Genomic DNA, 53,433 nt, shown 5'->3' with positions numbered 1-53,433 from the left:
GTAAACCACTTTGCAAGATCATCCCAGGAAAGGAACTAAAGGAGCCAGAACTTAGGTACAATTCTTCCTTTATTACTTTTTGGTAATAATTATTTGTGGAAAATCAAGCCTCTAGATAAAATACTCTCACTTTTGAGAAGATACAATAATTTAAAATTAAGGAAAAAAAGGAAAATTTCTTTCCTTGGAAAGATCTAAGAATCAGAATCAGGGAATGAAAAGAAGTTCCTGATCAATTTCTTATGGAAGTTTTTCCCCTATTCCATATCTGAAGGGATGTTTTAAATGACATGATGGCTTTGGAAGTGCAATAATTTCTTCTGGGTTTGCTGTCAAGAAGAGCTGTCTACTCTCCCTGTAGCTTCCCTAATTAGGCTGTAAGTTTGCAAGAAAGGACATCAGTCTCAGATTTTCCTGCTCCATTGGATGATTTCCCATTTTATCAGGGCACTGGTGAGCCCTTGGGAGGGTTTTTCCTATTTTTGCTGTCCCCACTGCAAGCTTGGCATCTTAATGAAATCATGCTGCCAGATTCATCATTTTTTCATTTGATCTTTTCTTACTCAGTGGCCTCAGTGAGTTATTTCAGCTTTAGGATATCTGAAATCTTTATGGCAATTGTTTTGTTAAACACAGCCTGAGTTTAAAAGAGTGACAAGATTTGGGACAATTCTTTGTTTCCATAGCACCAAATTGGGTTTGTAGGGGATTCATCAAGAGGAATTGTGTGCTGGTCAGAGGTGAGGTGATATTTGGTTGGACAGATATTCTTTAATTGCTTTTTTGAAGGTACAAATGTGGATCATTCCCTAGGGAAATTATCTGTAAATAGGATATCTATTGTGCCTTGAAGGTTTTGTCATTTTAGAGATGTTTGTAATTGAAAGCAGATAAACTGAAATCTACCTTTTGTATCTAACACAAAAGAAGTAGAAATCATCTCCCTGAGTACAATTACTGATGTGATTATAATAAATATTAATGCCATTATAATGCCCCTTGCTCAAGCCCTTACACTGGCTCAAAGCCTTTGCCCTCCAGCTCTCCCTTCAAGAGAATTTCCCAGATTTATTAAACTATTCCCATGTGTTCCAGGGCAATAACTGAGGCTTTGGAACTTATTTTGGGCAGCTGCTTTCTGCATGGATCTTCCTTGGTGACTGTGGCTGCTGGATGTCACTGCTGCCCTTGTGAGGAGCAGAGGGCCAGGGAAATCAGCCCCAACTCTAATGGAAACTAAAACCACTTTGTTCCTGTAAAAAATGGGGTTAAATTGCTGGTCTGGTCAGGGAGGAACTGGCAGAGAGTTGTTTGTGCCAATGTTGGCTCCTGGAAGATGCAGCAGAAAGAAGGAGATTCATGTTTTAAACCCAAGAAACCCAAGGCTTGTGTGCTGTGATAAAATCCCAAGCAGGTCATAAACGTGCACCAATCCATTTTAACAGAGCTCTGAGGGTTTTTTCCTGCTGCTCTGAGCAGTGTTAACAATCTGCCGTGGTGCCTCAGCCCCAGAGACAGACAGAAGAAATCCTGGCAATAAAGACTCCTCCAGTAACACCTTCACTGCTGGCACTGCTCATGGGGCTGCATGAAAGCAGCTGCCTCTCACATTGCAGAGCACACATCTCCCAGGCACTTCTAGCACATGGAAACCACAAAATAAGAAAAGAAATTTAAAGAAAAAAAAAGCACAAACCAGGGCTGAAGCATGACATTTCCACCTCCACATACAGGAAACAAGAATGGTTCAGTAGTGCTGGCACGAAAGGGACTGAGCTCAGCTTTATCTGCTTGGGAAAGCAATAAACACCCATCTTTGAGCAGAGCTGGAGGTCACCCCCTCCTTCCTGCACACCCACTGGGCTTCTCTTGATCCTCCATCCCACGGAGGAGCTGGAATAACAAGGATGTCCTGCAGAGGATGGGGATTGCTGAGGCACAGGACTGGTTTCATCCACAGCCCAACAAAAAGAGCCACTCTGTGCTCCAGAAAGCTCCTTAAACTTCCAAAAATTCCAGAATAAAGGAATAGAGGTGTTCTGCTAGATGGGCAGACCTTCCTGCACACCATTTGTGGTTCTCTTGATCCTGCCATCCCACAGAGGAGCTGGAATAACAAGGATGTCCTGCAGGAGATTGCTGAGGCACGGGACTGGTTTTGTCCTCAGCACAGCAAAAAGAGCCACTCTGTGCTCCAAAAAGCTCCTTAAACTTCCAAAAATTCCAGAATAAAGGAATAGAGGTGTTCTGCTAGATGGGCAGACCTTCCTGCACACCATTTGTGCTTCTCTTGATCCTCCATCCCACAGAGGAGCTGGAATAACAAGGATGTCCTGCAGGAGATTGCTGAGCCATGGGACTGGTTTTGTCCACAGCACAGCAAAAAGAGCCACTCTGTGCTCCAAAAAGCTCCTTGAACTTCCAAAGAAAATTCTAGAATAAAGGAATAGAGGTGGTCTGCTAGGTGGGCTCCAAGCACAGTTAGGGCAATGGAAGGGGAAGGTTTTCATGGAGAATTTTGTTTTTCTACAGCTAAAAGAGGGAAGGCTGCCTGCAGGGCATGGGCAGAATTTTGCTTGCAACTTCAAATTTTCATAATTCATAGAGTCATAGAATGATTTGGGTTTTAAGGAACCTTCAAGGTCATCTAGCTTCGACCTTCATATTGCCCAGATATCTCATGTTTCATATTTCATATATGAATAAATAAAGAGCAGGTCTAGAGCTGAGTTTTTGCTGTGGCATTCAAGTTACCAGGGTCCTAAGAGCTCAGATTTCAGCCTTAAATGTCATCACTAAAAGGAAATATTCAGTGCAAGCTGTGGTAATACTGGCATGGGTTATGTGGATCTTTCAGAAGGGACCTCACCTCCTAGAAATGTTCCTGCTTTTCCAATTCTCCTTTCTTTACCACCCCTGGAAGAAACTTGTGAGTAAATCTGGTCTTATGTTTTCATTCCTGGAGGACAGAAATCTTGGAAAATTACTTCCTTTGCTCCTCAAAGGGCTGTGATAGAGAGCAGGAATTGTGGTGTGTCCTGTGGCTGGGAATGGCAGAAGGGGGCACCTCTCTGGAGACAGAAATCCCACAATCCCAGGTTTCCTTCTGCTGAATCCAGAGATGCTGTGTGGGATTGGATCGTGGGTTTGCTGTTCAACAGGGCTGGTTAACAGCAGTTCAGATTTCAGGAAAGGCAAGGCAAGAAATTCCTTCTCCTCATTGTTTGTTCTCCAGGATGGAATCCAGTGGCTGAGTGTCCTGCCCAACTCCATGGGCAGCTTGCTTCCTGGATGTCTTGAAACAGATGACCTGGAACAGACAGAACTTGGCTTTTTCCTCCTGCAGCTGTGAGGGACAGGAACACTGATATCCATTGTTACTGACTGGAATTCGCACCCTTTCTGAATTAGCTCCTCCAGGTCGATTCCTGATTTTGAGCAGGCTTAGCTTGATGCTGCCATTCCCAAGTGCTGCTCAAAGGTGGAATAACTCCCTTCCAGAGGTGGAATAACTTCAGGGGTGCCATTCCATGAGCTATCCAAACCTCTCCATACACCAGAGACCTGATGGGATCTGTGGGAATATCTTGCCTGATTCTCCTTCAAGAAGAAGAGCCATGGCAGTGTCACTCTCTGGTGGTGTCATCCGAGTGAAGTTTAACTCCCTGAGCTTCTGAGCAACACAAATTCCTCATTCAGGTCTCACCCTCAGCATCTTCCTGCCCAGTCCTGTGATGGTGTTCACAGGGATCTCTCAGTTGTGGGAAGAGACGAGGATCTGACTCCATGTTTCAGAAGGCTTGATTTGTTATTTTATGATATATATTATATTAAAACTACTAAAAGAATAGAAGAAAGGATTTCATCAGAAGGCTGGCTAAGAATAGAATCAGAAAGAATGATAACAAAGGCTCTGTCTTGGACTCTCTGTCTGAGCCAGCTGGCTGTGATTGGCCATTAATTAGAAACAACCACATGAGGCCAATCCCAGATGCACCTGTTGCATTCCACAGCAGCAGATAATCAATGCTTACATTTTGTTCCTGAGGCCTCCCAGCTTCTCAGGAGGAAAAATCCAAAGGGAAGGATTTTCCATAAAAGATGTCTGTGACACAGTGCAGCTCCTGATCTTGCTGTAAAACCAGTTTGTCCTGCAGGTGTGTGAGGACAGGTTTTCCAGCAGGATGCTCCTGTCAGGAGTGACCTTTCAGGAATGCTGCTGGAAGAAAATCCTGACAAACACCACTGAGTGGAGAGGTGTGGGTGTTAACAACCCTCAGCAGTCACTGGAATGGGCTGGAGGAGCTGGGAGTGGGTTTTGGCTGAATGATTTATCCTCCCTTTCACCACTTCCTCCCTATCTGCCTCTCTTGGACCATACCTGGTGGCAGGCATGTCAGACAGAGTCAGTTTGATGTGGGATTATTTCATGTCTGTCCATCTGAAAACAATTGTCATGAAACATCAAAACCTTAGTATTTCTGGTGCTTATTTAATATTTTCCTCTTGGCTTCTTGTCCTTAATGCAGCAACTGAAAGCAAAAGAAATATCTTGCACTTAGCTTGCATTTTCTCCTGCTGCTGACTCCTCTGTTTTAATTCAAATTTGGAGGCTTTCTGTAGAAAACAAGTATGAATAAAATACTTAATGAAAGCTCACATGGTAATTTAACTTTTCAGGGTCCAGCACTGCTGTAGTTTATTTACTTGCCAAGTAATTACCAGTTTGAAATTGCAGTTCTGCTCCCAAGTTTTAGGGCAGTCAAATTAAACAGGAAAGATCATCCTCAAGGTCAGACAGGTCTGGGAGACTTTAATGTCCTTGTTCCTGATGTGGAGAGGGCACAGATTTACCCAGGGCAGTGGGGAGTTTGTCTTTCCCTGCACCAAAGTCTCCAGCCAAGTGTGGGAGATGTGAGGAGCTCCCTGGTTTTCTGTTTGCTGCCCGGCTGATGTCAGCCAAGCTACTTTTAGCTGGGGCACAACAATCCGTCCTATTTTATCCCTCCTTTAGTGGTTTAATTGAATTTTACAGCTTCAAACCCCGCACTCAGCTGCCAGGGAGTAATCTAAATTTCCATCAGTAAATGTTCTTAAACAGCAAAAAAAATACCTGTGCCCTTAAATTTACTAAAATGTGGCAGTGATGAGGAGATGGAAGTTTTAAAGACAGTAATAGGATAATAAGAGAAGGCTGTATCACCTATTGACCATCAGGGGCAGGACTATTTTTTCCCCACATGGTCCTACTACTCTGAATCTTTCACACTTCCAATTCTTTAAAATATCTAATATTTTTGTAAGAGCATATTTTGAAACTTATTAAAACTAGTTTCTAGTTCAGTCTCTCAATCTTACTAAAACTTCTTTCTAGCTCAATCTCTCTCTCAACAATAACATCTCTATTCCGTGGCCTTCCTAAATCAGCACACCTTATCTCAGCGTTTGCACACAGATGTACAAAACTGTGTGAGCTTTCCTGTCAGGATTCTGGATTTTTCTGGATTTTTCAGAATTCTGGATTTTTCAAATCCATTTTTCTCTCTTCCTCTATCCCAGGTTGCTCCAACCCCCATCCAACCTGGCCTTGGACAATTCCAGGTTTGAGGAAATCTGCAGATAAAGTCATAAAAGGTGTCACGGATCAGGCACGTGAGAGTATCACACATTGTTTATGGCTACTGGTGTGACCAGATATGAAATATTGGTTTACAGCTCTTTTATGGCTGCCTGATATCTCTTAGTGGTGCAAATGCACACTCCTCAATCAGTGGATTTCCATTCACCTTTTCTGTGGTGATCTGCCCCAAAAGGGCCCAGACTAAGAGGTACTTTTTGAACAAAAATGTTAAGGAGGTACCAAACCATCACAATAATCTGGATGTGCTCCCTGTTTCAACCAATCCAGCCAAATCATAACCTGTTACCTGGTAGATGTGCTGTTTTATTTCCTCTGTTTTCTCCTCCCATTTAGGGGCTTCATGCTGTGTTTCCACAGTCTTGGAAGCAGGGAATTTTTATGGGGAGAGAATCCTATTTTCCAGGATAAATCCTTGATACAAATCTGTTCTATTGGCACTGCATTTTGTCAGATCACTGAGGCAGGCAAAGCACAAAAAGTGACAACAAAGCAGGTGAGAGATCCCCACTGGTTGTGTGCCCAAATATTAAAATCAAAACGTTTACGTCAGCCGTGTGTTCTTTTTCAGGGAGGAGGAGGACATCAGGAAGCCTCCTAATCCTTGCTGTGTTGCCAAATGATGGAAATGTGAAAGCTGCCAGAAAGAACAGGGATCAGAAGTGTAAGTAGTCAATTTTTGGTGGGGAGTAAAACATAACTATCCCATGGGGGAAAAAAGAAAAAAGCCCTGCAGTTCAGTGTTGTACTGTCTCTGAAAGGTATTTGAGTTGACTTGTAAAATACTTCTTAAAATACTCTCTCAGTCAGTTTATGGTTGTGGTTTTTGAGTTCTTTCAAGTGTCTCCTTTGAAGTTGTATTAGGATGTGTGACACAATTCACACCACAGGAGCCCAGGCTGAGAATCCAGAGAAAATGACTCAGGTGGGGCTTTCCTGAGCACTCTGAAGATCTTATTTTTTATTTTATAGGTCCATTTCTAATCAACCTAGGAAATGATACTCAAAGTTCACAACAACACATGCTTACAGGTATGTATTTTAAAGAACACCTTGTGCTGTAGTGTTTTATTTTCACTGCAAGCTGCTTTGAAATGAAGCTTTCCTGCAGGGTTATTTGTGCCTGCTGTGTGCTTCAGGAGCTCTGGAGAGGATCTCAGGTGTCCCTCCTGCCTCACAGGGGCTTGGGCTGGGTGTCTCAAGCACAGCTGGATGTGCTGGATCTCCCAAGCAGTTTAAGCACTTAGGGCTGAAGTCACCCATGGAAAATGTGTGATGGTGGTTTAGCTCAGAGTGTCTCAATCCAAAGTATGGACCCTTAATCTTCCCCTCTTTGGCTTGCTGCCCAGCTAGAAAGCCCCTGAAAATCCACCTCCATTTCCACCAGGAGATTCCTGGGGCAGCAGAATGTCCCTTCTGCTGATGGTTCTGGGCAAGCTGACCATCACTGCCCTCAGGAAGGTGGGGCAGGGACACAGGTGTCCATCTCTTCATTCCCATCCTGGGACCATGAGCATTCCTCCATTTGTCTTCTCCAGAGGCCTCTGGCTACAAGGAGAGGCTGTTCCCAAAGCATTTTTAGTCACAGAGCTCACTCTGGAGAGTTGGTTGAGAGCTGAGCCAGAGCGTGGCCATCCACAGAGACAAGGCTGGCACCAGGGCATGGGATACAGGAGGAATTCCAGGCCCTGGGGTAAGGGAGATGTCCCTCACCTCAAAGGTGACTCCTCCAGCACTGAATGAGCAGGTGAGGGCTGTGATTCTCCTCAGGACTCTGCCTCAGGGCGTTTATCCAGCCGTGGATGGATAGCACAGACTGGGAGCCAGCACCCAATTCCTGCAGGGCTGTGGCTGCAGGCATGCCTCTTCCCTTGGCGCTTTCTCTTGGCCAGCAGCTCCCTGATTCCCATGCCAGCTATTCTGGAGCCTGGGCCAAGGTATTCTGCTGTCTCCATGGGCTGGAGCCTTGGCAGCACTGCCTGCTCTGCATTTAGGATGTCCCAGCTGCCTGGGCTCCTCAGGGATTTAACCCTGCCTGCTTTGCCTGAAGCTACGGGCAAGCTCTTGTTCTCAGCTGACCACAGCACTCAGATCACTATTGATTCATAAATTATCCTTGCCAGCCTTTTCATCATCACAGAAATCCATAAAGACAAGTCTTGCTGTTTTTCTCCCCTCTCCTTTACCCTACTAGTTTAAGTGTAGTAGAAAAGGCTGGTTAATTACCTTTCTCTTGCTGATGAGCTTCATACAGCACAATAAGAAAAACTCCACCCTGATTCTGATGTGTTCACAGCATGTAAGAGATCCACAGACCCAAGCAGCTGTATGATTAATTTGCCTGGTGTCATTAATCATCTCTTATCTCAGTGGGCTGACATTCCTGCAGTGAGTTCTCCTAATTGCTCGTGTTAATTAGGGAGCGATTCTGGCATAAGGAAGTCAAGCAAAGAGCAAGGCCAGCAGCAGAGGAGGCAGAGGGTGTGCCTGGGATCACTCTGAGCGAGTGGGGCAGTAAATCCCTGGGTTGTGCAAGGCTCTGGAGCACAGCAATGTTCACACATCACGCCATCGGAGCCTGGGGAGCTGCGTGTGTGATAAGGAGGGAAAGCAGGACTTCAGCCACTGGGCAGGTGGATGCATCTCTCCAGAAGCTTTGCCAGGCTGGATGCCCCTGAAGCCCCCTCTGGCTTCTCTTGAAGGTCTGCATTTGTTCCCAAACTCTTTATTAACCCACTTCTATTGGTTGTGTTGAGCAATGTGCCATCCTGGTGCTAAAGCAGGAGAGGAGGAAACAAGGAGGGACTTAACCTTCCCACTGGGGAGAGAAAGAGCTCTGGAGAGGGTCAGTGCAGAGGGGCTGGATGCTGTCCTCTGAGCCATGGGAAGGTGTGGGATCTCAGCATCTGAGTCCTGAGGTGCCGAGCCACCGAGACCACCCGTGGGGGGCTTGGGAGTCCTGGAATGTTGCCAGAAGTGTCTGGTGGCTGGACTTTGATCCTACACGGGAGACGACACCTGTATGAGGATAGGAGGGTTTCACCGGGGTGAATGGTGAAGGGATTGGTTAATTAGAGGGTGAGACACAGGGTTCAGGATTTCTGTACAGGGGGGTTTAGAGAAGTAAGATGGAGGAATTGGGGCGTGTCCTGTCCTTCTTCTTCTTCTTCTTCTCCTCCATCTTCTTTGGTGATGGTGGCACTTTTGGATTGGCCATTACTAAAAGTGCACCCGGCAATAAGAATAAATGGTATTGGGGAAAAATGATAAATATTGTACACGTAACCATGGGTATAAAGATAGGTGGCTGTCCGGAGGACAGCTCAGTGTGCTCATGGCTGGCTGCTGAGCAGACCTCTGTCGGGCTGAAAGAAAATCTTTTAGATAAACAATTAATAAACATAAAGACCGAAAGAAGAACTGAAGCCTCTTCTCGTCCTTTGAAACGCGGGCTGCCCCAAGGCCACTCCGGGCCTTTCCAGGCCCTTCAAACAGCCGAAAACCGACAGGAAGGCTGCTCTTGGGTTGGTTGGTGCTTCTGCAAGCTCTAAAGCCTGTGAGGACCCTTGCAGAGTACGTGACCTGAGTGTTGCTGTGATTTATTGCATTCCCTGTTCATGGGAGAGCTGGGGGAAGCCCCTAAACCACTGAGCAGTGCCTCTGGGGTGGTGTGCTGGGGTGTACACACCTTGCCCGTCCCACCCTTCCCAGCAGGAGCCTGGGCAGTGACAGGGTGAGCCCTCTGCTCTGGAGATGGAAGGCAGTTCCCACAAACCACCCAACATCTGTCAGGCACTTCAGCTGCAGCTCATAATACTTTTATTTCCCCCTTTGTTCTCTGCCTTTTATCCTTTGATGACTTACCAGGCCACCCAAACCAGACGAGATCCCTGGGTCAGCGTCTCACACAGCACAACAATGTCAGGGCACAGAAATGCTCCCCCAATTTCCAGAGAAAAGGGCAGTAGCACTTCTCAGAAGGTTTATTTAAACATGGCTGTTTATTTTTGCTGGAGATTGGGTTACCTTTCTTTATAGCAGTAATGTTTTTGGAATCCTCCCTGTTTCGCCTGTAATAAATCACAGTTGTCTGGAGGAAACGAGAGGGGCTCTTTGTCATTTTTCTTTGCTTTTCCTCCATTGGCAAGTGAAGGAAGTGCCCCAAAAAAGAGTAATTTATTATGAACTTGCTTTTGACATTGCTGGCGAGCCCTTGGCATGCTGGCTTCATGAATTACTGCCCTATCTCTGGGCAGGCAGAGCACAAAGGCACAGCTCTTGTCCCTAATTGTAGGTTGGCAGGACCTCTGCTATCGGGCAGCACAGACAACAAAGAGGACGAGAAGAAAAGCTCCCAGCTGGCTCCCAGCGAGGGTGGCAGGGCTGGAGGGAGGGAGCCCAGGTCCTGTTGTGACTCCAAGCCACGTTTGGTCCCAGCAGCTGCCAGGAGAGGCAAGGCTGGCTGGGTTTGTGGCTGCTCCGCTCCCCAGCCATGCAGAGCTGCACCCAGGGCTCCTCATGCTCTGCCAGGGGTGGCACTTGGGCTCAGTGACCTCAGGGAACAGCAGACTAACACTTCAAAGAAGTTCTGAAGTGGCTCTGACTTTTCTCATCCCCTCTTTCTCTTTTTTTTTTAATTTTTTTTTTGATCAGTTTTTCATTGAGATTCGCTGCTCTGGGCGAAATGGTTTGTAAGTGTTTGGCTGATAGAACAGATGGAACTGGTAATGTCCAGCATCTAACAGGCTCTGTGGTGATGTTGTTTACTTGTTTTTCCCCCCATGAGGTTCTGAGGAGCTTTTAGTTTGAAGAATAACTGGTTTTTGGTGTAACCATGAACGTGTGCATCTAGAGAAAAGGAGGTTGTGTAAGTAGGACAGGAGCAGTTCATACATCAGCAAGTGAGCACTGGGAAAAGGAAAATAAAGGGTGAAAATCACAGAATTCTATAATTTTAAATGCCATTTTCCTAGGGAATTGCAGTCCTCATCTTTCTCTCCCTGATTACTTCTTAATGGCTTGGGACAGAAATGTGCTGGGCAATGAGACACAAATATCTGTGAGGTGGCAGAAATCAGAAATGGATTTTTTTTTTTTGGAAAAGAAGGCATCTTCCCAGCACTGACCACCATTCATGTGGTAGAAATGCCTTTATTTGGGATCCTGGTAGACCACTCTTTTATCCATTTGAGCTAAAAAATGGTGAATGTTCAGCTCTTTCTGCTGGGTAGTTTTGTTTAAGTTGTCTCCTTTTGAGCCCTCAATATTATTGGATTTTTCTGAGTATCGTGGTGTAAAGGTGGTGTTCTTTGATTGATATTTATCCATCATTTATGAGATTAATATAAATTCTGCTTTATCTGTTGTAACCTTTGAATGCAGCCATACTGCTCAGCTGACAATATATACTCAAGAAAATAAAAAAGGTGCAGTTATTTTAGGTTTTACAAGGCTGGAAACGGAGAAAATAGTTTTAATTTTCAGCCTCCATCTCTCTTTAGTGGCATTTGGGATTTACAAGCACTTGGAGGGTTCAACAAAAGACATTTCCCCAGAGTAGGTGATGCTCATTGGTCTCCTTTAAAAATATTAAAAGAAGTTTCATCAGATCATGGAGCTTGAAAAATCAAATCAGAGTCTTACACAAATAATCCAGGTTTTGGGGAGCTTGTCATGCTAAGTGGGTTTTCTGGCACGGACTGGTTTTATTATGGATGGAGCCACAGCAGAACCACATTAGAAAAGGATATTGTTACAACACTTTCAGTATCAACAATGCTACTTGGAGAGGAATAATCTGTTCCAGATGACTGTTAAGAACGTCTGTCCTTTTTAGAGGGGATTTTTTTTTTCTTTAGTTGATTTATTCTGATAAAATTTGGGATCATTTAGTCTCCTGTCAAAGAGTCAGTAAACACGAAGATAATGTGATTCACAGAAAGGGCAGTCTGAGAGGCTACTTTCATTTAATTCAATTAGATGGGCTTTTGTATTGGATTTATTTGTTTTATCTTGAGTCTTGTAGCAAATTTTTCTCTTCATGAAAGAGGAGGCAGGGTACAATTACTGCAGACATCAAAACTGCTGGGTTAATTCCATGGTTTTTCCATGCCACTGGCAAGTAATGGGACTGCAGTTACCTGCATAAATAGCTGGATGTAACACTGATAAAACAGATGGGGTTTTGAGAGGCTTGAAGGAAAACCTCTGTTTGTGATATAGATCACACCAACATTTCCCACCACACCCATGTGCAAGGCAGGCATCCAACTGAACAGTTGGAAATGAAAGCAAAAAGGTGTTTTAAATTTGGCTTTGCAGGACGTGACTGAGGGGAGCCTGGTAAACTAAAGTTACTGCAAACCTACAAATTTCTTCAGTCTCTTTGTGCCCTTCCTTTGTCCAGCTCCTGGGATAACACCCGTGGTGTTTATAGCTCTGATGGGGCACATTTGGGATCTCCTTTCCATCACTGACGTCCCTCTGTCCCAAATCATCGTGCCCAGAGGAACACCAGGCTGGGAACACCCCTGGACAGAGCTCAGGAGCAACAGGGCAGGACAATATTTCATGGCCAGTCTGGCAAGGGGCAATGCTTGAATCTCCCTCTGGATTTCTGGTTTGCCAGGGATGCCAGCTCATGGGTTTGTGCCTGTCCCGAGGCACAAGGGTGTGAGCAAATCTGTTGTGGTGTGCCTCAGCTTTTTATTGTCTGCTCTTTTCAAAACTTGCTCTATCTGGGCTCCCTCCCAGCTCCTCCCTAGGCCATTGCTCAGGTCCCCTTGATGCTTCAGGTTTTGGCTTTTCTGTTTTTCACGTTCTGTGCTGCTTTAGTGTGTGGGTCTGGGTTCACATCAGGGATGCTGAGCTCTGTGCACAGAGCAGGGAGACAAAACAATTCCTGCTCCAGCTGGGCACCAAGGACAAATGATCCCAATCTCAGCCCAAGAGCACAAACCCCGTGGGCTGGAGAGAGAAAAACAAGCAGGGTGGGACTGCCTGGGCTAAAGCTGGAATGGGACAATGAACTGCAAGGTGCAAATGGAGCAGAACTGATCCAAGGGAGAGACCCTGGGAGCGCTCGTGCATTTTGGGGCCATTTTGGGTTCATTTTGGGACCATTTTGGGACCATTTTGGTTCACTTTGGGTGCAGCCCTGGCTGGGCTCTTGTGCAGCCCAAGGTGGATCCATTGAGGAGATCCTTTTAATAAATCCCTGCTTTATTCTGTAGCTCTGTGCAGCCTCTGTTTTAGCTCAGCCTTCCCAAGGCATCACCCTGGCTCAGATATTTCCAGGGGAGACTCTGGGGGCTCTCTGGCTGCACCTGGATGCCCCTTCCACTGAGCAAAGCCCTTGGTGACCCCCCTGACAAAGCTCAGTGCTCCCCCCTGCTCTCTGCATTCCCAGCACATCCACATCCATCTCTCCAGCCACTGGATTTTCCCTCTGAGGACTTCACTTTGCTTTGGAGTGTCCCTCCAGCAGGCATTAATTAAGCCTGAAAGGCTTTTGAAGATGTTCCCCAGGGCTGAGGGCTGCTGAGCATTCAGCAGGGGAAGATTTGGGGAGCTCTGTTAGTCCTGGATGAGCAGATTCCTGTTTTGTATTTGAAATAGATCTGCACCCTCTTGGTTAACAAAATATTATGCTCAGGGTAACTACCTGAGCCGCCTCACCAAGCCAAAGAGCCCTAGGAGGCTTCCAGAAAAGCCAATATTAAATCCAGAGACATCAACATTAGTGAAGTAGGACTAAATTATCTCCAGCTGGTGCTGGCTCTTGCCTGAGGCTCTGAAAGAAGTAGCTCCCTGGAAAAGAAGGAGAGATGAAGGCTGTGCTAACGAGGAGCAGAACCAGGCTTGGAGCTTGGGTCACGTTCTGTTTCCAGCCCTATCAAGTCCAGTCAGTGGCAATTTTTCCCCTCCCATCACTTGTGCACCATCCACTCCATCAAAGTCAAATTCCTCTGGCAGTGAGAAGGATCCAGCTCCACTCTTGGAGCACTGGAGATTGGGCTGCCCCTGCTTCCAAGGTGAGAAGCAGAGATCCCTTGAAACTTCTATTTTTCTTTATTCAATTAACCTTTTGTAACTGTTAATTGCATTTTAACCATGATCAGACCTCATAACCAGCGGCTTCTCTCCATACTGAACACCACCTTTGAGTGCAAGCCTTGAAATAATTGGGGAAAATTATGGGTGAACATCAATCATTGCTCTGTGCTGAACATGACTCAGAATAACAATGTGAGCAACTTAAAAATCAGCACAAACATCACCTGGATATTCAGGAGCCTTCACTCTGTGTTCCTGATCACTTCCTATGACAAAAGGGGTCTTAGAAGAAACAGGGATTTCAGACATGAATTATTTACTGCTGTGATTGGTTGGGAAGCTCTCCTCTCACATCTACCATGCTGTTATTTTTAATTAACATCTCCTGATTCTCTGGAAAATCCTGCTTGCCATGTGATTCTCTATATCTAAGCAATACTGAAAATACTGATTTAAAGTACTCTAGCTCTGTACCTAGAGCTGCAGAATCATGGAATGGTTTGGGTTGGAAAGGACCTTAAAAATCCTCTTGTTCCAATCCACCTTCCACTATCCCAGCTTGCTTCAAGCCCCAATGTCCAGCCTGGCCTTGGACACTTCCAGGGATCCAGGGGCAGCCCCAGCTGCTCTGGGCAAGAAGGAGATGGGTATTTGTGTGAGTGTGGCACTTGTGCAGCACTTTGGGCCATGTTGTTGGGCAGAATGGATATAATGAGGCATGGAAAACATAAATTCAGCCGGCTGGGAGCACGGGGGTGGGTAATTATCCCTGTGGGAGCACAGCAGGTGGATTAGTTACTGGGCTGCCTCTGCAATAAGCAATTAAGGGAAAACATCTGTTTCACATCTCCCATTCCTCCTTTTCCAGGATACTCCCCCAGTTTGTCTCTCCCTGATGCCGCAGCCTGGAGACAAGTGATTTCTGCAAGGAGGCTGTGCAAACAGCGCGTGTGGAAAGCAGGGCAGGAGGTGGCCAGGAGCAACAGGAACATCCAGAACCCGCTCCTGACTCCCTCGTTGGGCTTTCCGTTGGGTTCTGCCCTGTTCCATTCCAGGGGGAAGCTGTTCCCAGGCTCTGGAGGTGCAGAAAATAAACGCAGGAGCAGCTCTGCTGGGTGAGTCAGCATCTCTGCTGCCATCTGCAGTAAGAGGAAAGCCTGAGCATCTGCTCTATTGCTTGACCAAGGTGTTTTTAAAGTGGGTTTTGTTCAATTAACCAAGCCAAGCTGATATCTGGTGCTCAAAATTTTGGGAAAGCTCTGTTTGCACCAGGAAAGGTTTCCATGCTCACCAGGGTTTCCGTGGCTGATGCTTATAGCTTATTGTGCTGCTGAAAATTGGGAATAAATGAAGCAAAAAGGTTTTTGTGTTGCCAGAAGGATTTCTTGATGCTCTGGGTGGGTTTAATTGGGAGAGATTCTGTTCAGACTGATGGTAAATCCAGAATAACCCTGTTTGAGGTGAGCTGGTTTCAGTGCTGCTGCTGTATCATAGAAGAAAGAGAAGGGATTTCCCCCCTAAATTGTGGGTATTTCTTAGTGGGATAAATTGTCCAGTAGCTAAATCTGGTTGTCTACAGATTATCTCAATGTCTATGGATCTGCCCATTAAGATAACAATGAAAAATAATTTTTGAAGCATTTTTGTGGATTTCATTATTTATCCATAATAATTTCTCCATTTATTAATAATAAATTATCCATAATAATTTATCCATTTATTAATAATAATTATCCATAATTTATCCATCTCGCCTAAGCAAGCACTGCTTTCTCTGAAAGCCCTTTATCCTTATTGCTCTTGTCTGGGATTTATTTTTCAGGCAAGGATTAGATTAAATTTCTACAAAAATATTTAATACACTTGATCAGCAGTGTGGGGTTTAGCAGTGCATGGGTGTGTCACCTGCTGTGCACATGGCAAATGTTGGTTCTTTTCTTAATACGTGGATCTAAACTCATGAATATGCAACTGGAACATACATTTGGGGAAGAAATGTATGAATTTAGAATGACGTGAAAACACATGTTTAATTTAAAGTACAATAGAATTGTTTCTTGGCTTGAAGTGCTTAGAGCAATATTAGGAACTTTTGCCTAATCTCTGTTTTACAGATTAGAGTACAAATATTTCCAGTGCAACCAGAATTTATTAAAGCAGGCTATTGCCTAGGGAAATGTGCCTTTGGATGTGTTTCTATCAACTCTCCTGGAAAAAAAAAATAAAAGAATGTAATTAGCATTGCATAATCTTTTAGAGAGAAAAATGGGCCAAAACCGAAGTGCATAAAGAGAATATTGCAACTGTGGAGTGTAAATTGCTTGTGGCTGCCAGGCTGGTTGTGATTCCTGGGGGCCAATGCCAGTTAGAAAGTCCTGACTGGAAGAAAGGAGCAAAGCTGGAGATGGCCAGGAGAAAGATGAGATGAGCTGTTGTATAAAATTGGGAAAACAGAGTTCCAGGGTGACAGGCAATTTGTTTTATATATGCCTTGTATACCCATCAATGAAATTCAGACCAAAAAAGAAATTGTTCCAGTCCTTGATGTTTCTGAGTTCATGGAGGCTCCATTGGCTCATGAGATTTACTGAAAATTATTCACCAACTTGTTCCATTCTTTCTCATTTTCATGGTGGAATCAGTTATGTGAATCAGCTAATTTTTAATTAAAGCTGATTAAACTCCATGCAGTGAGGTCAGATCTGGGTGATTCTCATGATGCAGTGACTTTATTTGGTGGGGAAGGTGAGATGTGCACATGGGACTGAGCTGGTCTGGTTTCCCTTTTCCTTCTCCTCCTCACCTCTTTGCTGCAGTTGTTATCAGCAGGGATGTTTCTTTGTTCTGAGCAGCACCTGGACTGGGAGTTCCCATCCCCTAAGTGCTGCTGATGTATAAATAAGCTCAATGAAAAAAAATTCCATGGTGAAATTGTTCCAGTCCTTGGTGAGTTCATGGAGGCTCCATTGGCTCATGAGATTTACTGAAAATTATTCACCAACTTGTTCCATTCTTTCTCATTTTCATGGTGAAATCAGTTATGTGAATCAGCTAATTTTTAATTAAAGCTGGTTAAACTCCATGCAGTACCTGGGCTGGGAGCTCCCATCCTCTAAGCGTTGCTGAAGTAGAAATAAGAGGAATAAAGAGCCTTTTCTCTCTGCTAGTAATTCATTGCTGTTTTTATGCAGAATTCTGGCCTGGAGCAAAAATGTAATTGGCAGGCAGGGGAGGCCACAGTGACCTGTTCCAGCAAGGGACCATGGAATAACAACCCCATGTAATGCTCTAAACATCACTGAAATCAGAAATGAAGCTTGGCTTGGAGAGCTCCTCCACAATTTAAGACTCTTTTTCCTGAAATATCTGGGGGAGAAAACCCCAATCCAGACAGAGATTATGTTATTCCATGTGGAATAATAGCTGTTGTAAATAGGTTTATAGTGTAAAAATGCAGGTCTGATCTGTCCCCTCCTTGATCCTGTGACATTTACCATACACTTGGGCTCACCAGATTTGCTAAAAATTCTGCCCTGAGAGAATCTTGACACTGGCAATTCATGAATGAAAAAAAAAAAAAAAAAAAAAAAAAAGAGTGTATAATTTGCTGGTTAACTCCAATTTCTAAATTATTCATTTGATGGCACATATTCCTGAAGATATGAAATGGTCTTAATTAAAGGCAGATGTGCAAAATATAGCCTATAGGATGGATATAGGGAAGGCATACTTTTCCATGTGAGTGGCAAAGCCCACAAAGCCACAAATACCTCTCCACTATGGCAGCCTCAAAAATGCATCCACAAATATTATTCATCTCAGTGGTCTGCAAAGATTTATCGGGGGTTACAGCTTCCTGAAAATATCTGTGAGGCTCAGGGGTTTGGAGATGTGTGTTTGGCACTTGGCAAGCAGTCCCTTGCTTTTGCTACACCCACTAAAGAGGGCAGCAATTATGAGTAAGACAGTCTGGGAGAGACTGAAGTGTTCCAAAATGGATATTATGGGGAAAATATAGCTGGATGTTTACAGTAATTTCTTCAATTTAAAGTCATGAAAAGCATCTTTCCACACATCAGTATGTCTGTGCACTGGGGGGGAGAATCTTTTAGAAAGGAAAATCTGTCTGAATTTGCCCCAAATACTTTAAAAATAACTTGTCATTTTGGATTATGAAGGATGGTTTGGGTTGGAAGGGATTTTAAGGATGATCCCATTCTCTCCCCAGCCATGGCAGGGACATTTTCCATTGTCCCAGGCTGCTCCAAGCCCTGTCCAACCTGGCCTTGGGCACTGCCAGGGATCCAGGGGCAGCCTCAGCTGCTCTGGGCACCCATTCTGGGCTTCTCCACCTTCATAAGGAAGATTTTTTTCCTAAGATCCCATCTAAACCTAAATTTTTGCAGTTTAAAGCCATCACTCCCTTGTTCTATCACCAAATTCCCTCTCCAACAGATGAACACATAATCCTGAAACTCCAGATATAAAATGAGGATTGCTCCTGTGCCTCAGTTCTTTAGAACAAGCTATTGGACTTGATGGAGTTGAATTCAATGATCCTTGTCCCTTCCAACTCAGGATATTCTATAATTCCATGATCTTTTCTGGCAGATTTTCTCATTTTTCTTCTTGACTTTTCCCCCTTTGATGCTATTATAACTCAGAGATGTTTACTCCAAAGCCCCCTCAATTTCAACAAAATAAACATTTCAGATAATCCATCATTTAAAAAATAAAATCAATATTTATTTAGGTTTGTGCCTGGTTCAGCTTTCCAGTTCCCTGCAGAAATGGAAAGTTTTTCTCCAGAACACTTAAAATGTTGGTTGAGGACTTCTGCTTTTACCCTGGTGCTGAGCTCCAACAAAATGTCTGTGTGTGTGAATGAGCTGCAAGGTCAGATGTGCAAATATAAAATGGATTGTTGCAGATAAAATGGATTTAACCTTTGGGTTTTTCTTGGCTTTTTTAGAGTGGTCTATCCTCTCTCTGAAATTTTTATATTTGCACTTAGTTTACCTAGCAGGCAACACTGAAAGGAGTATTTTGGAGGAATTCCATCTTTGTCCTGAATTATTAACTTGTCTGAACAATGGCAAAAATAGGAAATCTGGGGGACAGAAACAGAAATCAAAACTACACCCAGAAATCAAAACTGCCCAAGAAATGCTGCCTCATTTCCCTGGAAGGAGCATTGTTCAGTTTACTGTAAATCTGCTGATGGTTCTGTGATCACAGGCAAAGGTCAACCCACTCTTGGTGATTCTCTGAAATACAATCTCTTGGTTCATCTCATAAAACAAAAACACAGTGTGAAGACACTGAGGGAATGGTTTACAAAAAAAAACAACCTTACAACCGGAAAAGGTGAATTTTAGTGACATCTGAATCTTCACTGTGACCAAACTGGATCCAGATTCCAGCACAGAAATCTTAAAGCGCAAAAGAAAAACAAGGGACAAGGTAAATGCTTTTAAACCCAAAACTAGGAATTTGTAATATACAAGTCAAACACCAAGTCCTGGGTTAATTTTTGGGGATATGGGGAGATTACAGATCAGAATAAATGAATATAGCTATGGTAGAAGAACCCCTTTAAAAAGGGTGCTTTATGTGCTAGGAAAGGCCTTGTAACCTAACAAAGCATTCCCTAAAATAGAAAGCACAGCACCAACATAAAACACTCATCATGTTTTCAGTGCAAGGCAAGGATTTGCCTCCTAACATCCCACGTTGGGGCTTGAATGGCATTTCTGTTCTCTCCTCAGCTGAGCTAATGACAGAGCTGAGGAAGTGTCAACACCGAAATCGCTCAGGGTGGCAGCAATGATGTTCACAGGGACATGGGAGCCACAGAAAATACTCTCCTCAAGGCTGCTTGCCCCTGACTAAACTGTGTTTGCAGCAGGAAAAGCCAAAACCTTGCCCAGAGGCAGCGCAGTGCTCCAGGTGAGCCCCATGCCTACTCCAGCTACAGTGGGTGAGGTAATGCTCTGCTCTCCCTGGCTCCTCTGTCCTCCCCTGCTGCCAGCCCAGTCTCAGGCTGGCATATTTGCTATTTATTTGTTATTTTTTATTTATTTTATTTATTAGCTGTTTGCTATTTCCTCCTTATTTATTTATTTGCATTTTGCTATTTTTTTTAATCAGGGGCCGACATCACCAATGGTGGAGTCCAACCCAATTCTTGATGGCTCCGTGTGTCATTTTCATTCTTGGCAGGGAGAGTTCATCTTCTGTGACTTCACCTTCCATAAAGTTTGAGTGGAATTCACCTAAAACGCCCGTGAACTCCGTGGAGGGAGGTTGGCAGTGATGAGCAGTTCCTCTGAGGTCCCTTGGACACCTGAGTTTGGGATGAATCACCCTCTGGAGAGGAAACGGCCTCGAGCTGAGCCAGGGCAGGCTGAGATTGGATAGTAGGAAAAATTTTCTTCATGGAAAGGGTTATCAAGTGTTGGGACTGGCTGCCCAGGGAATGGTGAAGTCACCATCCCTGCAGAGATTTAAAAACGTGTGGATGTGGCACGTTGGGTAGTGGTGGGCTTGGCAGTGCTGGGGAATGGGTGGTCTTGGAGGTCCTTTCCAATCTTAATAATTCTATGGCATGCCAATTTTTCTTCAGGGCTTGCAGAGATACTGATTCTTTTCCAATCCATGTGTGAAATGTTAGTTTAGGATGGTGAAAATCAGGGACACTGAGTGATGGGCTCTTGATGCAACCTCGTGGTTCTCTGACAAAATCTGGATGAACGTGTGGAAACCACTCATCCCAAGGGCAGTGAGGGGGAAAAACTGGAAGTTTGATTATTTTATGATTTTTTCCCCATGTTTTGGTTCTCTGGACAGCATATTCCAAAGCTGTGTTTTCCAGTTTTTATTCAGTGTTGGATAGATCAACAGTTTGGAGGAATTTGGGATGGATTGTTCCAAAATGGAGCAGAGCTCAGCCCAGACTCTCGCAGTTATTTGAGTTTGGATTTTCCTGTGTAAGCCCAGCCTTGGAAAAGCTTGCTATCTTTGTAGGAAATAATTGCAAAAAGAACATTTCTTTGCCTTAGAGTGAAACACTGCTAAAATCTCACCTGTGGAACACAATATAAATTCATTAAAGTCCTGTCTTAATTTTGGTGAGTGAGGTGGAGTTTCACAAACAAGTTGATGTTTTCATGAGTTGATTGTGCCAGACATGATCTCTATTGAAACTCTTAAATTTTCAGAGAGAGGGTGATGTTCCCACAAATTTGTCAGTTTTGTTACCTGGGACATAACTTTAATTTTAGTTTTAAAATGTTGCCAAGGGTCCCAAACTTGTGTCAGAAACTGGTACCATGTTCATGATTTGCAAACAAACATAAGAACCAAAATGTTTTGTTTCTGCCCTTTTAGTACTTTTAATTATGTTCATTATTAAATATTTTAATTGTCTTCCCTTCAGTGAACTTCAAAGTTCAATTACAAAGGAAACCAACCATTTTTTTCCACAAAAAAAGCATTAAATGAAACTTGTTCCTATTTTTCCATAATTTCAAGTGTTGATCAGCTGATCTCTTTACAGAAAGGAAAAGAGACAAGAAGTCCTCTAAAATATCCACAAGGAATACCCACTGATAGAAGTATTTGTTAATGTGAGGAAAAATATTATTATTATTTTTTTCAAAAATATTGCAGGCATTTCTTATTTCTGAGAATTTACCTCTGCTTATGGAAAACAAAGAAGAGAAATTCCAACTGGTGCATGGAGGCACCAGGTGTTGGCTATGAAGCTTTTGCCAGGCAGGGACAGATTTTTAAAAGGTCTTGGATCCCACGTAAGGGAAACGAGATTTTAATCAGATTTCACTCAGGTGTCCAAAAAAGGGGATTTATTTCTAAATCACCAGTGACCTGTGGCTACTTCTTTGTGAATCCAGTTGTTATTCCCAGTGGGAGCTCCTGTTTCTCAACACAGCTGAAATTCAGGCTCTTCCCATTTGGAAATCAAAGGGAGCCCTTTGTGCTTCTGAAATTCCGGCCCTGGCCAAGTGCTCTGCAGCCAAGAACAAAAGTTAAGTGAACTCAGAAAGAACAAGTCATCAGCCTGACCTTTGGTCATCAGAAAAATGTAAAACATCTTGGAGTTATTCCCCAAATCCAAGTCAGGTTTCATCTGTGCTGAACATTCGGTGCAATAAGTGGGAATTTCACAAATTTCACCAATCAGCCAGCCTGAAGTCACTGCTGGCAAGGGGGTCTCTGGGTGATTTGTACTTGACAGTGTGTAAAGACCAGAATCCATCATTCCAACCTGGTGGGAAGAGATTTTAAGGGATTTTTAGCTTGGTTTGAGTTTGGTCTTTTGTTGTTGTGGGGTTTTTTGGGGGGGTGTCGTGGTTTGCAGTTTTTATTTTTTCTTGGTTTGATTTGTTCTTTTTCTTGTTTGTTTAAATTGTTGTAAAGGATTTTTTCCAGCATAGTGACCGGAGCTTGCAAAAGTTTCTATTTACTCCAAAGGGTTGTTATGTAAGAGCTAACCTCATTGTTCTAAAGCAAAATGAGTAAATGATAAATGAACGTGTTTGGCAGCAGTAAAGCCAAATAAGTTTGTCTGGAGAGAAGGGAGGTGAAGGTCCTGATATTTTTTTGGTTTTTTTCCCTCTCCATCCTTCTGCATGATGGGTGATGCTCTCCAATGTCCATCAGGTCATTGTCCATCACTGGACTTCAGAAATTTCTTAAATTATTTTTATTTATGAATAATCACTACACAGACAGAATCTTTTTGGCAGGTAACAGCTGGAAGAACAAGGAGACCCTCACAGTGGAGGTCACAACTTGTAGAAATGCAATGTTCATTGTAATTAAAAATACCTGAAAATGGAAAGAAACATTTTGCTGTTTAGTGCATCACAAATATCAAACTGCACCCAGGAAAGGAGGGAGCTGATTTAATAACATCTGCTCTAGATAACTTTGAAATGTAATTACATGTTAAGGACATGATTTCACACTGCTTATAATGTTAGAAGCACACTGTTTCTAATTATACATTATCCAGAAAAGGGCCTTGCTGCCTTCTGTCTTTAAATTATTGTTTTTGTCCCGACACCACCTGTCCAGGTAGGTAGTATTGTGTCTAGTGTTGCTTCTGAGAACCACCTATCAGTGATGGATTTATGCTCACTGCATAAAACCCCTTTTCCTTAACCCTGCATGTTCACAGAAATATAATTATTGCTGCATTTCAGACAGAGGGAATTTCACAACAGTGGTAGGAGATTCTCAGTGGCTTTCTATGAATAAAAGAAGAAAACTTCTGTTCCAAAAATCCATTTAGTGACTTCTGCCTCACCATTTTACATACCTACAAGTCTTTCATTAAGTTTCAGTCTCTCAGACACCTCTCCCCATATGCAGCACCGAGTTCCTTTCCATTAAAATCAGCCTCCAGAGATGGATGTGCAGCTTCCATGGCCTGCAAATATCTTCCCCCATCACTTACCTCGCCAAAGAAATGTTATTTCTGACGCCCTGCCCACAGTACTTTGTGTTCTCTCTTAATCAATCAAAGTGTCCTTATCTTTGCTGCACTTCATCTTGTCTAACAAGCGTTCCCAAGAGCACCTGAGTTTTATTTCTAGGAATAAATGTGTTGTCTTATTGGTTCCATGTGTTCTTCAGAGCCTGCCCTGTGCCCTCGCACAGGAGGATCCACATTGATTCATTCCCAGAGCTCGAACTTTGAACGTTCATATTATTTTTATTAAACTTAACTCTGGTTCTTTCTCCCTTCTCCCCTTTCCCCTGCACCCTCCAGCTATATCCAGCCTCAAAGCAAGAATCAATGGAAAACACATTGAAAAGAGGGTTATGTCCATGTGGAGGAGGATTGGCATCCAATTCCAAACTTGGAAGATTGACTTTACCAGTTTTGCCTTTGGTTATGCACCCAAGATGCCTGTGCAGGTGAGTGAGTGCCTGAGCACCCAAGGAGGTGTCTCAGCACAAAGTGCTGACCAACCTCACAAATCCCTACTCAAATCCTTCTTTCTGGGAAAGATCTGAGTTCTCTTCCCATCTCCCTGGCTGCTCTCTCAGCTTGGATCATGGTAAGGTAATAAGGAACCAAATGGAGATTCCTGGCTCTTGGCTGGGCCGCTGTCACTTCATTGTCACTTCACAATGAACTCAGGAGATGTGAGGCCACCTCTGGGAGAGTTTGGTTTCTCCTGATTTTGATAAAACTCAGCCCCAGCAGGTCCCAGCTGAATTGCAGCCGTGGCTCAGAAAGTGATGTAAGAAAGCAGGGGGAGGGAAAATAAGAAACTGCCCAAACCTCAGCAGGGTTTTGTCCATCTTCAGGGCTGCTTTTGTGCTGGAGTGGTTTGGAGCAGGGTGCTGACATCTGTTTGGAACAAATGCCATGTTCTGTGCCTCCAGCTCCACCCTGCACAAGTCAGTCCTGATTATCTGTGTGGATGTGCTGCTGAAATTTGGTCCTGAACTACGAAATTTGCTCTGTAACCTTTTGTCATTCCCAAAACGAAAATTGTCCAAGCACATCCTCATCCCACAACTTTCCTTGGAAATTATCCTTGACCCTCACATCATTCTGAGGGATGGAAAACATTGAGAGATCTCTAAAGCCAACAAGATCAGGGCAGGAGCCCAGATTTCTCCTCTCTGAGCCACAGCTGCCCAAAATCTTGATAAATACCAAAATGGTTATTTTAATGGTGAGAAATACATTTAAAAAAATCCAAAAACACCCCCCAAAAAACAAAACCAAAAACCTAGAATTGTAGAAATGTGAAAAATCTTGCTGTAATAGTAGCAGAGGGCTGAGAATCAGGCAAGATGGTGCCCACAGCTCAGTTTAAAAAAATAACCAACCAGATTAATGAGCATAATCAAGCCTGACATTGAGTAAGAGGCAAGAACAAGTAATCAGATCCCAACTTAGCTGATGCTGGCATTACTGGGAGCCTGGGGCACAGTCCAAGGATAAAAACATAATGTCTTATCTAAGCAAGGAGTCATTTGTGCACCACTGGTTACAACACGTCCTTAAAAAGGGAAAGAAGGAAAAGGAAAATATGGCACATGAAATTATTTTATTTCCCAGAAACGATAAGAAAGTAAAGCTGAAAGTTTCTACACCCAATCTTTATAGAGGAAAAGCCTATCTGGAGTTAACCCCTTGCAATGTCCACTGTAAAGCCCCAGGATAAGGAAAAATATATTAAAACAAAAATGAAATGGGGGCTAAATCAAATTAGTATAATGAAAACAGTTAAAAGCTCAGATTTTTTGAGTGTTTCTTGCTGTTTGGAGATTGCTGGGATCCTTGGGGCCAGCCTGCTCCTCGGTTCAGTGAGAGTTCAGGCAGTCTGGCAATCCCATCCTTTTGGCCAAGACTCCTTTTCTGGCAACACGTCTCCCTGTTTCTCAAGAACTCTTCTTTTCCTCCAGATCCAACAGGATGTTGACCTGGATCTCTCAGAACAGCTCATGGAGAGGAAAGACCCTCTGACACAAAAACCACGTCACTGGAGAGGGAGCTGTAGTGTCAGGGAGGGCATCTGGAAGATCAAAGTGGGAATAAACCAATCACTCCAAGCTGTATGGCTTTGCATGGCTGAGTTTTGTTTCCAGCCTTTTGAAGCACAGCTCATGTTCTTTCCTTAACAAGGAAAGAACTTTTGTGTAAAATTCAGGAAATCAAAAAAGCTGGTTCGCGTAAAATTCAGTAAATTACAAAAAAAATCCAGACCAAACACCATGGGCCTGTGGGGGAAAAACTGGAATTTAATTTCTGTACTACAGACCTTTCCCAGAATAGCCAGGCATGGGCCAGCGTGAAATGCAACACCACACATCTGTGGGGGATTCTGCCCAGTCCTCCCAGCCTTTTCCATTTCCATCATTTGCCATGTTTGGAACCTTCCATGATGACAACTCACCAGCAGAGCCCAGAGGGAGCTCTGGGACACTGGGGCTGCCTGGAGTTGGGAGGAAGACACAGGTGAGAGGGATGGAGGGTGGTGGGTGGAAGTCGCCTCCTCCACCTCGCCTCTGCCTATGGAGCAGGGTGAGACCGTGTGTAGGGCATGACTGAAGCATCATTTCCCCCTTCCAGCAGCAACTCACGGTGTGAGCACTGTGTGTCTCATGGAAATAACTCAGGTTCTCCATGCTGACCTGCCTTAATGGTCCTCATTCGGTGGGACATTGATTTATTGTCCTCACCAGCCTCAAGTGACACCGTTTGCTCTTCCCCCAAGGGCTGGTAGGGCCAGCAAGGTGACAATTGGTGATTGGATGTGACCACTGTGCCCTGGGAGAGTGACACATGTGTGTGACGGCCTCTCCCCAGCCCTTCTCAAAATGTTTGTGCAGGAGCAGCCATAAATGCTGCTGTATTGACCCGAAGATGCAATCCAAGGCGTTTGAGCCTGGGCCTTATCTGCATCACCTTATCAGGAGCCAGAGAGCGAGATGCACCCCGGGAAGGGAGGGGACTGTGCCAGAGGGTTTGGCCTCGTCCCTTCTCTTCTGGCACGGGGAGGGACTGCGGGCAGAGCTGGGTAATGATTTGTCACCGCCAGGAGCGGGGTGTCTCTCTCTGCAGAGGAAACCTTGGCCGTGATTGACAGCGGGGCTGTTTCTGCCACTTCCCTCGCTGTTGTCAAGTAATAATGAAGCTTTGTCAGTCCATCATGGACATGGATATGCCAGATTATGTCGACTCCTTGGACTCCTCTTATACCATGCTGGAATTCGACAACCTCCGCGTGCTCCCCAACAACACCGGTGAGATTTTTATTCGTTTTCTCTTGAATAAGCTCCGCCACTTTTGCTGTAAAGCTGGACACAGAGGAAAGGCTGGTGGGAGGTATGGGGCAAAGGGTGGAAGGGGTAATATTTAAGCAGCTGACCTGTCAAAATCTGTTGCATCCATGGTGATGTTTGGGCTGAAACGTCACCCCTTCGCTTGCCGGTCCCGTTTTGGGTTATTCTTTTGGGTTATTCATTTCGTTGGCGGGCTGATTGTCATGCCCTGAAGAGCCCACCAGGTTTTGCAGGTCTTGGTAGATGTCTTCGTGGCATTCCCTGGGTTTACCTGCTGTATTGCTTAGGAGGGGAGTTATTACCAATATTTCTTGTTCAAATGTGTGGTTCATTCCCGTATACGACCTCCATTGATGTTTAATCCTCGGGAAAACATGTCGTCCCAAACAGCATTTGTCCATGAGCGTGTGCCTTGTTTAAGTTGGTCCTGGGAACTTGAATTGAGAAACAATATCCAAACCATTGCTAGCTTTGCATTCCTTTTCTGGCTACCAAGATGGTCCAAGAGTTTTTAGGGCACAAAGGACTTGGCTGGGAGGCGGGAGTGTTTATACGCCGACACTTCCGCTCGGTTCGCAGGAATAAAGCACTTTGTGTGGGATTTAATTTTTCTGCAGTCAAAATTACTCTGGCATAAAGTGAACTCCATCCTCTGAAATCAACTGCTCGCTGTGTAAAAATAAAGGGCATTTTGGTCATCTTTCAAGAAACCAATCGTGCAGCTGAATGAGATTCTGGCGTTAGTGATCCCTTCGGAGAGTTTTGGCAGGCTTTTAATTTGCTAAGAAGCTTAGTGAAATTAAGATGGGATTTTCACATTTGCTCATTAACTGGCTCATCAAAAGAAATCAGAGTTTCAGTAGGGATATCACCTACAATATAAAATGATTAGACTTATTATTGTAGGGCCTGGAGGGAGGTCAGGAGACAAGTAAAGTTAAAAGGCCCAAAGGAACCTGAATTTTAAATTGCCTGCTGTAAAGCTCTGGCTGTCTCCAAATCAAGTTTTTTCAATATATGTAATTTTTGTAAGCTCCAGCTAAACTGGATCTTATTTTTGCAGAAAGTTTTCCACCCCCTATCCTACTCCAGAAATGTCATTTAACACAGATGTTTTGCTTTGTCACTTCCCGTTGAACAAGAAGATATTTTCCACTTTTTGAAGCAGCACAAATTTCCCCGAAATTCAATATAATTTTGTAAACGAACCACCAGTGTCTGTTTGGGCTCTCTGTTGATTCATGCAGTAGAACTGACAGGTTGAGTTTTTTTCTGAACTTTATCGAACTCGGTATTGTGTTATTTGTTTAGCTGTTAATGACTAACCAGCTCTCTCGGGAAGTAGCTGCTTTGAAATTAGCTTGTTTGTCTTGGGTAAGTGTCCTTCCCTACCATTTGTAAAAATAACTTCAAAAAATACATGAAATGGCCATGCATGGAAATCTATTGCTGCCCAGCTGAGTTCAGTCCCCTAAGGTAATTCAAAATTACAGTTTCCTTGTGGCTTCAGAAACATTTAAAAATTTCTTAGAATCAAAAAACAACCTCATTTTAGGTACTTTTTATAACTATATTGGATTTTTTAAAGATTGCTTATATCTCTCCTAAGGTTCATCTGTATTTTCCTTACTGGATGATGACAGCTTTGCCCTCTATAAACATGAACAGGAAAGGATGAAATATTTATTTTGGTGAACTCAGTGCAGTTCCTTATTGTCTGGACAATTCCAAAAGTGAAAATTGGAATATTTTCAAATAAGGTCATGCTTTCTTGAAACCAACTCTTTCCTTCTTCAGAACATTATTTCATCAAAATTTTGGATGGAATAATTTTGTGGAGCACTTCCTGTGCTTAGATGTTCCTTCTTCATGAAGCTGCTATCATTCTGAGATTTGCCCAGATATGTAGTTTGGATTTTCCACCTTCAAATAGCTCATAATTTGGCAAATGTTTTAGGATTAATTCAAAATAAAGAAAAGAACACTTTATGGGGATGATATAAGAAATATGTAAGGTTTAAATAGAATGACAAAAGGAAAGGAGCAAAAATCACTACTAATTCTGTCTTTCCTATGTGACATATGTGTTGTAGCAGGATAAATTTTCCCATTTTGTACAAATTTGTTTCCTTCACCTTGGCTGGCACTACAACCCATATTCTCAGTTTTTATGTGTGGTTAATGGCCATTCCCTCACACTCCTGTCAGAGCTGTCTCATATTGGTGAAGATGTGAAACATTGCTGCAATGCAGCCCCAATTCTTCACTGGAGAGTTGAGGAGCACTCTCTGCCAGGGTGGTGCTCATTGTCCTCAGCCCCACACCCCACACTGATCCTCGGGGCCCTGGCACGAGGTTGGTGACATCTTTCCCAGTCTGACCCAGTTCAGAGCATGCAAAAGCCACCAGAGATGTTTTGGCAGTGATTTCCCATCCCTTGAGCCTGGAACAGCACCTTCATCATCGCTCCTCTAGGATGTGGGGTCACTAAATCACAGCTAGGTTTGATATCTCAAAAACTCCTCTGTTTGCTAAAAGCTGATGTGGAAAGAGGCTGCCCTGCACGTGGCCAGGGTTTAAACCCCCTCCTGCCCTACATTTGTGTGTACAGGTTTCACAATGCTGGCTTTGGCACCGAGTTTCCTTGTGTGTGTTCAAGCCCTAAACCCACATTTGCGATCTCTTCACATTCTAGCCCAGCACATGTAATCAGGGGATTTGTTAACTGCAAATTATGTGCACCAAAACTTGGATTTCCTGGTAGATAAAGGCCACCCTGGAAAGTATGGCATGACAATTCTCTTTTACAATGTGCATCTAAAAGAGCTGTAGCCAGTAAAGGAACTGAAAGGAAAAGCAGTGCAGGAGTCAGGTATGATGAGAACATCCTCAGTGTCATTTCTTATCACTGTAAAACTGGCATTATCATAGACAATGATTAACGTACAGAGGCAGTAGGTACCAAAAAATTTGTGTGCACTTCAGTTGTGAACTTGGCTGATCTCAAATCTGGGGAAGACACTGGGTGCTCTTCTCAGCCTTAGGGAGCTCCCAGTCTGCACACTGATTATATATAACTAAAAAATAATATAATATAATATAATATATATTATATTATAATATATATAAATATATATAATATATATTATAAATATATATAATATATATTCCATAATATAATATATATATAATATAATATAATATAATAATTATATGATATAATATAATAAAATATAATTTTATTTCTATATATTATATCTATAAACATATTTTTTATATTATATAAATATATAAATATATATATTTATATATTATATCTATTTATATATAATGCATATCATTATATATTTATTATTATATTATATTATATTATTATTTATTTATTTATTATTTATTTTTAATTACATATAACTCCAAAAATTTTAACACTATTTATTTTTATATATTGTATTACATATTAGATTTTAGTATATTTTAAATTATATATAACTAAAAAAAATTATATATAACTCAAAAACCAGCTTCAGATATTTCTGCCGGTGAAGTCGAGGGCAGCCCCAGTGAGGGGTCTGGCCACAAGCAGAGCCTCAGCTCAGCCTGGGAGCCACACAAAGTCAGGATGAGTTGTGGTCTCTTCCTGGAGAACAGAATTGAGTGCATTTCTGCAGTGGAGATTTCAAAGGCACCGTGGCACAGCACAGGAGCTGTTCAGGTTATCTCCCTGTGGCAGGCAGGGATGGAGCACAAAAAGCAGATTTCACAGGCAAGCAGGGGACTCTGCTGCCAGGGATCCTGGTCTTTCCCCACAGAAAAACCCAAATATTGGGGAGGTTTGGAAGCTGTGTTAAAATCACCTGGTGCCTGTGATATCAGCTGTGCTTTGCTCTTCTCTGAGCTAATTCTCATTTGGAGCCCATCATTAGCTGGTGGCAGGATTTTGTAATTAAAAATTGTGATCATAATTAACGTGCGTTCTGGTTTAGGGCTTTCCTTTTATTTGTTAAAATTTGTGTCCACATTCAGCCAATTCAGCTGGAAAGGACACGTGGCTCCCTCCCAGGGCTTGAACTTTTAGCTGTGGAGCTGCCCTAACCCAGAGCCACCCAGCTCACTGGTGATTTGTTTGGGCTTCCATGGATACACGTGAGGGCAAAATTTGGTTTGCTAATTTCCAAGGGCCCTCACACACAGTGCTGATGGTTCCCCTCCAGTAACACCTGGTTTAAGGCCAGATTATTAATTTATTCCTTATAACAGCAAGCAGATTCTCCCATCCTATATAAAAGGAAATCAAGTCTTTTCTGGTAAGTGAATACTTTCCAGCATCAGGAATATTTTGCAGTCTGGACCTGGATGAAGAGTCTGTTGGAGATCCAAACTATTTGACCTTGGCTTGATTCCTCTGAAGTCTAGAGAAAGCATGAGGGGAGTGAAGAGGAAATTGGCTGCCTTATCTTTATTTCGGTTGTGCAAATTTTTAAAATGGAATCCAACACAGTGCCTTTGTTTATGGTCATGTGCTCCTCCAAAAAATTGATGGAACAACAGATGCCCAAATATTCTGCAGTTATTGTCCAAGGAATATTCTGTATTGTTCATTTAATACTAAGTTATTAAGTAATATAAAATCAAAAATAATTGAAAAAAAAACCACCTAAAAAAATCAACCTAAATTGCCATTAAACACCTCTGACATAGGCAATGTTCCCAAAGGACCCAAGTGTCACTTCCTGACAAATGTCAGGGCTGGGAGAATCTCACACAGAGTTTGGGAAGAGGCAAACCTCAATCCCTGTCACTGTGACCCAGGAATGATTTTGGTGCTGTCGTTCTTTCTTGTCATGTTGTTCCCATCTTGGTGTAACCCACTTATTTATTCATCCACGCACCAGAAGGTGAATATGGACCAAAAGGGTTATTTTAGGAGGTGACAGGAAGTCTGAACTTTGCATTTGTGAAATCTTGGCTAAAAATGACTTAGTCTCAGCCTTAGCTAAGAAACTATCCAGTTTGTGAAAAACTAAAGCTTTGTTGGCTTTGCTATTTATTTTTTAGGGGGGAGGGGGGTTGATTACAATTTTTATTGCACAGCAAATACTTTCACTATGAATTTTTTTACATGTATTTACACACAAAAATAACCTTCTCTCACTCTCTCTCTGTATATATCCTGTGTGTGGATTACCCAGAGCTGTTTTTATGCATTATGGATTAGAAAACTCTCTCTAGGCAGATCAGGTGGCAATTCCTCCCCTTAGAGCAGTTTTCTCTAAGAAATTGCTAAGCTGAGCTTTCCCCACCTCTGTTGGGAGGATGTCCCATCCCAGAGACACATCAGGGTGTGCCTTGTCCCAGGGACTTCTCTGAGGTCACTGAGATGAGATGGGCTCCTCTGGAGCACAGAACATCCCAGAGATGTGATAAATTCATAAAATCACCCTGCAGCCAGTGCCAGGCTCTGCAAACAGATGGGGAGATACAAGCACTGCCAGCTGCCCTCCCTGCAAGGGTTTCCTGCCCTTTCCTTCCCCAAATAGGAGGATTGAGAGGGCAGCAGGTCTGATGGTTAGGGCAGAGGGAGAGGTTCCAGGGGGAGTTTTCAGCAGAGCTATTCCTGCCCCAAATGAGTGGGTGCAAACAGAGGACGTGACAGAGGGCGTTCATATCACCTAATTTTAGGTCCCTAATTTGGAAATCTGATCTTCCTGCACACCTCTGTTGCTTTCTAGTGGAAAGCAGTGAGCCTCTTCAGAGAGAATTTCAGAGCAGGGACCAGACTTAGAGCTGAAGTGATCCCTGTGGGAGCTGCTGTCTCTGCCTTCCAGCTGCAGAGGAGCTCTCAAGAGCAATCTTTGATCTTCAGCACCTCTGTCATGGACATGAAGCAGTTCATCCTTTCTGCCTCTGCTGTTTCTTCTCTGCATTCTATTTATTCAAGTTAATGAGCTTTTTATCCATTTTCTTCTGTGGAGACCAGCTTTGAACCATGTTCTCCAGGCATCTCATTGAGGAGGTGGCTCCCCATCCCTCAAAACCAAAAAAAATCACATGCAAGTGATGTTTCTTTATATCTCTCCAGGAAAGCAGTGATTAATGATATATTCTAAAGAGCAGTTTGGGCTATGCAGCTTGAAATCTCTCTGATCATTTAAGTGAAGAAAAACACCAATACCAGAAAGGAGCTGATCTTGGGAAGAGCATGACCATAAATTCGGAGGTTTCTGTGGTGGTGTTTGAGGGTCCCCAGGACGAGGGAAGAGATGAGAATCTTGACTTTATGTTTCAGAAGGCTGATATTATATTATATTATATTATTATATTATATTAATTTTATATTATATATATTATTATATTATATTATATTATATTTTATATTAATTATATTATATATTTATATTATATATATTATATTATATTACATTACATTACATTACTTATTATACATACTATACTTAAACCATACTAAAAGAATAGAAGAAGGAGACATTAGAAAGTTAGAAAGGAATGAATATTAAAATCTCATGACAGACTCAGTGAGTCTGGCACAGCTGGCTGTGATTGGCTATTAATTAAAAATAATTCACATGCTGAGTAAACAATTCTTTAAATCACATTTCAAAGCAGTAAAACATGGAGAAAAGATTTTGGCAAAGGGATTTTTCATGAAATATCACAGTGCCAGGTTTCCATGGCAGGGAGCTCTGACTGTCCCCATTCTGTGCCCACAGAGGCCATCGCGGCCGAGTCAGCAAACCCCAACCTGCTCCCCAACGGGGTCAGCTCCCTGTGCTCCATCTGTGGGGACAGAGCCACTGGCAAGCACTACGGGGCCTCCAGCTGTGATGGCTGCAAAGGCTTCTTCAGGAGGAGCGTCCGCAAGAACCACGTCTACTCCTGCAGGTACCGAATCTCAGCAATTAACAAAAAATCGATTTATGTGGGAAATGATTTGGGGTGGGGATCAGGGGTTTGTATCTCAAATGTCAAGTTGCTATGCTGTGAAGGCCACCAGTAGCACTGCAGTTTGATTTATAAGGAGAAAACTCAGTCCTATCTCTAAATTCAGTCCTATCTCTAAACTCAGCCCTATCTCATTTGGACCTTGGGACCATCTGTGGTGCATTGAGCAAATGTGCCATCACTGCTTTCCCTACGGGGTAAAATGAGGGAAAATCATAGACCTGAGAATGGAGGGAAACTCATAGTCCACAGAAAGGATAAGGTTGGAAAAGATCTTTGAGACCCTCCAGTCCAACCTAAAACCTGAGGTTTGACTGATGTGTAAAATACATAAATGCAGACACTGGGTGTGGAGTGACACCATGACCCCGTCACAGCACAGCAAGGGGAGGCCAAGGTGGCAAAGGACCAAAGCTCCAGAGATTTCATATTTCTTGTTTTTCCTGGTGAAGAACAGGCATCCAGGAATCTGTCACCTCCAAAGCCCTCTCACAGCTTCTTCATTCTTGTTTTGAAATACAATAAATTATGTACACTCACTTATCAGTGATGATTTTATGAATATTCTGAGAAATATGTGTGGACCAGAGATGATTCACATCCACTTTGGCACACAGGTATACATTTGAAAGGGTTTTTTTGCCAGGAGGAGGCTATAAATTATAAAGCTGCTATCTTGATTTGACCTTAGGAAAAATGATATTTATTTTAGCACAGGAGAAAGTGGAAAGAAATCCCAAACCTCAATACACTTAAGCCCTTCATCTCTAGTTAAAACCTGGAAGTTTTCTTTCTGTTCCAAAACTTTTCCTCCTCTAAGGGCATTCCAAATTTTTCCAATGCGAGCCACCCTACTTGTTTAAAATGTTCCTGGTGCCCTTATCACTCCAGGACATGGAAGACACCTGAGGTGACAGCAGTGTCCATCTGCACAATGCCCATCCCATGAGCTGTGGGAATTCTGCAGGAGGAGATGAACTCTGTAATGGTTTATTTGAAATTTCAGCTGTCGGTCTCCTGGGAGCAGAGTAGTTGCCTCTCCCCAGGAATCCATGAATCTCTGTGATATTTGGCAGCTCAGGGAAGATCCACAGCATTGAAGCCAAGCTTGTGTGCAAGCCCTTATTTGGTGAGCTCAGCCCAGCTCAGAGCTCTGCTTATGGCAGACGTGAATTCCTCTGAAAGTCTTTGGGCTTTTGTACCTTTGGCTTTTTCCCAGTCTGGGAAAGCGCCTCAGCTTTTACAGCCTGATGGTCCCACATCATCTCCTCTCTGCATGGAAGATTCCCCTTCCATTGTTTCACCCTCCATGGGGAGAGCTGCCAAGGCTGTGTGGGCCACCCCTGGAACAGCACAAGGGTTCCTAAATCCCCATGGAAAGGAGGAGGAATTGGGAGGCCATGGCCCTCAGAACAAGGCCGCAGGCCCAAAGGCCTTGTGGCCCTTAGCGCGTTTTGTTCTACGCAAATCGTAGAATAGTTAACAAGTGAAACCAGACAAACCCCAATGCCAAACACCAAAAAACTGTCTGGATGTGGGAGATGGAGCTCCTACAAAAGCACAACTGGAGTCATAGTTGTGTTTTTATGGCCAAACCCATCCCAATCCCTGCAGGGTGGGTGGTCTGAAGCTCCCAGCTGGAGGGAGCTGCGGTGGGGAAAAGGAGGAGCTGGGCCAAGCCAACACTGATTCAATCCATCTCTGGCAAACCTTTGACTCTTCTCTAGGATCATGCAGTGTGGAGCTCTGGGCCTGTATTTGGGGCTGCTCAGGGTGAGGACGTTGCTCCAAGTTGTATTTCCCATCTCCTCCCAGGTTCAACCGACAGTGTGTGATAGACAAAGACAAGAGGAACCAGTGCAGGTACTGCAGGCTGAAGAAATGCTTCAGAGCTGGCATGAAGAAAGAAGGTGGGTGCAAAGAGACATTTCCAGCCTTCCTGTTCCATTGCAGAGCATGGTGGGGAGCAGCAGCAGCACTGGCTGAGAGATGATCATTGTGGGTCACAGAGAGATATTTTTTGTTGCAGCTGTTTGCCATTTTATCTCCATTTCAGTGAGAGCCCAGTGACATTATTCACCTGTCCTGTGAGGCTGGTCTTTTAGTCCTGGGAAAGGGATGGGCCTTATTAGGTCTCTAAGTGCTTTACAACAGCAATTTCCTCTCTCCATACCCACTGGTGTGACCCCTAATCCCCCCTGTGCCAATCTCAGCGAGGATCTGCCACCTCCAATCTCATAAATGCCATCAGTTTGCTGCTTCAGATGGTGTGGTTGGCTCAGCTGATGCTCACGTAGCTGCATGCAAGGGCAAGGTACAGCCTGAAGGAGGGGGAGCCTCTCCTGCATGGCACAGGGCATGGGCAGAGCTCCAGCAGCAGGGTGACTCATGTGTACCCCACAGCTGACTCATGTACCCCAGCAGGGGACATGACTCAGAGCAAAACCCTTTGGTTGTTCTGCTGGAGACAAGGTGACTGTGGAGCCACCACCAGCACCAGCACTGAAGGACCAATCCCATACTGGCCAAGACTTTTTGTTGTACTTCCCATCATCTGTACTGAGGAGGAGTAGAGTTGTAGGTTTGGGTGCCAGTGACCAGCAGAATGTGCCTTTTCTATTGGAAATATTGTCATAGTGCCTAATGCTCTGCAAGAAAAAAAACCATTTCCATCAACCTGGGCCTACATGCAGCTTCCCTGGGGAAGTCTGGGATCTACCACAGCTCTTGTCCAGTTCTGCTCGCTGGGAGAGGGTGGATGATCCTGTTTTATTGTGATTGTCCTTGTCTACTGAGTGCCTGACAAACTGGGGGGCCCAACCCACCCAAGGTGCAGGTTCTTGGGTGATGGTATCACACTATTCACACTCTTTACCCTTTGTGCTGTTTCATACTCTTCAGTCTTCATTTGTGCTGTTTCCCAACCCGTTGGCAGCTAAAAGATGAGAGAGGTAGAAAGGAGCTTGAAAGTTTCTTTCCATGTCACCAATTTCACCCAAGGGGTGGAATTGTGGCCCCACTGAACCCAAGGGGAAATGTACTGTCGATTTCTGGTAATTCATAAGATTTTACTGGTGATTAAATGATCTTTCCCATGTTCTGACCATATGTTTTCCTGGAGAAAAAGGGTGTTTTGAAACCTGGCATAAATCATGGATGAAGCAAAAATGCCGACTGGTTTAATTTAGGAGAAATGGAGTAAATACAGCAGATGGAAAAACAAATAGTGCTCAAATTAATAAAGACAAAATTGAAGCTGATTTGGTCAGTTCTAGATGGGATCAAGCCAACTGCCAATGCAGCAAACTGCACTGCATGGAAAGGCTGAAATCTCGTTATCAGATCTATTCTTTGAGCTGAAGCATGATTTTTATTGGTTTTTATGGTAAAAGTTATAAAACCTTGGCTCATGCCTCCATCACTGAGTGCAGCTTGATGAGAGATGACTCATTTCAAGTTCCACATCGTCACATTCCTTGAAACTTTTTTATGAGTGCAGTCAGGTTGTGCGCTCGGAAAACGCGCCTGTGTTTGGCAAGGAAGATTTTTAAAGCACCTTGAGCAACTGCTGTGCAGAAATTCGCTTAGCTGACCAGAGCTCTGTCCCGAGCACATGTGCAGGACTGGGAAAGAAAAGTTCTTGCACAATTGTGTGCACAAAAAGAACACAGCTATTTGCTTTTGGGTGGTTCTAGATTAATATTAAACAGCATTGCGAAGCCTTAGGGAGAAGGAGAAGCCGTGTCTTGGATGGGGCACTATTGGAGTGGCCAAATATTTGTACAAAATCTTTTGGAGCGTGCAGGGGTTGGTCTGGGGAGATGGCAGTGATGATATCAATGCTGTGTGTCCCAGCACTGGCACAACCCTCTTTCCCTGGCACATTCCTTTGGGGCCAGCCCCAATAACGGCAGTCAGAGTTTCCAGGGTGTGGCAGTGGCATTGTTTATCCAGGCAGAGGGGAAGGAACTGGAAAGGATCCTTTTCCCAGGCTGGCTGTGACAATACACCCAGGGTGGGGTCACCCTCGCCGTGCCCCACTGACCCACTGCTCTGTGTCTGTGTGCTCAGCCTGGAGAACTTGCTGTTCCCTGGCAGAGCTAACTGATAAATGGGAATTTTGGATCCAGAGGGATTGTTTTTATTTTTTTTCTCCCCAGTCTTCATGTGTTGTAAGATGTGATGTGACACGTTTGGATATTTCTTTTTTTTTTTTCCCCTTTTGGAAACTTTTCTAGCGCATAAGGAATTGCAAGGAACTGTGCAGCCTGGTAGAAGGCAAATTTCTCTCCTAATATATAATACAAACACCTGAGCTACATGGTGACCAGATCTGCCTGGGGCTGCAGGATTTAAACTGTACTGGGGAAGTTTAGGTTAAATATTAGGAAAAGGTTCCTCCCCTAGAGGGTGATAGGGCACTGAACAGGCTCCCCAGGGAATGGTTGAGAAAATCACCTGTAGGATCTTTATATTGTCTTGTCTGTACAGCCTGAATTTGATCCTATTTTCAGGAAGGACCAAGATGCCCTCCACAAGAGGCTTTTGAACTGAGATGGGATCCAGGTTCCATCAGCACTAATGAGAGCAGGGAAGGGACAAAACTTGAGTCTTGTGGAAAGCCCAGTTCCCAGATTTCCTAGAAAACAGCTCACTCAGAATCACTCCTATACTAATTGCATTCTTGGTATCAATAATTCACTTTAATAACAACCATTTAATTTAGGATGAGGAGGGAGGGATAGCCTTGCCTGAACAAAAACCCCTCTATGTCCTAAACAGCTCTGTGATCAGGATCTAAGATTTCCACAGGAGATTCACTCCTTTATTCTTGTGTTGGGGCTGTGCCAGGGGGTGGTCTGGATGTTTTGGGCATTTTTGGCTGTTCCCCCGAGTTCCTCTGTTGGCTCAGAAGCTTTGATCTCTATTTTCTTGCACAATGCCACCAGACAGGGTTTTGGGTCACTGCAGCATCAGTGGCTGAGTAGAACACCAGGTACTCAAACACCCAAAGAAAACAGCAGGATTCTATTTTTAGCAGCTCCCTGAGATCATGTTTAACCTGGACTAAATCAGCAGGGTGTGATTCCTCAAGTGAGCTAGGTCATCTCCTCACATGGAGCTGAGTGCCTGAAAACCTGGAAGCCTTTTGAAAGGCCAGCACTGCACTGTCAGGATTCAGCTTGCTTTTGGTGGGAGAAAACAAAATGAGGGGTTAATATTTAACCTCTCATCCCCTTCAAAGTAATTTATGAATGTGAATGAACTTCTTTAGTTTTATACAGAAGTAAAAAAAAAAAATGTTATATCACTTATTGCTGCAACAGTAAGAAGGAGAGAGTGTTTGAGGGAGGGTTTGAGGCTGTTCTTTATTATTGTGAAATTGGACAGGTTTATAGGACAGTTTTATTAGTGCTTCACAGGGCCTCTATCTTGTTTCATACCTTTTGTTTGCACATTTCTTTTGCCAGCTTTCAGAATGCTGGGACTGCAGTTTATTGCAAAGAAGGATGGAAAAGATAAAGGATCTTCTTTACCTTCAGTAGTCATAAATCAGTCCACAAGCCCCTGAAAGGATTAAATGTACATGTACCATTGGGATTTATTTGCAAATAAAACACACCACACCTACAAAATCCGAGGTAGCTCAGGAAAAAAACAGATTATTTGTGGATATAAATTAATCAGGCAGCAGGAGGAGTAAATCTGTCGGTGAAGACAGGAACACTGGTGAGTGCAGCACGCAGGCACGGCCCTCCTCCTGCTCCCTCTGTGCCATTTATCACTGCATTTCCAACCCCACCAGCATTAACCGAGGCTGGTTTTAGTGGAATAATGATGGAAAGAGTAATTCCTGTGTAGACAAAGCTGGAATCTCCTCGTTTGCTGTGGAAAGTTACTGGTTTGCTGCTCTCCCAGCCAGTGCCTGTGACAGTGTCCACAGGGGTTTTCGGTTGAGGGAAGAGACAGAGATCTGAGTCCATATTTCAGAAGGCTAGATTTATTATTTTATGATATATATTACATTAAAACTATACTAAAAGAATAGAAAGAAAGGTTTCATCAGAAGGCTAGCTCAGCTAAGAATAGAAAGGAATGATAACAAAGGCAGCTATCTTGGACTCTCTGTCTGAGCCAGCTGACTGTGATTGGCCATTAATTAGAAACAACCACATGAGACCAACCACAGATGCACCTGTTGCATCCCATAGCAGCAGATAATCATTGTTTGCATTTTGTTCCTGAGGCCTCTCAGCTTCACAGGAGGAAAAATCCTAAGGAAAGGATTTTTCATAAAAAGATGTCTGCGACAAGTGCCTGTGCCCCATTTACTGCACTCCCTGGAGGTTCCTCATCCCAGGCAAGGCAGTGAGCACAAACAGTTTGGGAAGCAGGGGCTTGCTGCAATCCCACAGCCCCTGTGTGCTTGCCCAGAGCTGCAGGCAGAGTGTCCAGCCTTGCTCAGAGTGACAGAAAACCCTTCCGAGGGCTGCCCTGCGTCACAGGGAGCGTTTGTTTGTGTTCCCATCCCCTTCCCACTGCCAGGACATGCTGCAGCCAGGGACAAGTCCCTGGAGGGGGACACCAGCATCATTCTCCCCTCTCCCTGTGGGAAAGGCCAGCTTGGGGACACGCTGTCCCTGCCCAGCACCATCCTGGGGACTCTCTGTAGGGCTGGGTGGATCTTTGTGGTGTTTTCTGCCTTTGGGAATGTGCAGAGAAGGAAAAAAACAAAAAACAGGGAGCGAAGATTTTGCCAGGCACTTCTGGAAATAGCAGCCCCTGGGAGACAGAGGGATCCAGCACTGGGTTTTTAGTAATTCCTGCAGGTTTGTTGGATTTTATTGACAGCAAAGGCAAGATCCCAGCTGAGCCTGCACCCCCAGGGCTCTCCCCTCTCCCTGTGGGAAAGCCCAGCTTGGGGACACGCTGTCCCTGCCCAGCACCATCCTGGGGACTCTTGTCCCTTCTTGCAGGGCTGGGTGGCTCTTCATGGTGCTTTCTGCCTTTGGGAATGTGCAGAGAAGGGGAAAAAAAACCCAGGGAGCAAAGATTTTGCCAGGCACTTCTGGAAATAGCAGCCCCTGGGAGACAGAGGGATCCAGCACTGGGTTTTTAGTAATTCCTGCAGGTTTGTTGAGTTTTATTGACAGCAAAGGCAAGATCACAGCTGAGCCCAGCACCCCCAGGTCCCTGGAGCACTCCCACTGCCTCACCAGGAGTGACCTGTCCCTTCCCTTTCACAAACACAATAAATACAGCAATATAATCACTGCGCAGTAATAGATTAATTTTTGTGGCAGGTGAAACATTAACTCCCCTTTGTATCTAATTCCATCACATCTTGGGTGCTTTCAGAGATAACACCCCAATCACCTTGAGAAAGTCACTCTGTACCATCCACTTGCACTGGAAGATTGAGCTTATCAGAGCATGAGGGAAGCACTGAAATATGTGCCATAAAAAGACTGGGGAAAAAAACAGGCTGAGGCTTCTTAAAGGAGTCTGTCATGGGGACCAGGACTGCCTGGCACTGTAGGATTTACAGAAAATCAGATGTGTAGCTTGATTGGAAAGGCAAAACTTGTCCTTTTTCTTGGCAGAGAGGCCCACCCTGAGAGTACATGGGGGAGCATCTGATATAAATCCAGGTGTTTGGGGATTTTACAAAACAGTGATGACACAGATGGGGTCAAGCTTATTTCTCCTGAGATGCTGGCACTGACCTTTCTGGTCATGAAGTGCCAAGATTATGGTTTCTATAACCACCATCACCTTCAGGCTGACCCCTCATGTACAGGGCAACTCGTGCTGCTGTCTGAGCAGGGTTAGCAAAGCCTCCCAAAAGCTGCTTGTTCTCTAAATTGGTGACAAATTGCCTCTCTGTAGTGCCCACAGCCTGAAAATGCTCCAGGGATGTGTTTGTGCGTGGCACCTTTCAGAAACGGATGCAGGTACAAAGTCAGGCTGATCCTGACTGACAGCAAGGCTGAGCCCCAGATCTTGGAAAATAAACCCTGTTGATAAGGGGAGGCATTGATTTTTGTCACTGCTGCTTGTTTTGTGCCCTTTTGCTTTGTTGGCCCCTCATGAGAGGCTGGTTAGGAAAACAGAGCAGTGGTTGGACATGAGCTGGAAGGAAAAAACACCTTCCCTCAAACTGTGCAAAGCAATGCCCATGTTTTTCCTTAGTATGGTTTCCCAGGGATGAGTCCTGATGCCCTAAAACAAGACCCAGCAGTGGGGCAAAGACTCGAAAGAATGATGGCAAAATAACTTTGCTGATTCTGCAAAAAGGGGGAAAAATTGCTGGAAAAATCTTCTCAAAAGTGGCTATTTTGTAGTAGTGTTTCTGCACCCAAGGGGTTAAAGCACAGAGTGAGTCGTGCTTTGGCAGCTCTGTTTGAGTCATTTTACCCCAAATAAAGTGAAATGTGTCTGGGATTGCTGCATGGAGGAGGGAGAGGGATGCGCTGCCCTATCACCACATGCTGAATCCTGCTCCCTCTGCTTCAGGGATGTGACAAATGCCTCTCTGAGCTGTTGTAGCCAAGATCTGGGAGCTGCCAGGAGAACGCTGAGTGTGCTCAGGCTCCTTCCCCAGCCCTGAGCTGCTGGACAGAGGCAGGAGGGCTTGGGGGAGAAACCAGCACTGAGACCAGCTTGGGTTAAACTGAAATTCCCTTTTATGTTTTTTCTCTGCTGCTGTTTCACTTGATGGCTGCAGTGGAGGTGAGTCAGCTCTCAGAGGCTGCTGCAAAAATAAATGCTGAAGTGCAATCCCTGCCTTCTGTTCCCTGTGCAGGGCTGATGGAGCACGATGGATGTGGCTGGTGCTTCAGGGGGAAGGATGCTTTAAAGGGTGGAATGGGCCTCAAAAATCAGTGGGTTTTTCCCAATTCACCATGGCATGTCCAGCTCTGGGTTGATCTTCACTCTGCTGTGGTCCCTGCAGTGTCACCAGGGTCTGTGGTGTTGCTGTTTCAGGACTCTGAGCTGGTTTCCAGCAGGGATTTGCAGCAGCAGAGCTGGTGACAAACCCTGGCTTGGCGCTGTCTTCATGTGTCACAGGCTGGCTGAAATCAGCTGTGTGATGGGCAACACTGAGGGAATGGTTTTAAGAGGGATTTAAATTTCCTTTTCTTTGAGCTTCCTCCATGCAGTGACTCTTTTTGTTCCCCACGAATGTCCCCTAGGGTCACCAGCTCAGGGGCAGGGGACACTCCAAGGCTGCTCTGAGGTGGCATCAGGGGATGCTTTCCCAGCCCTGCCATGAGGTGAGGTGCAGCCCCAGGGGCTGTGTCAGGAGCTCAGCACAGAGCCCTCAGGGCAGCCATGGCACAAAGGGGCACAAAGGCCAGGGCTCCAGCACTGCCAGGTGGAGAGAGGTGACCCAAACCCCCAAATTCCCCCTGAGCTGCATCAAATCCAGTAGGACCAGCAAATCCCCCATGGGTGCTGCTCTGACCCCCAAATGGCCTCATCTCCCTCTTGTGCTTGGTTTTCTCCCTCTGGAGTGGCATTTTCCCTCCCCAGAGCCTGTTTATTCCAAATCCAGCCACAGTGGAGGGTCTTGAAGGAGCAAAGCCCCATCCACTCCTGTGAGGGACCACAAGGAGCAGCAGCCACTGCTTGGGGCAGATTTCTTACTGACACAACCACTGGGATTTTCTTACACAACCATTGGGATTTTCTCACTGGAAATACCATTGGGGTTTTCTTACACAACCATTGGGATTTTCTCACACAATCATTGAGATTTTCTCACTCACACAACCATTGGGATTTTCTCACACAATCATTGAGATTTTCTCACTCACACAGCCATTGGGATTTTCTCACACAAGCACTGGGATTTTCTCACTGCCACAAGAACTGAGAATTTCTCACTCACACAACCATTGGGATTTTCTCACTGGCACAAACACTGGGATTTTCTTACACAGCCAGTGGGATTTTCTCACCGGCAAAACCATTGGGATTTTCTTACACAACCATTGGGATTTTCTCACTGGCAAAACCATTGGGGTTTTCTCACACAAGCACTGGGAGTTTCTCACTGCCACAAGCCCCTCTCTCTGTCTCTCCTTCCAGCCGTGCAGAACGAGCGTGACAGGATCAGCATCCGCAGGAGCAGCTATGAGGACAATGGCTCTCTGTCCATCAACATCCTCACCCAGGCTGAGGCCATGGCACAGCAGGTAGGACACGTGGGGACAGCCCCTCCAAACGGGACCATGGCCCTCAGCAATCCCAGCCTGCTAAACCAGCCAGGGCTGGATGGCTTTTCTGCCCTTGGATGGCTCCTGCACAAACCCACAGGGAAGAAAATGTAAAATATCCAAAAGCAGAAAGGAAAAAATCCATTATCAAGGCCATACATCCCTCAGGGAGCAGGTGCACCTTTGGTGGGAGATGGAAAGCTGAAATTCCAAGGGCTGAGGGATGTTACAGAGCCCAGGTCCCCTCTTCCCCTGGCCTAAATTGTTGCTGCACCCCTAAAATCTCACTGCATACTCAGAATTTTATCCTTCCTCACTGCTGCCTGTCCTGCTCTGAATATAATATTCCAGTCATGGTTGATTGTATCTTTGCACATAACTTCTTTATCAGGGCAGAAAAATAATGTGAGTAAATCCACTGGGCTTCAGCCGACGCTGATTGCTTTTTTATTTCACGCCCCACCATTAATTTCACCCTGAGTCTCCTTTAAATTCTTATGCAAATACCCTTTCCCCACTGAAACACAGGGCCCAGATGTTGCACATTACATGCAGCAATGAGCCCACTTCCTTTTCAAGAATTATTGGTTTTAACCCTCTCCCTGCCACGGAGAGATCAAAAAAGCAGTTTTGTGTCGCTGAGAGCAACTTGGGGGAGCAAAGTTGGATGCATTTCATGCATTTGGCTGGCAGGAGGGATTGGTGGGAAGCTGAGACACGGTGCTGCTGAGATGGGAATGTTGATTTTTGTCCTGGAGAGCGGGGAAGGAGGCTGAGGAGGGCTGGGTGTGTGTTGGGACTGAGCACCACCTCGTGGAAGCTGCTCCATGGGCTGAGCGCAAAGTGCCCAACCACAACGGGAGCACCTCCCCAGGGATGAGCCCTTGCTGTGGAGGGGGATAAAACAGCGTTGTACTGGGGCAGACACAGCCAAAACCGGTTTTTCTTTCAGTATTTACCCCTGAGCCCGGTGCACAGCGCAGACATTGCCATGAAGAAGATTGCCACCATCAACGACGTGTGTGAATCCATGAAACAGCAGCTCCTGGTGCTGGTGGAATGGGCAAAATACATCCCAGCCTTCTGTGAGCTCCCCCTCGACGACCAGGTAAAAACCAATGGTCCTTCCCAGTAAATCCAGTGCCTTTGAAAGGAATTCCCAGCTGGGCTCTCACGGGAGAATCTGGCATTAACATGCAGATCACCCTCTGCAGAGAACAAACAAGAGGAAAGAAGGACCAGTTAAAAATAACTTCAGTAGCCAAAGTCCCTCAAAATATAGATTTGGTCAGTCCAACCTACAAAAGATCCAGTTAAAAAATTCTGATTGTGTCAGGCTGCTGCAGTTCTGAATCACAGGGCAGTTCTGATTTTGCCTTTAGTGGTACCTGATAATTGAATATAGAATCTGATTATTTCCAAAGAACTCAAATTGCTCAGCAGTTTTGATTTTTCCTTTACTGGTACCTGATAATTGAATATAGAATCTGATTATTTCCTAAGAACTAATTGCTCAGCAATTGATTTTCTTACTGTACTAATAATTGAATATAGAATCTGATTATTTCCTAAGAACGCAAATTACTTAAAGACCCTCTTTGCTCTTTTAGTTGAAAACAGCTTCTCCTTTAGTTTGCCACAAATGTAGCACTTCTTAAAATGAACATACACTGATATTTTCTAGCCCTGAACAGAACTTTATCTGTAGATCTGCCAGACCTAAGCAAATTGAACAGCTCAGCACTCCATCCTCTGGTTTTCCAATGGAATCTCATTTCTGTCTCCTCCAGGTTGCCTTGCTCAGAGCCCACGCAGGGGAACATCTGCTCCTCGGGGTGGCCAAGAGGTCCATACCATACACTGATTTCCTGCTGTTAGGTAAGGCAGTGAAACACACTCCTGATTTTATAATTCACCCCTCCCAGGTCATTCCCAAGCACTGTGCACCCCTGAAACCCCCTCTGCACTCCTGGGCTGCACATCTGGGTGGAGACACAGTGCTGGAGTAAAAAGGGAACAAGTAAATTCACTGGGATTTTTGTAACTGTTCCCTCAATGCTTCGAAATTGTGGATGAGAAATCCCCAGGATTTAAATGGTATCTCAAATTGGGTGGTCTTGGTTGTGTACCTGAAATTGCCAAGGTCCAAGCAATGAGGTATTTGGGTATAGATACTTGGAAACTTATCAGAAATGTCTATTAAAAGTTACAGTGCAAATAGGTGTTTCATTTTTAGAGGAAAAAGAATATTATTTATTATTTATTATTTATTATTTATTATTTATTATTTATTATTTATTATTTATTATTTATTAGGAAAATAGGTGTTTTCCACCACAGGTGGGATTGTTCTCAGAAAAATGGGAATACTGACCCTAAAAGCTTCACATTAAGGAAAAGAGAGAGGGATAACTTTGTGTGAGAAAAGAAAACCAAAAATGAAGCAGTGCAGCACTGCTTACAAACAGATGCTCGATGTAACACAGGGCAAAGCAGAGCAGAACACGGAGCAGGCTGAGAGCACAGTGTGGGTGAGATAAATGAGCACCAGGGGATGAGATCTGGGCCTTGCTTCTCTCTCAGATCAGATTATAAAACTGCAGGCTGGAAACTGCTGCAAACAGCACTGGGAGTATCAGGGAACTGCTGGATGAGAGCAGAGCTGGAGCCAAAACCTGATGGGGAATTCCTCTTGTGTTCCCAGGGAATGATTTCATCATCCCAATGCACTGCCCAGAGCTGGAAATCGCTCGTGTGGCCACCAGAATCTTGGACGAGTTGGTGAAGCCCCTGCGGGACATCCAGATCGACGACAACGAGTACGCCTGCCTGAAAGCCATCATCTTCTTTGACCCAGGTGAGATTCCCTCTCAGGGCTTGCACAGCAGCTGGGGGCTCTCCAAAATCCTGGAAAACCCCTTGGAAGCTGCTCTCCATCCCAGGCTGCCCGTGCTGTAATGGGCAGTGCTCAGTAGTGCAGGTTTAAGGTAGAAATGAGCAATTCCTGAGTGTGAATTCCAGCCAGGCTGATGTGCAAGGCCCTGGAGGAGTTTGGCTGCTGCAGGAGCTTGGTTTTGGGAAAGCCCATCAGCCTGAAATGCAGATGATCATTAAGGACATACATGCCTGCATTAATTATGTATAATAAGCAGAGAGAGCCAAACAAGCAGCATTGTGGAGAGTCCAGAGAGCACCATCAGAAACCACAGAGAGCTGGGCTGCTCAGAGTGCCCAGAAATATCAGGGATGTGCTAATGGATCTTGCTGGAAGCCTGCAGCAACCCAGGGCAGGGCTGATCCACAGGATGGAGATCAGGGAAATACAGAGAAAAAGCAGTTTGTTTTCAAGCTTTGCTGTGTTTATTCCAGAAGCACAGGGGGCTCTGACTTGGCCCAGGTTCCAGTGGGTATCTCCCTGGAGCTCAGGGAGATGGTGGGAGAACAATCCCAAGCCCAGACAATGCCCTTTTGTCTTTTAGCATGGAGAAATCAGAGTATCATCCATTAATTATTTGGGTTTTTTTGCTGTATTCGCTGATTCAAAATCAAGATCTAGGAGTTTCAGGAACATCATGAGCTTTGGCTCACCAAAGCCTGCTGTGAACAGAGGAGGGATCAAACTGATTTTGACAAATTACCTTTCATCAAACCAATTTTGACAAATTACCTTCTCAGCTGATCAGTGTGCAGCTTTAGATCAATGTGACAACGAGGTGCTGAGGTTTCAGCTGGAAGGAGGGAGTGTGAGGTGAAGCTCATCCGCGCTAACGAGCAGGAATGTCCTCAGAGCTTGGCGCTGACACACAATCATTTGTTAACCACTTTATCTAATCTCTTGGCACTGCATTCCCCAAAATGTGGTGCCTGTGGATTCCTTGCAGACAGTGAAGGAAATGGGGCAGTGATCCAGAAATCTCAGGTTTAGATAGCAGCAGAGGCAGGAGTGGGAGGCTGCAAATGCCAGCACTTCACCCGACCCAGGGACAGATTTATTTGCTTAAGATGGACAAGTGGTCCTTGAAAAAAAGGATTGACCACAGGTCAAAGGCAGGAGAGCAAGACAAGAACCTGATGCTGCAGTGAGTGTAATCACAACATACAGGCACGATTTAGTGGTGGCAGTTGTGACTCAAAGTTTTCAGGGGAAAATTCCAGGCTGTTTCCTTGGAAGGATAAATATTTTAACTTCTAAATTTTTCCCCTTCGCTAATGGCTGTAGGCAGACACATCCATGTGGAGCAAGCTCCTATTTTCTTACAGTTTCCCTTTAAAGTCTCCTCAAATTACTGTTTCTCCTCCAATTACTGTTTCCCTCCAATTCCCCTCACTGTTTCCCTGTTCCATGTGAGATGTGCAGCAATGGCAGCCCAGCCTGCCAGCTGATCTTGGACACTCAGAGCATCACTGCCTTCTCATCCTTTTCCTGCAAACAGCCTGCCTGTGAGAAGTGATACCCACTTCCAAAAATTTAGCAAGGTTTATTAAAACCTTATCAAAAATACAACAGAAGACAGATAGACTTTTCTCTATTCAATTGAATAGAGAAAATATTATGCTGCCAGGAACAGAGGATCTTTCCCACCATGTGCTCACCCACACAATGGAAGCTTCACCTTTTAACCTTTTAGTCCCTCCCAAAGTTCTGTCCATCAAATCCTTCATGTCCAGTGGTGGAGATCACTTCCTTAAATTCTGAATGGAGGTCAGCTGTTGCCATAGTAACGAGCCAACCCTCCCAAATGTCCCAAACCCAGGCCACCCCCTGATAACAACACAAGGCAGTAAAACATAGCTATAAATATATAAAACTTTACTTAACACATATACAGGATATTTCCCTTTTTAATTGTGAGAGCCAACCATCCCATTACTCACTATCCCACTGCCTGACAGGCCAACATCTGCCTGTACAGGTGTCCTGGGGTGACCTTGTGATGCTTGTATCCCCATTTGTGTGTTCTGTTTATGCTGGATATCATGTTCTGTGCCGTCAAGACTGGCTCTGAAGAGCAAATGTTTTGGTTTGGGTTTTGTTATCAGCCTGCTCCCCCACAGCTGGCGGGCCACAGAGACAGGGCAGTACATGGTGCTGCTTTTCCTTTTTGCTTTTCTCCTGCTTTTTGCTTCTGCTCATCAGTTAGTTTAGCTAAGCAGTCCAAATTTTTCCCTGGACTGTTTTTCCTTTCCCTTTTTTGGAACCACTTGTGCCTGCTCCGGACTGGGACCTGGGAAACACTGAGAGTTTGCACCTTGTGGCTGCAGCAGCTGCCCCAGCACAGGATGGACTGATAACAGAATGACCACTCCCAACAGAGACTTTCTGAATATGTCATCTTTTTCAGAGTGGTGTCATCCTGTATTGTTAATTTTGTGTGCTGGGGGTGCTTTGCCTGTTAAATAAACAGGTTATTTCCACTTCTCTCTGAGGAAACTGGCTGTGGGGAGGGGCTGTATGGGTTTGCTTTCTGGAGGCTTTCCCCCAAATTTGCCCTAAATCAGAACACACGAATGGCAATACAAGCATCATAACCTCACGCTAGGACAACAGGGCAGCAATTTTAACCGCATTTCCCCCTGTTCCAGACTGCAGAGGGCTGAGCGAGCCGGGCAAGGTGAAGAACATGCGCTTCCAGGTGCAGGTGAACCTGGAGGATTACATCAACGACCGCCAGTACGACTCGCGGGGCCGCTTCAGCGACATCCTGCTGCTGCTGCCGCCCCTGCAGAGCATCACCTGGCAGATGATCGAGCAGGTGCAGTTTGTGAAGCTCTTTGGAGTGGCCAGGATCGACAGCTTGCTGCAGGAGATGCTGCTGGGAGGTAGGGATGGGGGATTTCCTGGGGTGGTTGGAAGGAAATGATTGAAGCTGATTCCGTGTTCTTAAAAGGCTAAATTATTCTGATATATGATATGATATGATATGATACATGATATGACATGATATGACATGATATGACATGATATGATATGACATCACAATACATTACATTATATTGCATTATATTAATGCATTATTTATTATTCATAATTACATTATATTATTCATATCATTATATTAATATGCATAATTATTATTATAATTAATATTTATATTACTATATTATAATAATTATATTAATTATAATTATTCATACAATAATTATATTATATAATTATATAATTATTAATTTATAATTAATATTTATATTAACTATATTAATATAATTATATTAATTATATTATGCTACATTGCATTATATTATATTACATTACATTACATTCCTTTATTATATATTGTGCTATACTAAAACTATACTAAAGAATAGAGAAAGGATACAGAAGGCTACAAAGAATGATGATGAAAATTTGTGACTCTCTCCAGAGTCCCAACACAGCTGGACCATTATTGGTCATTAAGTCAAAACAATTCACATGTTGGATCAACAATCTCCAAACACATTCCAAAGCAGCAGAACACAGGACAAGCAAATCAGATAATTAATGTTTTCATTTTTCTCTGAGGCTTCTCAGCTTCCCAGTAGAAGAAATCCTGAGTCCTGGGTTGGACTCAGTCTTGAAGGTCTCTTCCAACCTGGTCATTCTGTGAATTCTGTGAGGATGGAGGGAAAGGGTTTTAAGCTAAAAGAGAAAAGGTTTAGGTGTGATGTTGGGAAAAAATTCTTTGCTGTGAGGATGGGAAGGGTGCCCAGAGCAGCTGTGGCTGCCCCTGGATCCCTGGAATTGTCCAAGGCCAGGTTGGATGGGGCTTGGAGGAACCTGGGACAGTGGGTGGCATCCCTGCCCATGGCATGGGTTGAAATGAGATGAGCTTTGAGATCCTTTCCAACCAAAACCATTTGATGAATTGTAGCTTGAAGGATCCTTCTCACTCCAATCCAACCCCAGAGCCAATTCTTTCCAGTCTAGCTCTGGAAATCTGGTGAGATTCTCAGCAAAGAATGCTCTCTGTGGTGTGGGACTCAACTCAGGCCTCCAACCTGAGGCAGTTGAGGGAAGACAACACATCTTTTGTTGGAAATGTGTAAAAGTTATAACTTTAGGGGAAATCCAGATAAGAGCAGCACTTGGGACACAGCCCAGGCAGCTGGAGAGCAGCTGAAAGCCCAGACATCCCAAGGGGCTGCTCCTGCACAGCCAGAGGCTGAGAGCAGGGGAAGGAAGCAAGGATGAGCCATTAACCTTCACCCACAGAGGTCTTCCACATCCTCTGCATGAAAAAGATTTAGCCCAGAGCATCTTGTGGGGAACTATGCCAGGAATGAAGTCTCTTCCCAATCCCACCTGCAGGAACCTCTGCTGATCTCCAGTACCAGTCAGCACCTCCCAACCTCAACCAGAATCACTGCCTGGAACCACTGCCAGGACATGTCCTGCAAAGCAACATGACCTCTGTGATCCACACTGCTCCAGACCGTACGTCTCTCTTTTTCTGTTATTTACAGACCATTTTTACATTATTTACAGCCCATTTTTACAATATTTACATTATTAGTGTCAGCATAGCCGAGGAACTGGGCAGCAGACACAGCTCATATTTAATTATTTATTTAAAATTTTATTTATTTTAAAAAAGTTTATTATTTTAAAAGTTTATTTATTTATTTATTTAAAATTTTATTTCTTTTTTAACAGTTTATTTATTTAAAAAGTTTATTTAAAATTAATTTAAGTTCTTTAAGTTTATTGAAGTAAATGTAAGTTTAGTTTAGTTCTTTATTTATATGTGTTTAAATCTTACTCTGGAATCAGAGCTCACAGCCCCCCTGGCTGACTTCTTTCCATGATTCCAAAGAGAAATTAGGATTTTTAATGGTAGCATGACCCAGGTGGGTTTTGAGATGTTACTAAAACAACACAAGGCTAAAAAAAAGGGCTAGAAATCAAGACTGAGTGTTTCTCAGGATTTGGCAGCACTGGGAGATGCCACAATAGAGGACAGATGGTTCTTTATGGCAGGAGTTCCCTGTGGCTGCTGCCAAACAACAGGACCTGAATGCAAGCCCATCCTCAATCACCCTGGGCACTGCTGGGGGTGGGTTAAGGCATTTATCCCCTGCAGGACCAGGCTGTGGAAAAAGGAAAGTAGAACAGGAGGTGGAATTTAACAACCACAATGTCCTGTACTCACAGTCTCCCTCCCTCTGCCAGTCACACTCCTGTGGTGTATTTGTGTACTTAGTGTATTTTGCTGTTTCTCAGCTACACAAATGTTGGCATCATGTGTTTTAAGTGGCTTTTATTTAGTTTTTAAGCCCCTTTCCAGCAAAGGAGATTAGAGGAGGTACAGTGGGGCTGCAGGCTCCTCTCTGACAAGGAGATGAAGGATTGAGGAGCACTTGGGGGCATTCCCCAAGTGCAAAACCCTGAGGAGAACTGGCCATGCCTGCCAGTCACCCTGTGCCTCCTCACACACCAGGAAAGAAGGGCGTGCCAGGATCCCCCAAGCTCCTGCTCCTGGCTTTGTAGGATGGTTTGCTGCTTTCCATTGAACAGCATCCAAGTCCACGTTAATTCTGTTTGTTTTCTCTCCCACAGCCTCTCCTGAGACATCCCTTCCATCTCCCTCTGCCAGCACAGGCAGTGAAGACTATAAGCTAGGCTCTAGCGCAGGGCCCAGCACCGTGGTGCAGCTGCTGCCTCACACAGCCATGTCCAAGCAGGAGATTTGATAGGGAGAGGAGGAAGGAGGAGCTGGGAGCTCGGTGGGATCCGTGCTGACAGTGAACAGGGCCCTTTCTCTTTGCAGAGCCCAAGCACAGCTCGCCCCTGCCCGCAGCCGCTGCTCCCGCCCTTCCCCGCCCGTGAGCCCGGCACAGGCACGGCCTGCAGAGGAGCCCCAGCACGGAATTCCCACCAGGAACACCCCCTGGCACAAGGATTGGGGTGGTGCCCTCCTCAGCAGGGCCAGGACTGGCAGCTCTTTGGGTTGTCAGGGGTTGTGGCCATGGCCTGTGACCCTTCGCTGTCCCCGTCAGTCCCAGAGCCTTGCACAGCTCCTGGTAGCCCTGTGTGCACAAAGCAGGGCCTCCATTGGGATTAAAAGGTCTATTCCAGCATAAATTCAATTAATTGCACTCCCATTTCTCCTGTTAAGCTTTAGGAAAAAGTATCATCACAATCCTTTGAAGGCTAAGGCCTTATTCCACCCACAGGGGCCTTGTCCCAGTAGGGCAGTCCCTTAATGCTGTCCAGTTCTTTTTTATGATCAGGAATGCCAACATTTTGCTATTTTCCCTAATTTCCAGTATATCCAGAGTCCATTTGTGAGCCAGTGGACGGACTGGCTCTCAAATGCATGGCTAAGGAGTGGGGAGGTGCCTTCCTCAGCAGGGCCAGGACTGGCAGCTCTTTGGGTTGTCAGGGGTTGTGACCATGGCCTGTGACCCTTCGCTGTCCCCATCAGTCCCAGAGCCTTGCACAGCTCCTGTGTGCACAGAGCAGGGCCTCCATTGGGATTAAAAGGTCTATTCCAGCATAAATTCAATTAATTGCACTCCCATTTCTCCTGTTAAGCTGTAAGAAAAATATCATCACAATCCTTTTGAAGGCCAAGGCCTTATTCCACTCACAGAGGCCTTAGCCCCTTAATGCTGCCCAGTTCTTTTTTATGATCAGAAATGCCAACATTTTGCTATTTTCCATAATTTCCAGTATATCCAGAGTCCATTTGTGAGCCAGTGGATGGACTGACTCTCAAATGCATGGCTAAGGAGTGGGGAGGTGCC

The 53,433-nt window shown here is 44.5% G+C and overlaps 1 protein-coding gene and 1 long non-coding RNA gene across 2 annotated transcripts; both read left to right on the top strand.

The window, feature by feature from the left end:
• Window positions 1–13,516: 13,516 nt before the first annotated feature.
• Window positions 13,517–20,831, top strand: LOC135452715 (uncharacterized). The gene is made up of 4 exons (XR_010441679.1): window positions 13,517–13,671; window positions 14,562–14,808; window positions 19,462–19,642; window positions 19,844–20,831. It is a non-coding gene; the product is annotated as an uncharacterized LOC135452715 (long non-coding RNA).
• Window positions 20,832–25,654: 4,823 nt separating this feature from the next.
• On the top strand, window positions 25,655–53,175 carry LOC135452714 (hepatocyte nuclear factor 4-beta-like). The gene is made up of 11 exons (XM_064723085.1): window positions 25,655–25,697; window positions 26,304–26,485; window positions 33,253–33,424; window positions 35,300–35,394; window positions 43,580–43,686; window positions 44,660–44,815; window positions 45,498–45,585; window positions 46,412–46,564; window positions 49,291–49,527; window positions 50,996–51,121; window positions 52,244–53,175. Exons 2-11 carry the CDS (start codon window positions 26,371–26,373, stop codon window positions 52,375–52,377), a joined length of 1,383 nt encoding a protein of 460 aa, XP_064579155.1. The 5' UTR covers window positions 25,655–25,697; window positions 26,304–26,370; the 3' UTR covers window positions 52,378–53,175.
• Window positions 53,176–53,433: the final 258 nt, after the last annotated feature.

This window comes from Zonotrichia leucophrys, chromosome 11 (genome assembly GCF_028769735.1).
Source record: "Zonotrichia leucophrys gambelii isolate GWCS_2022_RI chromosome 11, RI_Zleu_2.0, whole genome shotgun sequence".
NCBI classification, from domain to species: domain Eukaryota; kingdom Metazoa; phylum Chordata; class Aves; order Passeriformes; family Passerellidae; genus Zonotrichia; species Zonotrichia leucophrys.
The sequence above is the reverse complement of the archived record's forward strand: the minus strand, read 5'-3'. Positions and strand labels throughout refer to the sequence as shown.

What these genes read in the sequence shown, in the direction of transcription:
- LOC135452714 (XM_064723085.1), top strand. Translation starts at nt 26,371, where the DNA reads ATGAAGCTTTGTCAGTCCATCATGGACATGGATATGCCAGATTATGTC. An exon ending in AGCTCCCCCTCGACGACCAG is followed by an intron (nt 44,816 to 45,497) that starts GTAAAAACCAAT and finishes TGTCTCCTCCAG; the next exon opens with GTTGCCTTGCTCAGAGCCCA. An exon ending in GATCCACACTGCTCCAGACC is followed by an intron (nt 51,122 to 52,243) that starts GTACGTCTCTCT and finishes TCTCTCCCACAG; the next exon opens with CCTCTCCTGAGACATCCCTT.